The 72,089-nt window shown below is 47.3% G+C and overlaps 1 protein-coding gene across 1 annotated transcript; it reads right to left on the bottom strand.

Annotated features, from left to right (window-relative positions):
* Positions 1-5,943: 5,943 nt before the first annotated feature.
* On the bottom strand, positions 5,944-48,787 carry LOC129708551 (ATP-sensitive inward rectifier potassium channel 10-like). Its single transcript, XM_055654355.1, has 2 exons — positions 48,633-48,787; positions 5,944-7,208 (listed from the first exon to the last, which is right to left on the bottom strand). Exon 2 carries the CDS (start codon positions 7,167-7,169, stop codon positions 6,015-6,017), a length of 1,155 nt encoding a protein of 384 aa, XP_055510330.1. The 5' UTR covers positions 7,170-7,208; positions 48,633-48,787; the 3' UTR covers positions 5,944-6,014.
* Between the last annotated feature and the right edge of the window lie 23,302 nt (positions 48,788-72,089).

Raw genomic sequence — 72,089 nt, forward strand, 5'->3', positions numbered from 1 at the left:
GTTATATGGTTTCACAGTGAATGGTCGGTCTCTGGGGAATGTTGTGGAGCAGTGGGATCTAGGAGTGCAGGTACATAGTCACAGGTGGGCAAAAAAGCTTTTGGCACATTGGCCTTCAGCAGCCAGAGTATTGAGTATAGAAGTTGGGAGGTCATGTTAAATTTACGGGGAAAGTGTGGAGAGAGTGTCCAGCTTTAAGTTTCTGGGCACTCACATTTCAGAGGACCTCACATGGTCCACCAACACCGCTGCGCTGGTCAAGAAGGCACAGCAACGACTGTTCTTCCTGAGGACATTAAAAAAGACTGGTCTGCCCCAACAGCTGCTGACAACATTCTACCGCTGCACCACAGAGAGCATATTAACGTATGGCATCTCTGTGTGGTATCTCAGCTGCACGGAGGCGGAGAGGAGAGCTCTTCAGCGCATCGTCCACAGAGCGCAGAGGATCATTGGGACAGAGCTACCAGCCTTGGAGGGCATCTACCACACATGGTGCCTCAGGAAGGCCGTCAGCATCCATAAAGACTCCTCACACCCCTGTAACGGACTGTTCGAACTACTTCCCTCTGGCAGACGTTACAAGGCCTTCTACGCCCGAACCTCCAGACTCAGAAACAGCTTTATTCCCAGAGGTATAGAGGCTCTGAACCGGCCCTGCTGAGTGCCCCCCCCCCCCCTGGACTGTCTCCCTCGGATGGTCACGTCACACAGTTTCTTTATTTATTTTACTTTTCTTTTTCATCGGTTGGAGCTGCATACTAAATTGCGTTGCACTGACGTGCAATGACAATAAAATATATAATAATAATAATAATAATAATAATAATAATAATAATAATAATAATAATAATAATAATAATAATTATTATTATTATTATTATTATTATTATTATTATTATTATTATGATGTTGCAGTTGTACAAGACGTCGGTGAGGCCACATTTAGAATATTGTGTTAGACTCTGGGCACCCTGTTATACAATAGATGCTGCCAAGCTGAAAAGGGTACAGAGAAGATTTACGAGGATGTTGAAATCTAGAGGGTCTGAGCTATAGGCAGAGGTTGGGTTGGCTAGGACTCCATTCCTTGGAACGCAGGAGGATGAGGGGTGATCTTATAGAGGTGTATAAGATCATGAGAGGAATAGATCGGATAAATGCACAGAGTCTCTTGCCCAGAGTAGGTGAATTGAGGACCAGAGAACATTGGTTGAAGGTGAAGGGGAAAAGATTCAATAGGAATCATATGGATAACATTTTAACACAACAGGTGGTGGATGTAAGGAACAAGCTGCCAGAGGAGGTAGTTGAGGCCAGGACTATCCCAACATTTAAGAAGCAGTTGGATAGGTACATGGATAGGACAGGTTTAGGTGATATGGACCAAATGCTAGCAGGTGGGACTAGTATCGATGGGACATGTGTGGGCAAGTTGGGCCAAAGGGCCTGTTTCCACACTGTATCATTCTATGGCTCTATGAGGGAAGAATATTACTTTATTGCCTTCCATCGCAGTGAGGAATGTGGGGAATCCACTATTGTGGATTGTCATGTACATCAATGATCTGGATGAAGGTGTGGTAAATTGGATTAGTAAGTATGCAGATGATACCAAGATGGGGTGTTGTGGATAATGAAGAGGATTTCCAAAGTCTACAGAGTGATTTAGGCCATTTGGAAAAATGGGCTGAAAGATGGCAGATGGAGTTTAATGCTGATAAATGTGAGGTGCTACACCTTGGCAGGACAAATCAAAATAGGACGTACATGGTAAATGGTAGGAATTGAAGAATACAGTTGAACAGAGGGATCTGGGTATAACCGTGCATAGTTCCTTGAAGGTGGAATCTCATATAGATAGGGTGGTAAAGAAAGCTTTTGGTGTGCTAGCCTTTATAAATCAGAGCATTGAGTATAGAAGCTGGGATGTAATGTTAAAATTGTACAAGGCATTGGTGAGACCAAATCTGGAGTTTGGTGTACAATTTTGGTCGCCCAAATATAGGAAGGATGTCAACAAAATAGAGAGAGTACAGAGGAGATTTACTAGAATGTTGCCTGGGTTTCAACAACTAAGTTACAGAGATAGGTTGAATAAGTTAGGTCTTTATTCTCTGGAGCGCAGAAGGTTGAGGGGGGACTTGATAGAGGTCTTTAAAATGATGAGAGGGATAGACAGAGTTGATGTGGACAAACTTTCCCCTTTGAGAATTGGGAGGATTCAAACAAGAGGACATGACTTCAGAATTAAGGGACAGAAGTTTAGGGGTAATATGAGGGGGAACTTCTTTACTCAGAGAGTGGTAGCGGTGTGGAATGAGCTTCCAGTGGAAGTGGTGGAGGCAGGTTCATTGGTATCATTTAAAAATAAATTGGATAGGCATATGGATGAGAAGGGAATGGAGGGTTATGGTATGAGTGCAGGCAGGTGGGACTAAGGCGGAAAAAAAATTGTACGGCACGGACTTGTAGGGCCGAGATGGCCTGTTTCCGTTCTGTAATTGTTATATGGTTATGTTAATCTTTATGTGGTTTTTGCTTTTGTTACTAGGGCTGTATGGTAATTCGCATAACACAGTGCCTTAAATGGTACACGTGACAATAAAAGACATTTGAAACCTTTGACTCTCGGAAGGGTTCAGAAGGCTATGTGCTAAATCCATTCAAATGGGGTCAGACCAATCTGCCAACTTGGTCAGCAGGGACAAGGGCAGTTAAAGTGCTTGTTTCTGTGCTATGCAGCTCGGAGCCCATCTATTGCCTCATTATAAACATTATATCCATTTTTATAAAATCACCTCTCAGCTTCCTGCACTCCGAGGAAGAAAGTCCTTGCCTAGCCAACATCCCCCTATAGCTCATGCTCTGGAGTCCTGGCAACATGAATGTCAGGGTGAAAGTATCCAGTTAATGGCAAGTCCCTCGACAGCATTGATGCGCAGAGGCATCTTGGACTCCCAAGTTCATAGCTCAGTTCTTGGTCCATAGCGTAGGTGGCAGCACTAGGTGGCAGCACTAGGTGGCAGCACTAGGTGGCAGCACTGGGTGTAGCACAAGGTGGTGCCAGGTGGTAAATAAGGTATGATATGCTTGCCTTCATTGCATTTTAAAAGTCGAGAAGTCAGATGCAGATCTGTAGGACTTTGGTTAGGCTGCATTTCGAGTATTGCATACTGTTCTGTTTGCCCCATTGCAGATAAGATGTGGAGACTTTGGAGAGGGTGCAGAGGAAGCTTACCAGAATACTGCCTGGATCAGACGGTTTCCGCTGCTCCTTCCTATAGCAGGGTGATGAAAACTGAACACAATGCTCCAAGTGTGGCCTCACCAATGTATTCCACAACTGTAAAACAACACCTCTATATTCAGTGCCCTGACTGCTGAAAACCAACGTACCAAAAGCCTTCCTCACAAACCTATCAGTGTGCGACTCTACAGATGTCCAAATGTCTTTTGAAAATGTCTTATCTCCACCTCTATAGATTATTTTGGCGGCTCGTTTTTGCAGCTCAGGACTTGTATGCTGAGAGAATGGAACAGCTGGGCTTGTACACTTCGATGTTTAGAATGATGAGAGGGAACCTCATCGAAACACATAAGATTGTTAAGGGTTTGGACACAGTAGAGGCAGGAAACATGTTCCCGATGTTGGGGGAGTCCAGAACCAGGGGCCACACACAGTTTAAGAATAAGGAGTGAGCCATTTAGAACGGAGACGAGGAAACACTTTTTCTCACAGAGAGTGGTGAGTGTGGAATTTTCTGCCTCAGGTGGGGGCAGGTTCTCTGGATGCTTTCAAGAGAGAGAGCTAGATAGGGCTCTTAAAATAGTGGAGTCAAGGGATATGGGGAGAAGGCAGGAACGTGTTTCTGATTGGGGATGATCAGGATCACATTGAATGGCGGTGCTGGCTAAAAAGGGCCGAATGGCCTACTCCTGTACCTATTGTCTATTGTTCCAGGTGTGGACTACCCTCTGTGTGAGGGTATGCTCATCACACACACTCCTCTCTTCCTCATACTCACTTTCCTCTCTCTCACACACATACACTTCCTCACTCACGCCATCCCTCTCATCGTAACCCCTTCCGCTCCTTATTGCAGGCCAACCTCACTCCCCTTACACTCACTCTCACACACACTCCCTTCACTCTCGCACACACTCCCTTCACCCTCACACACCTCACTCACACACACTCCCCTCACTCCCTCACATACGCTCCCTAATGAAGGACAACATCATTTTGAATCATTAACGCTTTATTTATGAGAAGTCAGTGTGTACAAAGCAAGCTTGCATCCTTGATCTTCCCTTCCTCCCGGCCTCTGCTTCCACCCCTCCCCTCGCTCTGGCTCCAGTTACCGGGTGTGTGGGACATATGAGTGTTTTGGTAGCTCTGTGAGTATGCACCTTGCTTTCCTTTTCTGCCATCCCACTGGGAGAGGGTGGGAGGTTAGCATGACGCTGTTTGCAGGGAGCTGGTTTGACGTGCCTGCCCCTTGTGTGGCTCGGTGGGGAGGCGGTTGTGGTGGTGGGGAGAGTGTGTGTGGCGAGGGGGGGTGGGGGTGGTTGGTGAAGCGATGGTGGAGGTTTGGGGGAGAGGCGGTGAGGCGGTGGAGGGTGATGTGGTGACTGACGGTCACGGGGAGAGGCGGTGATGATTAGCCCACCTTGTGGCACATGCTGTACCGGGTCGGAGGGAGGAAAGGCAGGGTCGCATGTACAGTTTCTTTCAAGGGAGGTGTCAGTCGGCGGGGCAGTGACAAGCAGCGGGGGGCAGCTGGGGGCTCCCATCAACGTTTGAAGATTGGCAGGACTAATAAAAAAAAGTGAAGTGAAGAGTGTCGCCCTTCGTAAGTGGAGGGTTACGTTGGCCACGTTAGAGGCCTTTCGGCCCAGCAGCGCTACCCTATCCTTCCGGGGGGCGAGGGAGACCACCTTCCTTCCGCCTTTCCCGATACACCGGCCTTCTGGTTTCTGAGACCATAGAGCCATTATATGTGGAAGGAGACACTGACCGTCTACAGGAGAGACTGGGACAAGAAGCGGCGATTGCAGATGAATGCACGAAGCTTGTAGTTCATACATTCATAAGTTGTAAGGGCAGAATTAGGCCCATCCAGTCCATTCCAATATTCAATCACGGCTAATCTTCCTCTCCCTCTCAACCTCACTCTCCTGCCTGCTCCCCATAACCCCTGACACCCGTGCTAATCAAGAATCTATCTAATTCTGCCTTAATAATGTCCACGGACTTGGCCTCTACAGCCTTCTGTGCGCTAACATTAACAAGGGAGGTGTCAGGCAGCAAGTTCAAAGCCGGCACCAGGGGTTGTGTCGAGTTTTGAAAGCGTTCTATCTGCTTGTGTCCTCCTCCTCCTACTTCCATTGAGTTGATACACTTGACCAGGGGAGACGAGTCGAGGCTTGCATGAGTTCCTGGTTAAGGCCTAGCTAGCCTCTGTATGAGAAGTTTATGTGGGGCAGAGTGTGTTATGTGGGACTGTGGCTATGGGGAATGATGGGGGTTACTGAGAAGAGTAAGTTATGGGGGACAGTGTCTATGCAGGGATGTCGGTGTGGGGAGAGTGAGTTATTGGGAGAATGCGGGCTGTTATGGGAGAGTGGGTTACGGGGGCGAGTGTGTGGTGGGATGTCGGTGTAGGGAGAGTGTGTGTGGGAGAGTGAGTTATGGGGGGTGTGTGTGTGTGTGGGGGGGGGGGGGGTTATGGGGAGAGTGTATGGGGGGGGGGGGTTACTGGGACAGTGTGTGTGGGGAGGGGAGGTTATGGGGACAGTGTGTGTGGGAGGGGGAGTTACGGGGACAGTGTGTGTGGGGGGAGAGTGAGTTATGGGGGTGTGTGTGTGTGTGTGTGGGGGGGGGGGGGTAACTGGGACAGTGTGTGTGGGGGGGGGGGGGGGAGTTACGGGGACAGTGTGTGTGTGGGAGGGGGAGTTACGGGGACAGTGTGTGTGGAGTGCGGGAGATTTAATCCGGACACCCCGCGCCATCAGACGTTACTGATCTTCACGTTGCGTGCGCTGCCCTCCTTGGCCGGCCCCCTCTTCAGCTCCTGTTCGAGCCGAACCTTCTCCCCAGCGCCGGCCCCGGCCCCGGCCCTCTCCATCCCCGGCACCCGCAACATGCGGTCGAAGCTGGCGAAGTCGGCCAGGTACTTGCCGTTGGGCGAGAGCGACACGACGGGGCAGAACTCGTAGCCCCACAGGATCTCCTCGGGCAGGTAGGAGGTTCGGGCCTGGCACAGGGCGCTGGTCGACTCCACCGTGCCGCTCAGGATCACCACCAGCTCGAAGGCATCGTCGGGGGCACGGACCCCGTCCCCAGCCCGGCCCTGCCCCAGGGCGAAGGCGGCCAGGGGACTGTCCTGATCGATGGGGTGGTGGAAGGTGAGGGGCAGCACTAGGAACGGGCTGTCGGTGCCGCCGTCCAGCCGGAAGGTCACGTCGGCTTGGTGTAGTTGCATGGAGACGCCGTCCTGGGCCGGACCGGCCCGCAGCAACTTGCCCGACACCTGGCAGCCCAGCAACAAGCTGCGCCGGACATTGGCCACCCTCACCTGCAGCGCCAGGCAGCCGAGCCGCGGGGAGACCACGGCGTGCCGGCTAAAGCGCACCCCCTCCGCTCGCTTCTTGGGCCTGGCCACTTTGGCCAGGAAGGTGCCGGTGATGAACACCTCGAGCAGGGTGGTGAGGATCAGCTGTACCACCAGCAGCAGGATGGCGGCGGGACATTCCTCTGAGATGTAGCGGTAGCCGTAGCCGATGGTGGTCTGAGACTCGAGCGAGAAGAGGAAGGCGGCAGTGAGTGTCCTCATGTTGGCCACGCACAGGGTGTGGTTGGCGGACACCTGGGCTCCCTCCAGGTCCCCATGCAACAGCGCCACTAGGTACCAGGCCAGGCCGAACATCAGCCAGGTGCCCGCGAAGCTGGTGCAGAACAGAGCCAGCTTGTAGCGCCACTTCAGGTCGACGAAGGTGGTCCACAGGTCCTTGAGGTACAGGTAGCCCCAGCCGCTGACATGGACCAGCCGCACGTTGCTCCGGCCGTCTTTGCTCATCACCCGCCCCCGCGGGCGGCCCGGCTTCAGCAGCGGCTGGACGTCCATCGGTGGCGTTTGACTGGAGAAGACTTTGGCCGAGGACATGGTGGACGCGACCTCCCGGCGACCGACCCACGACCAACACTGCAAAGAGGGGAGACGGAGTCAGAACTTGAGCACACGGTGTGGAGAGAACGTCGGCCTGTGTCTGACTCGTGCCCTGGGAAGTGTGATGGGCCAGTGTAGAGGAAGCTACATATTACAGTGTAGCAGAAGGTAAAACGCGTTCAATAGTCACATTGCATCAGACAGACCCCTGTAACCAGCGTTCATCGAGTCCCCGTGGGCACCGCCTGTTCCCTTACCATGGACGCGAGCATGGATATAGGCCCGGAAGACGGCAGGCAGCCGACTCTGGTGTGACCATCGACTACCGCTGTCTGGACATAGAAACATAGAAAATAGGTGCAGGAGTAGGCCATTCAGCTCTTCGAGCCTGCACCGCCATTCAATATGATCAGCTGATCATCCAACTCAGTATCTCGTACCAACCCCTGATCCCTTTAGCCACAAGGGCCACATATAACCATATAACCATATAACAATTACAGCACGGAAACAGGCCATCTCGGCCCTACAAGTCCATGCCGAACAAATTGTTTTCCCCTTAGTCCCACCTGCCTGCACTCGTACCATAACCCTCCATTCCCTTCTCATCCATATGCCACATCTAACTCCCTCTTAAATATAGCTAATGAACTGGCCTCAACTACCTTGTGTGGCAGAGAATTCCAGAGATTCACCACTCTCTGTTTGAAAAATGTTTTTCTCATCTCAGTCCTAAAAGATTTCCCCCTTATCCTTAAACTGTGACCCCTTGTCCTGGACTTCCCCAACATCGGGAACAATCTTCCTGCATCTAGCCTGTCCAACCCCTTAAGAATTTTGTAAGTTTCTATAAGATTCCTCCCTCAATCTTCTACATTCTAACGAGTACAAGCCGAGTCTATCCAGCCTTTCTTCATATGAAAGCTGACATCCCAGGATTCAGTCTGGTGAATCGTCTCTGTACTCCCTCTATGGCAGGAATGTCTTTCCTCAGATTAGGAGACTAAAACTGTACCCAATACTCCAGGTGTGGTCTCACCAAGACCCTGTACAAATGCAGTAGAATCTCCCTGCTCCTATACTCAAATCCTTTTGCTATGAATGCTAACATACTATTCACTTTCTTCACTGCCTGCCGCACCTGCATGCCTACTTTCAATGACTGGTGTACCATGACACCCAGGTCACGTTGCATCTCCCCTTTTCCTTTTCGGCCACCATTCAGATAATAGTCTACTTTCCAGATTTTGCCACCAAAGTGGATAACCTCACATTTATCCACATTATACTGCATCTGCCATGCATTTGCCCACTCACCCAGCCTATCCAAGTCACCTTGCAGCCTCCTAGCATCCTCCTCACAGCTAACACTGCCCCCAGCTTAGTGTCATCCGCAAACTTGGAGATGTTGAATTCAATTCCCTCGTCCAAATCATTAATATATATTGTAAATAGCTGGGGTCCCAACACTGAGCCTTGCGGTACCCCACTAATCACTGCCTGCCATTCTGAAAAGGACCCGTTTACTCCTACTCTTTGCTTCCTGTCTGCCAGCCAGTTCTCTATCCATATCAATACTGAACCCCCAATACCATGTGCTTGTATATTAATCTCTTATGTGGGACCTTGTCGAAAGCCTTCTGAAAGTCCAGATATAACACATCCACTGGTTCTCCCTTATCCACTCTACTAGTTACATCCTTCTATAAGATTCGTCAGACATGATTTACCTTTCATAAATCCATGCTGACTTTGTCCAATGAATTCACCACTTTCCAAATGTGCTGCAATTCCATTTTTAATAACTGATTCTAGCAGTTTCCCCACTACCGATGTTAGACTAACTGGTCTGTAATTCCCCGTTTTCTCTCTCCCTCCTTTTTTAAAAAGTGGGGTTACATTAGATACCCTCCAATCCTCAGGAACTACTCCAGAATCTAAAGATACCAAAGTAGTTATTCAATTGGTCTGCCATGTCCTTGTTCCCCATGATCAATTCACCTGTGACTGCAAGGTATCTACATTTGTTTTAACTAATCTTTTTCTCTTCACATATCTATAAAAACGTTTGCAGTCAGTTTTTATGTTCCCTGCCAGTTTTCTTTCATAATCTATTTTCCCTTTCCTAATTAAGCCCTTTGTCCTCCTCTGCTGGACTCTGAATTTCTCCCATTTCTCCCAGCTTCATCTTTTGTTTTGATACTATCCCTGATTTCTCTTGTTATCCACAGATGCACTACCTTCCCTGATTTATTTTTTTGCCAAACTGGGATGAACAATTTTTGTAGTTCATCCATGCAGTCTTTAAATGCCTTCCATTGCCTATCCGCCGTCAACCCATTAAGAATCAATTGCCAGTCTATCTTGGCCAATTCACGTCTCATACCCTCAAAGTTACCTTTCTTTAAGTTCAGGATCCTTGTTTCTGAATTAATTATGTCACTCTCCATCCTAATGAAGAACTCAACCATATTATGGCCACTCTTGCCCAAGGGCCCACGCACAACAAGACTGCTAACTAACCCTTCCTCATTACTCAATACCCAGTCTAGAATAGCCTGCTCGCTCATTGGTTCCTCTACATGTTGGTTTAGAAAACTATCCCGCATACATTCCAAGAAATCCTCTTCCTCAGCACCCCTGCCAATTTGATTCACCCAATCTATATGTAGATTGAAGTCACCCATTATAACTGTTTTACTTTGTTGCACGCATTTCTAATTTCCTGTTTGATGCCAGCCCCAACTGCACTACTACTGTTAGATGGCCTGTACACCACTCCCACTAGCGTTTTCTGCTCCTTAGTGTTTCGCAGCTCTACCCATATCGATTCCACATCCTCCAAGCTAATGTCCTTTCTTTCTATTGTGTTAATCTCCTCTCTAACCAGCAACGCTACCCCACCTCCTTTTCCTTTCTGTCTATCCCTCCTGAATATTGAATATCTCTGGATGTTCAGCTCCCAGCCTTGGTCACCCTGGAGCCATGTCTCCGTAATCCCAACGATATCATAGTCATTAATAGCTATCTGCACATTCAACTCATCCACCTTATTACGAATGCTCCTTGCATTGAGACACAAAGCCTTCAGGCTTCTTTTTACAACACTCTTACCCCTTATACAATTATGTTGAAAAGTGGCCCTTTTTAATTTTTGCCCTGGATTTGTCTGCCTGCCACTTTTACTTTTCACCTTGCTACCTATTGCTTCTACCCTCATTTTACACCTCTCTGTCTCTACGCTCACACAATTAAGAAACCCTTTCCCTTTAACTCCATCCTCAACTATCCCATTTGACACCCCACCCCCTCATTCAGTTTAAAACCACCCATATAACCATATACCATATAACAATTACAGCACGGAAACAGGCCATCTCGGCCCTACAAGTCCATGCCGAACAATTTTTTTTTTCCCCCTTAGTCCCACCTGCCTGCACTCGTACCATAACCCTCCATTCCCTTCTCATCCATATGCCTATCCAATTTATTTTTAAATGATACCAATGAACCTGCCTCCACCACTTCCACTGGGAGCTCATTCCACACCGCCACCACTCTCTGCGTAAAGAAGTTCCCCCTCATATTACCCCTAAACTTCTGTCCCTTAATTCTGAAGTCATGTCCTCTTGTTTGAATCTTCCCTATTCTCAAAGGGAAAAGCTTGTCCACATCAACTCGGTCTATCCCATGTAGCAGTGGTAAACCTGCCTGCCAGAATGCAGGTCCCCCACCTGTTAAGATGCAATCCGTCCCTTTTGTACAGTTCCCCCTTACTCCAAAACAGATCCCAGTGATCCAAGAATCTAAATCCCTGCCCCGTGCACCAGTTCCTCAGCCACACATTCAGGTCCCATATCTCCCTGTTCCTGCTCTCTCCAGCACGAGGAACTGGAAGCAAACCGGAGATAACAACACTGGAGGTCCTGCTTTTCAGCATTTTCCCGAGCTCTCTAAAGTCACGCTGCAGAATATTCATCTCCTTCTTTCCGACATCGTTTGTGCCGACATGCACTACTACTTCCAGCTGCTCGCCTTCGCCCTTGAGGATCCGCAAATAGCCATCTTGGCCAGGAGCAGACCAACAGGGGTAGCTAGCCCTCCCGATAGACCCTTCCCACTACCTGCCTTGTGCCCAAATATCAGGATTGTGTGACGATAAATGCAACTAAAACATGAGGACCCTCCCCTTCATATTATGGGTACAGGAGCTGCACCCTCTCACACTCCATATACACATGGAACACATCTCTTCCTCACTGCAGATGGCTAGTGACGACTTAAATATCTGTTACACACCACGCTCTGTGCAACACTCTCCACCCCAGGTCCCCGATGTAAAGGGGAAGGACTTACTTATAGAGAAGCCTCCACTGGGGACTGCTCCCGCAGTCAAGTTGTAACACTCACCGCCAGGGTGTGTCAGGACGAGAGAGAGGGGGAGGAAGTGTAGAGTGTGTAGGAGCAACCTGCACAGTAAATGTCTCCGCATCACAGAAAGGCAGCTCATGTTGTGTAGGTCCGGTTCCCGGGGAAAGATTCCGGGAGTGGGAGTTAGCTCGGTCGGAATCATTCCAAGCACAAGCCTCTCCTGACACCCACCATGACAGGATGAGAACTGGCCACCCTTGAAGTTACACCACTCCCCTCCTCCTGGGGAGCAGCTTGCTGGCAGAAGATGACCAGATTCCTAACTCTCAAGACATCACGGTAGAAGCTGGGCAGATCCCACGTGGTGGATTGACCGATGCCCGCCACCGGGAGCAGCGAAACCCCCTCTAGGCAATGGCCTTGGCGGATAAAATATACGGCTGGAGGGTACCATCTAGGTGGGTGCTCTGCATACACGTACTCCTGCAGGGTCCTGAGACGGAGAGCCGCCACCTGGGTACACGCATACTGAGGACTGGCCGCCCTCCTCTATCGGGAGACTCAGGACTGCTGCGGAAACCCAACGTTTCTTGTCTCCCCAGAAGGAACTCACTGACCTCTTCTGTATCGTGGTAGCAACGGTGGAGGGCAGGACAAGAGTGGCCAGCCGGCACCACAACATGGAGGCCACCAGCACTCTACCTTGAAAGGAAAGCAGTCCGATCAATCCTGACCAGTGCTCCGTCTCCAGCTCCTGCCAGTTCACCAGCCAAGCATCCTCAGTGGGACTCAGGTAGACCCCTGGGTACAGGAGGTGAGTGGCGCTCCATGCATAAGATGTCATCTCCTCCGGCAGGGAGTCCACATGCAACTGATCCACTTAAAGTCCGGAACACTTTCCACAGTTGATCCTGGTGGAGGATTCAGCCGAGAAAGCCTGCTGGCTCACGCATCCTCCGCAGGTCAACAGTGTCAGTGAACCTAAGGAGTACATCGTCAGCATGGGCCGAGAGAACCACCTCCAACCCCGGTCTCGGGAAAGTCAGGCCTGTCATCCGCCTCGTAGAAACAAAGAAACATAGAAAATAGGTTCAGGAGGAGGCCATTCAGCCCTTCGAACCAGCACCGCCATTCATTGTGATCATGGCCAATCATCCACAATCAATAACTTCGTAGAAACAAAGTTATGCCTTCTCCCCATATCTCTTGATTCCACTAGCACCAAGATATCTATCTAACTCGCTTTTAAATTCACCCCGTGAATTGCCTTCTCTGGGTGAAAAGGTTTTTTACTCATCTCAGTTTCAAAAGGCCTCCTCTGTATACTTGCACTGAGGCCCCTGGTTCTGGACTCCCCCAACATTGGGTATTTTTTTCCTGCATCTAGCTTGTCCAGTTCATTTATAATTTTACATGGTTCTATAAGATCCCCCCTCATCGTTCTAAATTCCAGTGACTACAAGTCCAGTCTTTCCAATCTTTCCTCATGTGACAGTCCCGCCACCCCAGGGATTAACCTTGTGAACCTACGCTGCACTCCCTCAATAGCAAGGATGTCCTTCCTCAAATTAGGAGACCAAATTGCACCCAATACTCCAGATGTGGTCTCACCAGGGCCCAGTACAACTGCAGAAGGACCTCCTTACACCTGTACTCAAATCCTCTTGTTATGAAGGCCATTAGCTTTCTTCACTGCCTACTGTACCTGCATGTTTACTTTCAGTGATTGGTGTACAAGGACCTCTGAAGAAGACACAGGAATGGCTACACACAGACTGAGCACAACTGACCAGGCATGGGACACCCCTGGCGTACCCCCATCCTAAAGTGAATGGGTGCCAACAACAAACTATTTACCTTTTCGAGACACTTTGCTACAGTGTGTTAATGCCAGACCCGGGCCACAAAATGCAGTCCAAATGCAAACGCCTGCACTGTCCTGAAAAGGTAGTATTAATCTACCCTGTCAAATGCCTTCTCCTGATCAAGGGACAGAAAAGCAACTGACTGACCAGCCCCCTGGGACAGGTGAATCAGGTCCCTTACCAGGTGGATGTTATCTTGACTGGACCGGCCAGGATCTGAGTAGGACTGATCAGGGTGGATCAGTTGGGACAGCACGGAACCCGGGCGATTTGCCATAGCCCATGCAAAAACGTTATACTCTGCTTAGGAGAGAGACTGGGTGCCAGTTCTTCAACAAGTGGAGATCACCCTTCTTGGGCAGCAGGACAACGACTGCCCTGCACCACCCCAGTCTCTCCGGTCACCAGGCTCTCCCCCAGGACCTTTCGTGTAATCTCCCCCTAGGACATCCCAGAAGGTTCTAACAAACTCTACGGTCAGCCCATCTATCCTCAGGGAAACCCTTCCTGAGCTGGTGCAGGGCACCAGTCAACTGCTCCAATGATAAGGGGTCATCAAGGAGTTTAGCCAGCTCTCTATCTACGGTTGGTAGACCCTCCCACAGGACCCGCTGGGCCTCTCCGCTAAAACCATCCACAGAGAAGAGAGTCCCATAAAAGGACCGAACTGAAGCACTAATCTTCTCTGGATCCGTGACCTCTGGGACATCATCCACGAGCAGCTCGATGAGCAGCTTTCACTCTGTGTCTGACCCATTCTCTGTAAGGTTAAGATGTGAAGAGGAAGATTCAGTTTGTATACCAGGTTATCGTTTTGGAAACTGTTGGAGTGACTTTTCAGAGGAACACAGATAAGAGCCACGACAGACAGTCTGAAGAAGGGTCTCCACCCAAAACATCACCCATTCCGTCTCTCCAGAGATGCTGCCTGTCCCGATGAGATACTCCAGCATTTTGTGTCTATCCATGGCTGACAGTGTTGTACAACAAAATATCAAATATTCCATGGCTCTAGTCAGGGCCAGACTGGCGTGCGTGAGACTGCAGGATGGTGTGTTCTCTAACAAGTTCACATCATAGGAGTAGAATTAGGCCATTCAGCCCATTGAATCTACTCCGCCATTCAATCATGGCTGATCTCTGCCTCCTAATCCCATTTCCTGCCTTCCCCCACCCCCCCCCCCCCCCATAACACTTGATACCCGTTCTAATCAAGAATTTGTCTATCTCTGCCTTAAATAAATATCCACTGACTTGGCCTCCACAGCCCTTTGTGACAATGAGTTCCACCGATGAACTACCCCATGCTGCAAGGGTCAGGGAAGTCTCAGAGTGGGTATAGAACATTCTGAAAGGGATGACAAGCAGCCATATTGTGAGGAGTTGTGGTCCATATTCGTACCGTCTGCACAGGTAGCAACGGAGATGACGTCTTGGGAAGGGAACTGAGATATTTAAGTAGAAAAATTGAAAAGCAAGAACTTCCAATACCTCAGGATTACTGCCTGTGCCAGGGAATTATGAGTACAGGTATAGGCAGATGGTCCAATTGAATCCATGACTTGAGGAGCTGATGCAGGTGAGGGCTTCATCAATTTGCATAATGGAGTCCCTTTGGTTTTAAGTTTTAGATTTGCAGCTTGAAATCAGGCCCTGCAGCCACCCAGTCGATCACCCGCCCACACTAGTTGTGTGTTGTCCCATAATGTCATCCACTCACGGCAAATTAGGGGCAATTTTACAGAGACCAATTCACCTACAATGTTGCAGCAATTTGCTCCAACTGTGGAATGTTGGAGAAAACCGGGACACCTGGAGAAAATTCATGCGATCACAGGGAGAATATGTAAATTCCACACCATCAGCATCGAACGTCAGGATGGGATCTAGGTCTCTGGAGTTCTGAAGCAGCAGCGTTACCGGGGGTGATCTGTGCAGGACGGATGGGTCGCACCTGGACCAATATCCCAGCTGGGAGGTTTGTTGGGACAAGGAGTTGTCTGTCACTCCATGTATCGGTGATTGGGTTTGTAGGGGTTCCCCTCCCCCTGTATTGTCACAAAACAGAGAAACTGTCTGAAAATCACTGAAAGAGGAGATCTTCGCTTGTTCCTTATGAAAATCGAACCAGATATGCAACATTTAGTTTCTCAGCATCAGGCTCAAGGAGCTTATTAAATTAAAGGTATTTTCAATTAATTTTATTGTTTTATGCTAGGTATGTAACTTTTTTATTTCAATTTAAATATTAGTTTATGGTTCATAGAAACATAGAAAATAGGTGCAGGAGGAGGCCATTTGGCCCTTCGAGCCAGCACCGCCTTTCATTGTGATCATGGCTGATCGTCCCCTATCAATAACCCATGCCTGCCTTCTCCCCATATCCCTTGACTCCACTAGCCCTGAGAGCTCTATCTAACTTTCTCTTAAATTCATCTAGTGATTTGGCCTCCACTGCCCTCTGTGGCAGAGAATTTCATAAATTCACAACTCTCAGGGTGAAAATGTTTTTTCTCACCTCAGTCTTAAATGACCTCCCCTTTATTCTAAGTCTGTGGACCCTGGTTCTGGACTCGCCCAACATTTGGAAATTTTCCCTGCATCTAGCTTGTCCAGTCCTTTTATAATTTTATATGTTCCTATAAGATCATCCTTCTAAACTCCAGTGAATTCAATCTTTCCTCATATGACAGTCCCGCCATCCCAGGGATCAATCTCGTGAACATACGCTGCACTGCCTCAATCACAAGGATGCACTGCCTCACAAGGATGTCCTTCCTCAAATTAGGAGACCAGAACTGGACACAATACTCCAGATGTGGGCTCACCAGAGCCCTATACAACTGCAGAAGAACCTCTTTACTCCTATACTGGAATCTTCTTGTTATAAAGGCCAGCATTCCATTAGCTTTCTTCACTGCCTGCTGTACCTGCACGCCAACTTTCAGTGACCGGTGTACAAGGACACCCAGGTCTCGTTGTACCTCTGCCTTACCTAACCTAACCCCATTGAGATAATAATCTGCCCCCTTGTTTTTGCCGCCAAAGTGGATAACCTCACGTGGTACGGAAATGTTACCTTCACGAAAGTTACAAAAGTGCGATCTAAGTATTAAAAGGTTGAAGAGCACTGCTGTAGACAGTAAGATAGACACAAAATGCTGGAGTAACTCAGTGGGACAGGCAACATCTCTGGAGAGAAGGAATGGGTGACGTTTTGGGTCGAGACCCTTCTTCTGATGTCAGGGGAGAGGGAGATACATAGATAAGGAAGTGTAAGTTGTGAAAATAGGACAAAGGGAATGGAGATCAAAGAAAATGTAGAATAGATCTGTTAGTTAGGAGAAGATAACAAGAATAATGCAAATAGATAAAATGTGGTCGGAGACAGTAAGACTGGTTGGGAAACTGAGAAAGGGGGGGGGGGGGGGGGAAAGAGGGGAAAAGCAAGGGTTACGGAGTTAGCAAATCAATGTTCATACTGCTGGGGTGTAAGCTGCCCAAGCAGAATATGAGGATATTACTGTACACAGTAATCGAGATTTAATAACAAACCCAATTATATACTTTTCTTGATTCCCAATTTTCTCTGCATTCCCCCCCCCAACCCCCACCTCATCATGTTATCATATGTAATGGAAAACCCACAACACTACAGCTACCGGTGGCCCCTGATCACCCTGCTGCTGTTCCCCAGATGTCAGCATCTCCCTGAGGAGAGGGGTTGGGACACAGAACAGTGGTTTCCTGCTAATTCCCTCCCCCCATAAATCATTTTGGTTGCAACATCTTCTAGTGGCCAAGTATGCGGACTAGCCCAGGGGCAGGGAATGGAATTGAGGCTTGTGAAGTTGCATCGCACCCAACTATGACCAGTTCCTGTTGTGCTCGGTTAGTTTCAATTATGGGGAATATGAAGACCAACGGTGAGGGGGGGATCAATGGGGTAACAAGGAAGTATCTTACCCCCTCCCACCTAGAGAATCGTTCGTCAGAGTGACTCGTCCCCACTGCCTCCCTTCCCTTTATTACACTCTTGTCCCATCTCCTCCCTTCCCATTCCTCTCTTGTTGCCCCTTCAGATCCACTGCCCCACTCTCCTCGATTCACCCATATCACCCCCTTTGCACCACTTCCGATCTGACAGCACCACCATTCTCTCTTTCTCTCCCCCTCCATTTCTCTCACATTCTCCCTTTTACTTTCTTTCACTCCACATTCTCTTGTTCACACATCTCTCTCTCTAGGCCAGTCATCTTTCCATCACCCTTCCTCTCTCTCCTCTTCAACTTGTCACCCTCATCCAAACCCTCTCCCCTCTCCTCACCCCCTCTCTCCTCTCTCTATCAACCCCTTTCTTTCTCCCTTCCGTCTCTTACATCTTTTCTCTCCTACTTCCCACCCCCTTTCTCTTGTTTGATCAAGTCAAGTCACTTTTATTTCTATAGCACATTTAAAAAACAACTCTCGTTGACCAAAGTGCTTTACATTGGTGGACGTACTAACGTTATACAACAGTGGTTCATAGATTAAGTACATACATAAATACATACATATAGCCCTCCCTCAGAGGACGTCAAGAAAGGCTTGAGAGTAAAGATGAGTTTTAAGTCTCGACTTAAAAGAGTCGATGGAGGGGGCAGTTCTGATGGGAAGAGGGATGCTGTTCCACAGTCTAGGAGCTGCAACCGCAAAGGTGCGGTCGCCCCTGAGCTTATGCCTAGACCGTGGGATATTCAGTAACCCCAACTCGGCCGATCTGAGGGACCTGGAGGTGGTGTGGTGGGTGAGCAGACGTTTGATATAGGTGGGGGCAAGCCCGTTAAGGGCTTTGTGGACATAAAGAAGCTTGAAATTTATTCGGAACCGCACAGGGAGCCAGTGGAGAGAGGCCAGGATCGGGGTGATGTGGTCCCTTTTTCGGGTGCCCGTCAGGAGTCTCGCTGCGGCATTTTGGACCAATTGCAGGTGGGGAAGGGAAGATTGGCTGATGCCAGTGTATAGGGAGTTGCAGTAATCTAGGCGGGAGGAGATAAATGTGTGGATGATCTTTTCGAGGTCATCAAACTGGAGGAATTGTTTTATTTTAGCTATCGTCCGAAGCTGGAAGAAGCTAGTTTTTACCACGGCATTGACTTGTTTCTCAAATTTCAATGCTGAGTCAAATATCACGCCAATGTTTTTGATGTAAGGTTAGAGTAGTGGGGTGAGGCTTCCAAGGCTGCCTACTATCATTTTGATTGAGTCCGAGGGGCCGAGAAGGATGACCTCAGACTTACTCTCGTTTAGTTGGAGGAAGTTCTGGGCCATCCAACACTTTATATCCTCGAGGCAGTGGGTAACGTTAAGTAGATTTGATTGGTTTTTGGGTTTCAGGGGGAGATAGAGTTGTATCGTCTGCATAGCAATGGAAGGAAATGCCGTGCCTTTCAATGACTTGGCCTAAGGGGAGCATATACAGGGAGAAGAGAATGGGGCCAAGGATGGAACCTTGTGGAACCCCACAGCAGAGATTAGCTGGGGAGGAGAATGAGTTGCCTATGTTAGTAGAGAAACTCCTACCTTTGAGGTAGGAGATGAACCAGCTCAGGGCAGTGCCATCAATACCAACCCCATACCGGAGACGGTCAATTAGGATGGTGTGGTCGACAGTATCAAATGCTGCACTGAGGTCAAGAAGGAGCAGGATTGCACAGTCGCCGGAGTCAACGGTGAGCAGTAGGTCATTGTGTACCTTCAACAAGGCAGACTCTGTGCTGTGGTGGGCCCTGAAACTTGATTGGAAAGTTTCCAAGATAGTGTTTTGGCGAAGGTAAGGCATAAGTTAATTTAAGATTAACTTTTCAAGGGCTTTTGAAAGGAAAGGCAGTTTAGAATGGGTCTGTAGTTGCTTGGCAAGGTGGGGTCGAGGTTAGGTTTTTTCAGGAGTGGCTGGACCACCACATGCTTGAAGCAGGTAGGTACAGTGCCAGTGGCCAGAGAGCTGTTGAAGATGGCGAGGATACTGGGATCGGCTATTGTAATGATGTCCTTCAGAAGGGCAGAGGGGACAGTGTCGAGGGCACAGGTAGTAGGTTTCATAGCGGTGACCAGTTTTACAAGGGAGGGTAGAGTAACGGGTTGGAAACAATCTAATTTCGAAGAACAGACCAATGAGAGCCAGGTCACGGATGGGAGGGGAAATATTCGTTCTGATGTTCTTCACCTTGCTGGTGAAAAATGTAGTAAATTCCTCGCACTTCGCAGGGATCCAGTTGAGCTGGTGCTGGGGGCAGGACAGATGATGGAGGTGATGGTACTATAAAGGACCTTGGAGTTATGAGCGTTTTGGAAAAAGTGGAAAATATTTTGTTCTTGCAGATTTTACTGCTTCCTGGCATTTGTCAAGATTGTTTTTCAGGAGTTCAAAGGAAATTTGAAGCTTATCAGATTTGTACTTCCGTTCTGATTTTCTGCACTGCCTTCTTAGTGCTCTGGTGGTGTCATTGAGTCAGGGCCAGCCTTTAGGCTTAGGCTTGTTCATTTTAAGAGGAGCAACAGAATCCAGAAAGGAAGAGCAAGTGGTATTGGATAAAGAAATGAGGCCGTCGGTGCTGAGATGGAGGGGAGGGGCCATCGATGGTGCAGATGTCGGGGGCATCTATGAGAGCCTCGGAGAACTTACTGGCCGTCGTGGAGTTAATGTAGTGCGAGTAGCGAGCAGGGAGATGGGATTTTGAGGGAGAGAAAGGCAGAGATATCGAATATAATTGCACTATGATCGTTCCGATTTCCCACTCTCCTCACTTTTGCTCTCTTTCTCACACCCTCTCTACATCCCAACTTCCCCTTCTCTCTCTTTGATATCCCCCCCTTTCCCACATCAGTCATCACTCCCTCTTCCCCTTTCTATCCCCTTTCCCTCTCCCCTACTCTCTTCCCCACCCAACCACTCTCCTGTCCTACTCCCCTCCATTCTCCCCTCTCCCATGTTAACCACTCCCCCTCCCTCCAACTGTCCACTCCCTCTATTTTTAACCCTTTATTTCTCTCACATCTCTGACCCCCCTCTGGCATGCTCTTCCTCACTCTCTCTTTCTCCCCCATCCTTCCTACCCATTATTCACACTCTCTCCCTCTGCCCATTCTCTCATCCTCCCCATCCCCCTTTCTACACCTTCTCCTTTTACCCCATCATCCCCCATTCACATATCCCCTCTTCTTTCCCCCTCATCCTCTTCCCCCTCCCTCTTCAACCCTCTCCTTTCCCCCTCGGCTCCCTCTCTCCTTGCCCCCACTTACCCATCCATCTCCGTATCCTCCCCTCTTTCCCCTGGCCCTTCACCTACTCCTCACACTCCACCTCCCCTTCCTCCCTTCCCCTTTCCCCACCTTCTCCTTCCCCTTATCTACTATCTTCCCCCTCCACCCCCTCTCCCCCCATTTTCCTTCCCCATCCCCACACTTCCTCCATTCCCCCTCTTCCCCATTACCACTACCCTTCCTCTCCTTTCCTCTTGCTCTGCCTCTTTGCTGCACCTCCCCTTCTACTTTTCCTCAACTTCCCATTTCCCCACTACCACTCCCTGTTCCTCCTTTAACCTCTTTCTCCACCGCTATCCTTCACTCACTCTTTTTGTCTCGCTCCATCTCGCTCTGTCTCACTCTCTCTCTCTCTCTCTCTCTCTCTCTCTCTCTCTGTCTCTCTCTCTGTCTCTCTCTCTCTCTCTCTCTCTCTCTCTCTCTCTCTCTCTCTCTCTCTCTCTCTCTCTCTCTCTCTCTCTCTCTCTCTCTCTCTCTCTCTCTCTCTCTCTTTCTCTCTCTCTCTCTCTCTCTCTCTCTCTCTCTCTCTCTCTCTCTCTCTCCCTCTCCCTCTGTGTGTGTGTGTGTGTCTCTCTCTCTATCCCTTTGTGTCTCTGCCCCTCCCTCCCCTAGCTCCATGGCCCACATTGCTGGTTTCCTAGGCAATGTGGCAGTTTCTGCAGACATGCTGCCAGAGAAAGGATCTTAGAATTTCAGTTTCCTTTCTGCTTTCAGGAGCTGAGCTGTGACTGATTGGTTGATGAGGGATTAATGATCCCCCCCACGCTCACGCCACAGCTGAATGGACAGTCAACTTCCGACCCAGGCCACACAATCCGTCAGCCCTGGATCGCAGCTCCCCATCACCCACTGGCACATCTCCAAGGGTGGATGAGGTGAAGAGGGAATGGGCATGGGAGGGGAAGATAGATGGGGGCTGGGAGAGGGAGGAACAGGGAGGGAGAGATAGGCAGAGAGAGGGGAGGGGAGAAAGAATGAGATGAGGGGAGAGAGGGTGAGGGAAGAGAGAGCAAGAGGTGAAGAGAGAGAAAGCAGGGATAGAGAATATTTGGGGGGGGGGGGGAGGGATTGAGAAGGAGCGAGCACTGTAAGGGGCTGAGAGGGAATTGTTTGACCCATTAATAGCTGTGAGGAGCCCAAGTCCAGCGGGGCTGGCTGTAGCTCAGAGACTGCTGACACAGACTGTGACCAGCCCGGTCCAGTCTTTATTTGTAGCCCGGCTACAGGGCAGACACGCCGTTCCCCTCCGCCGTATCTGATTCCTTCTCATTTCCGCTGATTTACATTTTTAACCTGGCACGGCCAAACTTCCGCAGTGACAGGTCTTCTATTCCCAAGGACAACAAGGCCCCAATCCAAGCCTGACTGCCAGATCTCAGCGTGACCAGGCCTGTCAATTCACATGCGTAGGAAGGAACTGCAGATGCTGGTTTAAACCACAGATAGACATAAAAAGCCGGAGTAACTCAGCAGGTCAGACAGCATCTCTGGAGAAAAGGAATAGATAACGTTTCGATTTGAGATCCTTCTTCAGTCTGAAGAATGGTCTCATCTGGAAACGTCACCAGTTTCTTTTCTCCAGAGATGCTATCTGACCCGCTGAGTTATACCAGCTTTTTGTATTCATCTGTCAATTCACACTGTGCAGGAATCACTCCCGAATTTACATAGAAACATAGAAAATACGTCCAGAAGTAGGCCATTCGGCCCTTTGAGCCAGCACCGCCATTCAATATGATCATGGCTGATCATCCAAAATCAGAACCTTGTTCCCACTTTCTTCTCATATCCCGTGATTCCGTTAGCCGTGAGCTAAATCTAACTCTCTCTTGAATCCATCAAGTAAATTGGCCTTCACTGCCTTCAGTGGCAGAGCATTCCACAGTTTCACAACTCTCTGGTTGAAAAAGGTTTTCCTGATCTCAGTCCTAAATGGCCTTCCCTTATTCCTAAACTGTGACCCCTGGTTCTGGACTACCCCAATGTCGGGAATATTTTCCCTGCATATAGCCTGTCCAATCCCTTAAGAATTTTATAAGCCCAGTCGATCCACTCTTTCATCATATGTCAGTCCTGCCATCCCAGGAGTTAACCTGGTGAACCTACGCTGCACTCCCTCAATAGCAAGAATGTCCTTCCTCAAATTAGGAGACCAAAACTGCACATAATACTCCAGATGTGTTCTCATCAGGGCCCTGTGCAGTAGGACCTTGCTTTGTCATACGCACCTGTTGCCCGGGTTAGGCATAGGGCAAAGCACCCTCTGCAATGCCCCATCACACACTCCTTGGGCATGAAACAGCTTCCTGCGAAAGTGGTTGAGGTAGGTACTGCAACATGGATAGGAAATGTTTATATAGAAATGGCCCAAACGTGGGCAAATGGGACTAGATGAGTTGGGCATCTTGGTCAGCATGGATGAGTGGGGCTGAAGGGCCTGTTGCTGTATGTTTCTATCTTGCTCAGTTGGACAGACTGCTGGCTGAAAGCTTCAGCAGGTATGGTTTAAGAGTAGCTGTATGAGGCATGCATTTCTGCAGTAAAGATGGCAGGTGTGCATAAGCATTCACATCGGAAAGAAAGAATGCATTACTCTTTAAAGAATGACAGCAGAAAATGATAAGTTACCTTATCTAACTTAATCGTGGTATCTTTACCTTTTGGGGAAGCCTGTAACTTTATAGATAAAAATACATCACTGTGCATAAGCCATTTTGCTGCCATTAAGTGTTTCTCCACAATCTGTCATCACAGGCCCTGTGATAATTAGCACAGCACACGCATGCTTAATACGCGGAGATAAAACATCTATTTATTTGGGTGTCTGCTACGGTTTTGACAAGATTACATGATTGCAGTCATGCATACATGCTCATTTAACAGCACCTTATAGGTGCAAACATGCATTCCTTTCTGTACCTCTTTATTGTTGCAATCAGCATGCACTTTTCATGATTGTAAAAAAGTTTGTAAGTCTCTGTTATTGCATGAATGGATTGAGACTATGATTGCAGGAAGCACATGTTGCTGTGTGTAGATTAAAGGCTCCAATGCATTTTGTCTCATCTGCTTTTTGTTCCACCTTGACCGGTTGACAGGGCATTGGATGCTGCAGTTCATACACCACCCCATGATACATGCAACTCTGTGTATGCAAAGGGAATAGTGCATGGTTTGGAATAAAATAGTGGATGCGACAAAGTGTAATGTTCAACAAGTGCCCAGAATGCTGCATTCTCCGTCATTTACTGTTATACCCACAACCGTGCGGGCAAATTCTGCTCTAACTCCAATCACAAGTTTGCAGATGACACCAGCGTAGTGGGCTGGATCTCGTACAATGACAAGATGCAGTACAGAATGAACATAGAGTGTTTAATAACATGGTGCCAACAACAACCTCTCACTCCATGTAAGCAAAATGGAGGAGATGGTGATCAACTTCAGGAAGCAAGGTGGAGTACAACGCCAGTTGGCATCAATAGCGCTGAACTGGAGTTGCTGAAGTTCCTAGGCTTAATATCATCACCAATTTGGCCTGGTCCAACCACATTGACACGGCAACCAAGAAAGCACACTAACACTACTGGCTTCTTAGAGGACTAAGAAACTTCAGCTTGTCTCCGATGAATCTTACCAATGTGTACAAATATACTGGAGAAACCATCTGACCGTCATAGATTGGTTTGCCATCTGCTCTCTCCAAGACGAAGAAATTACAGAGTTACGGATGTAGCCCAGTCCTCGCAAACCAGCTTCCGCCCCATCAATCTCATCTACGCACAATGTGCCCCCCCCCACACTTCCCCCCACTCCACCCCACCCCCCCCCACACTCCCCCCCCCCCCCCCCCACTCCCCCCCCCCCTCCCCCCCCCCCCCCCACACTCCCCCCGCCCCCCACACCCCCCCCGCGCCCCCCCCCCACCCCCCCCCCCCCCACTTCCCCCCCCCCCCCCCCCCCCCCCCCCCCCCCCCCCCCCCCCCCCCCCCCCCCCCCCCCCCCCCCCCCCTCCCCCCCCCCCCCCCCCCCCCCCCCCCCCCCCCACTCCCCCCCCCCCCCCCCACACTCCCCCCCCCCCCCCACTCCACCCCCTCACCCCCCCCCCCCCCCCCCCCCCCCATTGCCCCCCCCCCACCCCCCCCCACCCCCCCCCCCCCACCCCCCCCCCCCCCCCCCCTAAGCACCTCTCCCCTCCCCCCCCCCCCCCCCCCCCCACTCCCCCCCCCCCCCCCCCCCCCCCCCCCCCCCCACACCCCCCCCCCCCCCCCCCCACCTCCCCCCCCCCCCCCCCCCCCCCCCCCCCCCCCCCCCCCCCCACCCCACCCCCCCCCCCCCCCCCCCCCCCCCCCCCCCCCCCACCCCCCCTCCCCCCCACACTCCCCCCCCCCGCCCCCCCACACTCCCCCCCACACTCCCCCCCCCCCACACTCCCCCCCACACCTCCCCCCCACACTCCCCCCCCCCACCCCCCCCCCCCCCCCCCCCACACTCCCCCCCCCTCCCCCCCCCCACACACCCCCCCCCCCCACACTCCCCCCCACACACCCCCCCCCCCGCCCCCCCCACACTCCCCCCCCCCCCCCCCCCAACACTCACCCCCCCCCCACACACTCCCCCCCACACCCCTATGCTATGAAGGTCACTCTATCCTTTTCCCTCACCCATCATACAGAGCCTACAGAAGCTTGAAAGCACGTACCACCAGATTTAGGAACTGCTTCCTCCCCACTGTTAAAGGTCTATTGATCAGACCTCCCATATGTATAAGGATGTATCAGTTCCCAATCTATCACCTTGTGGCCCATGCATTTTTTTAAATCTGCACTTTCTCTGTAGCTGTAAGAATGTTCCAAATTCAGCCACCTGGTGTGCTCATGTATGCTTTAATTACATATGTGTAGTATAATTTGCCCGGATAAAAAGCAAAACAATCCTCTTCACTATGATACACTTGATAATAATAAATGAATAGCAAAACTAATAACAAAACCAAGTATGCAAAGTCACAGATATGTATGCAAGTATGCCTCAATGGAAGAGAAAAACTGACCCATGCAGATGGAAGGGGTACCAAAGCTTAAGTATGATGCAGTGATCCCTGCAGAGACTGCCTGAGGTCGGGATCATAAAGGAGGCTTGAATATGATACGATTACAGGAGCAAAGAGGTCCTTCTGCAGTTGTACAGGGCCCTAGTGAGACCACACCTGGAGTATTGTGTACAGTTTTGGTCACCCAATTTGAGGAAGGACATTCTTGCTATTGACGGAGTGCAGCGTAGGTTCACGAGGTTAATTCCAGGGATGGCGGGACTGTCATATGCTGAGAGCATGGAGCGGCTGGGCTTGTATACTCTGGAATTTAGAAGGATGAGAGGATATCTTATTGAAGCAAATAAGAGTATTAAGGGTTTGGACACGCTAGAGGCAAGAAACACGTTCCCGATGTTGGGGAGTCCAAAACCAGGGGCCACAGTTTAAGAATAAGGGGTAAGCCATTTAAAATGGAGATGAGAAAAAACTTTTTCACACAGAGAGTTGTGAGTCTGTGGAATTCTCTGCCTCAGAGGGCAGTGGAGGCCGGTTCTCTGGATGCTTTCAAGAGAGAGCTAGACAGAGCTCTTAAAGATAGTGGAGTCAAGGGATATGGGGAGAAGGGGTACTGATTGTGGATGATCAGCCATGATCACATTGAATGAGATTAGTTGGAGTTGGAGGTGGATTACAGAGATGGAGGAATTCTGTGGGTTCAGAGGAGGCAGTGGTGTAGGGACTGGAGCAGGTTACAGAGATAGCAAGCTGGAGGAGAAAACTTGGATAGGGAGGAGGTGTATGGCCACAGGATCATAAATGGAAAGGGGTGTATGGGCTGAGAGAGTTACCGTGATACAGAGGTGAGCGGGGATTGCAGAGATAGAGAGATGGGAAGGTTTACTATGATAGGGAGGGATATTTGGGATAATGGACAACATAAATAAGGATGGGCACAGGTGTTAGAGGAAGTTAAAGTGATTTGGAAGTGTGTAAGGGTCACAGGAGCTTATAGGGATAGGGAGGGGTGTATGGGCTGAATAGGATTACAGAGGTATGGAAGGCTGTATGGGTTGCAGGGGGTTACTGAGACATTGGGGTTCAGAAGCCTGAGATGATTTGGAGAGAGGAAGGAGTCTAGGGGCTGAAGTGAGTGTCTGAGACAGGGAGGTGTGTAGAGGCTACATGGGGTTACAAAGATAGGGAAGGCTCTCGAGGTTGGTGCAAGTTGCAGAGATAAAGAGGTGCAGAGTGCTGGAGTGGATTACAGAGATGGGGAAGTTTGCAGTGACTGGAGGGGCTTACAGGGATTGGGATGGGGTAGAGACTAAGGGGTGTTACGGAGTTCGGGTAGAGTGTAGGTGCTGCAGGTGATTACAGAGATCGGAAAGGCTGTAAAGGGGCTGGGAGTGAGAGGGATGAGGAAGGGTGTAGGGTCAGGAGGGGGTAATATACATGTGGATGGTTGTAGGGGCAGAGGTGGTACAGAAACAGGGTGGGATGAGGGGGTTGCAGGCAGTTCCAGATATAGGGAGGGGCGCAGTGGTTGGTGGTCATTAGGGAGTGTTTTCGGGACCAGAGGTGTTATAGATGGAGGGTTGGTCATAGTTATAGAGGTCGGGAGGGGTGTGGCGTTTGGAGTGTTTTACAGTGATAGGGAGGTTGGAGGGGCCAGAGGGAATTAGAGAGATAGAGGATTGGAGAAGCTAGAGGGGCTTACAAAGATAGGGAGAGAAGAGTTGGTTGGTGGGATTTCAAATATAGATTCGCGTGTCGGAGCCAGAGGGGAAACAGGCGAAATGTGGGTTGCAGAGAATGGGCAGTTTACAGATAAGGGAAGGGATGCTGGAGCTAGCGGCAGTTACAGAGATACAAAGGAGCTCACAGAGATAGGGAGGGGTATGGACCCTAGAGGACGGAGCTCCTGCATTGGAAGGTCAGAGGAAGAATGTACAAACTCTGCACAGACAGCACCCGTAGTTAGGATTGAACCCAGGTCTCTGGTAAGGCGAAGGTCAGCATGGCCACAGTGGGCCAAAGGGTCTGTTTGCAGACAATGGACCAAGAGAGGGGAAACAGGGACGGCATGAGGCTGTTACCCAGTGGGGCTAGAAGAACACAGTCAGTCACTGGACCCAATCATACAGGGACAGGAAGTAGTCGTTCAGTACATAGACACTTGGGCCTCTTCATCATTTCCGTGTGCACAACTTTATATGTGTCTGTGTATTTTAAGTGTGTGTTCCTGTTTGTGTGTTTCTCCATGTATGTATATGTGTGTTTTTATGTGAATGCGCTTGTGCAGCTATCTTCCTGTGTGTTTATGTGCTTGCATGTATGTATGTATGTTCATATGAGTGTATGTGTGTGTTACTTGTGTGTTTTGTGTGTGCGTTCGTGTGTGTGTGTGTGTGTGTGTGCGCGCGCGCGTGTTCCAGTGTATGTGTTCATGTTCCTGTGTGTGTGTGTGTGTGTGTTCATGTGTGTGTTACTGTGTGTGTGTGTGTTCCTGTGTGCGTGTGTGTGTGTGTGTGTGTGTGTGAATGTGTGTGTGTGTGTGTGTGTGTGTGTGTGTTCGTGTGTGTGTGTGTGTTCGTGTGTGTTCCTGTGTGTGTGTGTGTGTGTGTGTGTTCATGTGTGTGTTACTGTGTGTGTGTGTGTTCCTGTGTGCGTGTGTGTGTGTGTGTGTTCCTGTGTGTGTGTGTGTGTTCCTGTGTGTGTGCGTGTGTGTGTGTTTGTGTGTGTTCCTGTGTGTGTGTGTGGTGCTTGTGTGAATGTGTGCGTGTGTGTAAATCTGCTGTTTCTCAGGTATAATTACTGCAAAACAGTGGGATCTTGCACTGTGTGTGGGAGAGAGATATTTAAAAGCCATTCTCTACACCCACAGTCCAGGGAATCTTGTGAATTTATTAATTGTAATTCCCAACAAACGATTGATTGTGAATGATACAGCAGAGAATGTGACTGGACATTATAGAAACAGCTCCATTCTGTGGCTGACCCGTGCCGTGCGAATGTGTGACGGAACTGTGTAGAGAGAACTTCACTCTGTGTCTCACCCGTGCCTTGGGAGAGAGTAGTGGAAGCTTCACTGTATCTAATCCATGCTGAGAAAAGTCTCTGGCAATGATCCTTCATTCATTCTATTAAAGCTGATGACAATCGCAACTGAATCTTAGTTGAACCGATATTGAGACTAGTTAATCGTTGAGAGATCTTTGCCACTTTCAAATTTATGAAAAGGACTTTTGTTCCATGCCATTGTGCAGGGAGAGATTACTATCTAGTAATGTACTTCCAGAGGGTGTATTCATAACTGCGAATGTCAGCACCGATGTACAGCTCACCAATTATTAACTTTCTGTCGTGGGAATCAATGCCGTTACCAACCTCTCCCCATCCACACAGATCAGGCAGCCCATTCCCCATCAGAAGGGATTAACACTCACGCCACCTCTACCCATTCACAGACCAGACTGGTTCTATCCTGGGCCCTTGGAGTAGCTATTGGACAGTGAGCTTCACTCTGTGTCGAACTATGTTCCAGAGGGTGTGTGATGAGATGGTGTGGAGGAGTTTCACTTTATGTCTAACCAAGGCACTGGGAGTTTCTAACGGGACAATGTGGAGAGAGTTTCACTTTAGGTTCGTGAATGGAATCAAGACTCAGTGTGTAACTAAGCCTGTCCCACGAGCATGCGACTCCATGCGGCAAGTGCGACCTAAAGGGCCTGTCCCACCAGCATGCGCCTGCATGCGGCAAGCACGGCCTAACGTGGTCGCTTGAGCCATACGGCCTCGCAGGGCTGGTCCCACTTCGATCGGCGGAGCCGTATGGAGTTGTGCGGAGCTGGTCCCGACATCACGCGGGGCTCCGAAAAACTGACCGTGTTTAAAAATTCCACGCGGCAACGACCTGCCGGCCCGCAGTCGCCTCGACGGCGTACGCACCGCATCGACGCCGTGTCACTCACTCGACCTCCGCGCGGACTCCCGCTTCTGGTTTGGTCGTGCTTGCCGCATGCAGGCGCATGCTGGTGGGACTGGCCCTTTAGGTTGCGCTTGCCGCATACAGGTCGCATGCCCGTGGGACAGGCTCTTAGTCCTGAGTGTGTGTGAGCGGATAGACACTGTGTCTAACCCGTACCCTAGGATTGGGTGAAGGGACAGTGTAGCGGGACATTGACTTTATTTGTAACTCGTGCCCTGGAAGTGCTGTTCTTTCTATTGTTTAGATGAGGGCAGTTCTGTTCAATGACTGTGTGTACAAATCTTAATGGGTGCCTTTGTATCTCTCCCTGGCTCTGCCCTTCTCTCTTTCCTCACAGAGTTCAACTGGTTTTCTGAAGTTGTTGATTTGCATTCAGCTTTCTAACAAAGACCCTCTCTATTCCGGTTTCATTGAGGCCATCGTCGACTCTGAAAGAAGCAAAGAGGGAGGCGGGGGAGACTGGGCAAAGGGAAGCATGTGTTGGGGAGGAGGAGGGTGAGGTACATGAGGAAAGGACAAGGTGACAGAGAGCGAGAGAGAGAGAGAGAGAGAGGGAGAGTGCAAGCAAGAAGGCGCGAGCACGAGCAGTCTGGGAGATAACGAGGGTACAGAGAAGGAGAAAGAGAAAACCAAATGGAAAAACAGAATCCACCAGGGAACAATCCAGGACTGTGGGAGAGAACAAGGCAATGGGATTAGTTTGATACACAGCATAGAGCCAGCTTCACCCTGGCTAACCTGTGACCTTTTGTTTTTAACAAAAATTTTAATTTATTCAGTTATTTACACTCATATTTAAACATCAAATTATAACAGAACACCCTCCATCATAATAACAAATTACAAATATTCTTTACAACTAAACATTAAATTACTATAATCCAATCGTGATCCAGGATACATTAGATCAGCCATGGCACCCAGTGATTGTGGATACAGTGTGTTATTTTTCAAGGGATACCTGGGCACAGCCCTCATCTGCCTGGTGCTGTGACCCATGAATGGCCTGGGATGGTGTTGGCACAGTGTAGAGGGAGCTTCTCTCCATATCTAACCCATGCTCTGGGAGTGTGTGATGGGACAGAGTTCAGGGGGGTCATATACTGTCAAACAAAAGGATTTGAGTATAGGAGCAGGGAGGTTCTACTGCAGTTGTACAGGGTCTTGGTGAGACCACACCTGTACTATTGCATACGGTTTTGGTCTCCAAATCTGAGGAAAGACATTCTTGTCATAGAGGGAGTACAGGGAAGGTTCACCAGACTGATTCCTGGGATGTCAGGACTTTCATACGAAGAAAGACTGGATAGACTCAGCTTGTACTCGCTAGAATTTAGAAGATTGAGGGGGGATCTTATAGAAACTTATAAAATTCTTAAGGGGTTGGACAGGCTAGATGCAGGAAGATTGTTCCCGATGTTGGGGAAGTCCAGGACAAGGTTCACTGTTTACGGATAAAGGGGAAATCCTTTAGGACCGAGATGAAAAAAACATTTTTCACACAGAGAGTGGTGAATCTCTGGAACTCTCTGCCACAGAAGGTAGTTGAGGCCAGTTCATTGGCTATATTTAAGAGGGAGTTAGATGTGGCCCTTGTGGCTAAAGGGATCAGGGGGTATGGAGAGAAGGCAGGTACAGGATACTGAGTTGGATGATCAGCCATGATCATATTGAATGGCGGTGCAGGCTCGAAGGGCCGAATGGCCTACTCCTGCACCTATTTTCTATGTTTCTATGTAACAGCACAGGAACAGGCACTTCCTCTCACCTTGTACTCACTAACTAAGAGGACCCATCTACACTGACCCGTATGACAGATACAAGCCATAGTCTTCTCTGCTTTGGTGATTTAAGTGCTTGTACAGATATCCTTGAAATGTTGCGAGAGTCCCTGCTTCCACCACCCCCTCAGGCTGCGCAATCCAGACCTTACACCCTAGAGGGAGAAATTCTTCCTCAAATATTCTCTGAACCTCTCACCTCACTTTGAACCTGTACCCTCGGTATGGAACATAGAATAAACAGTACAGCACAAGGACAGGCTCTTCATCCCACAAGGACTGAGCTGAACAGAATGTTAGGTTAACCCTATAGACTTGGACCCTGACATCTCTTTATTAAGGGATTCTGTTACGTTGCCTCTGTTAAGGGGAACAATTTACAATTGTCTACACTTTCTGTACCTTCACAGTTTTATATATCTCGATCATGTCCCCTCTTAACCTCCTCAGCTCCTGAGAGAACAGACCCAGGAAGGAACTGCAGTTGCTGGTTTAGACTGAAGAAAGACATAAAATGCTGGAGTAACTCAGCAGGACAGATGGCATCTCTGGACAGAAGGAATAGGTGACATTTCAGGTCAAGACCCTTCTTCGACTGTGAGTCAGGGGAGAGGGAAACAGAGATGAGGAAGGGTAAGGTGTGAAAATGAGACATCAAAGGGGCAAAGCACAAGGAACATGTTGAATAGGTCATTGTTTACCAGGAAGAAGGTGACAACAAAGCAAAAGGAGATAAAACTCTAACCAGGGGGACAGTCAGACTGGTTGGAGAACTAGGAAGGGTCAGGGGTGGAGAAAGAGGGAAAGCAAGGGTTACTTGAAGTGGGAGAAGTCAATACTCATACCGCTGGGGTGTAAGCTGCCCAATTGAAATATGAGGTGCTGTTCCTCCATTTTGTGCTGGGCCTCACTCTGACAATGGAGGAGGCCTCGGACAGACCCAGCCTCTTTGATCTCTCCTCATAACCACATTGCTCCATCCCGGGAAACATCCTAGTGAATCTCCAATGCATCCACATCTCTCCCATCATGTGGTGACCGGGATGGCACTCCGTACATTGGTCTCACCAATGGTTTCTGAAATGTTCTATAATCCCTCCTCTTACATTCTATTTCTGGATAATGAAATCAAGTCACCTCTCCATGTTCTCCATGTTCTCCAGAGATGCTGCCTGACCCGCTCTTTCTTCCTCATCAATACAGTTAGTTAAAGTTATAGTCATAGAGTGATACAGTGTGGAAACAGGCCCTGCGCCCAACTTGCCCACACCGGCCAACATGTCTCAGTTACACTGGTCCCATCTGCCTGCGCTTGGTCCATATCCCTCCAAACCTGTCCTATCCATGTCCCTGTCTAACTGTTTCTTAAACATTGGGATAGTCCCAGCCTCAACTACCTCCTCTGGCAGCTTGTTCCATCCACCCACCACACTTTGCGTGAAAAAGTTATCTCTCAGGTTCCTATTAAATCTTTTCCCCTTCACTTTGAACCTATGTCCTCTGGTCCTCGATTCCCCTACTTAAGGCAAGAGAGTCTCCCCAATCTATCCCACTCATGATTCTATACACCTCTATAAGATCACCTATCATCCTCCAGCGCTCCAAGGGAATAGAGACCCAGCCTCCTCAACCTCTCCCTATAGCTCACTTATCACTTCAAAAGGTACAGTTAAATTAGACAGGACCTCCTGACAAGAATCTGTGCTGACTATCACTGATCAAGCCCTGCCTGTCCAATTGCAGATTCATGCTTTCACTTAGAACTTTACCAAATAATTTCCCCACAACTTACTTTATATTAAGTCTACTGTAATTATCTGGCTCATCCCAGCTGCCCTTATTGAAAACGGAACCATATTTTTCACATTCTGACACCCCCTAAGCTGTGGCCAGTTTTGATTTAAATATGTCAATCAGGGCCCCAGTCACACAATACAGAAACAGGTCCTTCCTGAGTTAATCCCATTGCCTCTAAATTTTTCCTATCCATGTAAATCGAAACATCTTTTGAACTGTAATTATACCCACCTCCACTACTTCTAGTAGTTCATTCCATATGCACACCAACCCATGTGTAAAATAAGCCCCTTTAACATTTTTCCTCCCTCACCTTAAATTTTTAGACTCCCCAACCATGCAGAAAGACTGAGGCTATTCAACTTGTCTATGCACTTCATAATTTTATAAACCACTACCTGAGCCTCCAGTTCTCCAGGGAAACAAGTCCTGATCTATCCAGTCTCTCCTTATAACTCAAGCCGTTTAGTCCCAGTAACATCGTCTCTGCGCCTTCTCTAGTTCAATGACATCCTTTCTGCAGCAGGACGATCAGAACTTCACACAGCACTTCAGGTCTTGTCTCACCAACGACACACACAGCTGCAAGATGGCAACACAACTCCTGAACCGAGTGGCCTGGCCAATGAAGGCCAACGTGACAAACATCTTCTTCGTCACCCTGCCTACTCATGTTGACACTTTTAGGAGCTATGTACACTTGGACTCTCCCTTTTATGACACGTCCCAGGGCCTGCTATCTACTGTCATGCCCTGGTTCAAAGTACCAACTTGGACAACAAAAACTCATATTCATTGACTACAGCTCGGCATTTAATACTATCATCCCCTCCAAGCTGGTTACCAAGTTCTCAGATCTGGGTCTCTGTGCATCCCTCTGCAATTGGATCCTCGACTTCCTCATCCACTACCACCTGCTGATTTCTTCCATAAAGCCAATTGTGCATCCATGGCTAACTTACCTCGGATCTTGTGATCTGACCTTCTGGATTAGCCTACCATGTGGAACTTTGTCAAAAGTCTTGCTAAAGTCCATATACACAATGCCCTCATCAATTCTCTTTGTTACCTCTTCAAAAGCTCAGTCAAATTCCTAAGACAAGATTTCCAATGTACAAAGGAAATGTTATCCTTAATCAATCGTTGTCATTCCAAATGTTGCCAGATTCTGCCCCTTAGAATCCCCTCCAGTAATTTTCCATCACTGATGTTAGGCCACTGGTCTGCACTTCCCTGCTTTCTGTTTGCAGCTCTTATAAAGGTGCATCATTTGCGCAAAAGTCCGCGAGCATTGCCACTTTCATTTCACTGCACATCTCGTATGTGTATGTGACAAATAAACTTGACTTGACTTGACTTGACTTGACTTAACTTCATCTGATGCAAGAATCTCTGCACTTGCGTGGCACTTTGGTGCAGCTGGTTGAGGTGCTGCCTCATAGCGCCAGAAACAAAGAAACATAGAAACATAAAAAATAGATGTTCCTCATCAATATTGCACCCGTTCATCACCAAATTGGCCAGTCAGTTCTGGGAAAACGGATTATTCTGGGAGAAGTTTGTTTGCCTCCCCTGTCCTCGATTCCTCTGCCAACCTCCTCTTTGCTCTGGCTGATAGCCCCATCCTTATTGTTTTCGTGTTGGACACTCCCTGCTCCAATGACCATACCCGCCACAGCTACAACAGCGGTCTGGTCCCAACGCCCTACTCACTCTACTCACCTGGAGTCCCGCATTCCTGCATAGAAACATAGAAAATAGTTGCAGGTGGAGGCCATTTGGCCCTTCGAGCCAGCACCGCCATTCATTGTGATCATGGCTGATCGTCCCCTATCAATAACCCGTGCCTGCCTTCTCCCCGTATCCCTTGACTCCACTAGCCCCAAGAGCTCTATCTAACTCTCTCTTAAGTCCATCCAGTGATTTTGCCTCCACTGCCCTCTCTGGCAGGGAATTCCATCAATTCACTACTCTCTGGGTGAAAACATTTTTTCTCATCTCAGTCTTACATGACCTCCCCTTTATTCTAAGACTGTGGCCCCTGGTTCTGGACTTGCCCAACATTGGGAACATTTTTCCTGCATCTAGTTTGTCCAGTCCTTTTATAATTTTATATGTTTCTATAAGATATCCCCTCATCCTTCTAAACTCCAGTAAATACAAGCCTAGTCTTTTCAATTTTTCCTCATATGATAGTCCCGCCATCCCAGGGATCAATCACGTGAACCTACGCTGCACTGCCTCAATCACAAGCATGTCCTTCCTCAAATTAGGAGACCAAAACTGTGCACAATACTCCAGATGTGGGCTCAACAGAGCCCTATACAACTGCAGAAGAACCTCTTTACTCCTATACTGAAATCCTCTTGTTATGAAGGCCAACATTCCATTAGCTTTCTTCATTGCCTGCTGTACCTGTAAGCCAACTTTCAGTGACCGATGTACAAGGACACCCAGGTCTCTGTACCTCCCCCTTACCTAACCTAACCCCATTGAGATAATAATCTGCCCCCTTGTTTTTGCCACCAAAGTGGATAACCTCACATTTATCTATATTATACTGCATCTGCCACGCATCTGCCCACTCACTCAACCTGTCCAGGTCACCCTGCAACCTCCTAACATCCTCTTCACAGCTCACTCTGCCACCCAGCTTTGTGTCATCCGCAAACTTGCTAGTGTTGCTCCTAATTCCCTCTTCCAAGTCATTAATACCCCCAATACCATATGCTCTAATGTTAGTCACTAGTCTCCCGTGCGGGAACCTTATCAAAGGCTTTCTGAAAGTCTAGATACACTACATCCACTGGCACCCCTTCATCCATTTTACTTGTCACATCCTCAAAAAATTCCAGAAGATTAGTCAAGCATGATTTCCCTTTCATAAATCCATGTTGACTTGGACTAATCAGGTTAACTGGTCTGTAATTTCCCGTTTTCTCTCTCGCTCCTTTTTTGAAAAGTGGGATAACATTAGCTATCCTCCAATCCACAGGAACTGATCCTGATTCTATTGAACATTGGAAAATGATCACCAATGTGTCCACTATTTCTAGAGCCACCTCCCTGAGGACCCTGGGATGCAGACCATCAGGCCCAGGGGATTTATCATCCTTCAGTCCCATTAGCCTACCCAATACTCTTACCATGTCTGGTTCATTAGACAACACTAAATCCAGAATTGCCTTTTCTCTGGTCGGCTCCATTACAAGCTGCTCTAGGAATCCATCTCGGAGGCATTCTACAAACTCTCTTTCTTGGGGTCCTGAACCAACCTGATTTTCCCAGTCTACCTGCATATTGAAATCCCCCATCATCACAGTGGCATTACCTTTGTTACATGCCAGTTTTAACTCCTGCTGCAACTTACACCCTACATCCGGGCCACTATTTGGGGGTCTGTAGAAAAGCATATAACATATAACCATATAACAATTACAGCACGGAAACAGGCCATCTCGACCTTTTCAGTCCGTAAACACGTTTTGTTTCCTAGTCCCATATACCTGCGCTCAGACCAATCCTCTCCATTCCCTTCCCATCCATATGCTCTTATCCAATTTATTTTTTAAATGATAAAATCGAACCTGCTTCCACCACTTCCATTGGAAGCTCATTCCATAAAGCCACCACTCTCTGAGTAAAGAAGTTCCCCTCATGTTACCCCTAAACCTGCATCCCTTAATTCTCAGAAATTACTGCCCTTGTTTGAATCTTCCCTACCGTCTCCGTGGGAAAAGCTTTTCCACGTCAACTCTTTCTATCCCTCTCATCATTCTAAAAACCTCTATCAAGTCCCCCCTTAACCTTCTGCGCTCCAAAGAATAAAGCCCTAACTTGTTCAACCTTTCTCTGTAAGTTAGTTGCTGAAACCCAGGCAACATTCTAGTAAATCTCCTCTGTACGCTCTCTATTTTGTTGACATCCTTCCTATAATTAGGCGACCAAAATTGTACATCATACTCCAGAATTGGCCTCACCAATGCCTTGTACAATTTTAACATTACATCCCAACTGCTATACTCAATGCTCTGATTTATAAAGGCCAGCACACCAAACTCTTTCTTTACCACCCTATCTACATGAGATTCCACTTTCAGGGAACTGTGCACAGTTATTCCCAGATCCCTCTGTTCACCTGCATTCTTCAATTCCCTACCATTTACCATGTACGTCCTATTTTGATTTGTCCTGCCAAGATGTAGCACCTCATGTAGCACAAGATGTAGCACCTGCCAGATGTAACACCAATTAGTTTTTTCTTGCCTTTACAATTCCTCAACTCAATCCCCAGCTGAGCTACCCCCCCTCCTCTGCCCACCTGCCTGTCCTTTCTATAGGATGTATAACCCTGAATATTAAGTTCCCAGGCCCGATCCTCCTGCAGCCATGTCTCAGTAATCCCCATAATGTCATATCTACCAACCTCTAACTGAGCCTCAAGCTCATCTACTTTACTTCTTATACTTTGCGCATTCATATACAATACTTTTAATTCCTTACGCATCTCACCTTTCACATTGATCCCTACTACACTTGGCCACCCTCTCCTATCCCTTTGTGAGCTTCCTTTCTCATTAATTCTGGGGTCATTGACCATCCCTTTACTCTCTTTCCCTTTAACTCCATCCTCGAATATCCCATTTGACACCCCACCCCCCTTATTCAGAGACCCGGATTCAAACCTGAACTTGGTTGCTGTCTGTGTGGAGTTTGCACGTTCACCCTGTGACCACGTGGGATTCCTCTGAGTGCCCTATTTTCCTCCTATGTCACAAATACATGGGGATTTGTTGGTTAACTGACCTCCCAAAAGTTTTCCCCAAATATGTAGGGAGTGAATGAAAAAGTGATGGCAGGGACAGGGAGATAGCGGATCTGAATGTGTAGGTGAGGAGTTGGTGCGGGGGGGGGGGGGGGGGGGGGGGGGGGGGGGGGGGGGGGCAGGGGTTTAGATTCTAAACCACTGGGATCTGTTTTGGGGTAAGGGTGAATTGTACAAAAGGGACGGGTGGCACCTTACAGGTGGGGGACCAGCATTCTGGCAGGCAGGTTTGCCACTGCTACACGGGTTTAAACTAAATAGTGGGGGGGGAGGAGGGGGGGGAGACAAATTGGAAATGCAAGGATGGAGTTAAAGGGAAAGAGACTATTGGAAAAGTTAAGAAAGACACAAGAATTAACGGGGCAGAAAGCTCGTAAAGGGATAGGAGAGTATGGCCGAGTGAAATAGGAATTGATGTGGAAGGCGAGGTAATGGATTAAAAGTATTATATATGAATGCACAAAATATTAGAAATAAAATGGATGAGCTTGAGGCTCAGTTCCAAATTGGCAAGTATGATGTTGTGGGAATTACAGAGACATGGCTGCAAGACGGCCAGGGCTGGGAACTGAATATTCAAGGGTATACGTCGCATTGAAAGGACAGACGGGGGTGGGTAGAGGAGGAGAGGGGCAGAGGGGGTGGGGTAGCTCTGTTGGTAAGGAATGAAATTCAGTCGCTTGCGAGGGGTGACATAGAATCAGGAGATGTAGAGTTAGTATGGATAGAACTGAAGAATTGTAGTGGTAAAAAGACCCTAATGGGAGTTATCTACAGGCCCCCAAGCAGTAGCCTGGATATAGGGTACAAGTTGATTCAAGAGTTAAAATTGGCATGTCGTAAAGGTAATGCTATGCTGGTTATGGGAGATTTCAACATGCAGGTAGACTGGGAAAATCAGGTTGGTGCTGGACCCCAAGAAAGGGAGTTTGTGTAGTGCCACCGAGATGGATTTTTAGAGCACCTTGTACTGGAGCCAACCAGGGAGAAGGCAATTCTGGATTCAGTGTTGTGTAATTAACTGAATTTGATAAGGGGACTCGAGGTAAAGGAGTCATTAGGAGGTAGTGACCATAATATGATAAGTTTTAATCTACAATTTGAGAGGGAGAAGGGAAAATCGGAAGTGTCAGTATTACAGTTGAATAAAGGGGACTATGGAGCCATGAGGGAGGAGCTGGCCAAAGTTGACTGGAAAGAGACCCCAGCAGGGATGACAGTGGAGCAACAATGGCAGGTATTTGTGGGAATAATACAGGATCAGTTCATTCCAAAGAGGAAGAAAGATTCCAAGGGGAGTAAGGTGCAACCGTGGCTGACAAGGGAAGTCAAGGACAGTATAAAAATACAAGAGAAGTATAACATAGCAATGATGAGTGGGAGGATTGGGAAACTTTTAAAGAGCAGCACATGATAACTAAAAAGGCAATATGGGGAGAAAAGATGAGGTACGAAGGTAAGCTAGCCAAGAATATAAAGGATAGTAAAAGCTTCTTTAAGTATGTAAAGCGGAAAAAATGAGTTCAGTCCAAAGTTGGACCCTTGAAGACAGAAACAGGTGAATTTATTATAGGGAACAAGGAAATGGCTGATGAGTTGAACAGATACTTTGGATCTGTCTTCACTAAGGAAGACACGAAAAATCTCCCAGATGTACTATTGGCCAGAGGACCTAGGATGACGGAAGAACTGAAGGAAATTCACATTAGGCACGAAATGGTGTTGGGTAAACTGATGGGACTGAAGGCTGATAAATCCCCAGGGCCTGACGGTCTGCATCCCAGGGTACTAAAGGAAGTGGATCTAGAATTTATGGACGCATTGGTGATCATTTCCCAATGTTCTATAGATCAGGATCAGTTCCGGTGGATTGGAGGGTAGCTAATGTTATCACACTTTTTAAGAAACGAGAGAGAGAGAAAACAGGGAATTATAGACCAGTTAGTCTGACATCCATGGTGGGGAAGATGCTGGAGTCAATTATAAACGATGAAATAGATGGATTGAAGTGACAGGATCGGTCTGAGTCAGCATGGATTTACAAAGGGGAAATGGACAAGTGGATGTAGTGTACCTGGACTTTCAGAAAGCCATTGATAAGATCCAACATAGGAGATTAGTTGGCAAAATTAGAGCACGTGGTATTAGGGGTAGGATACTGACATGGATAGAAAATTGGTTGGCAGACGGGAAACAAAGAGAATAGCGTAGTGCAGCGTAAGTTCATGAGGTTAATTCCTGGGATGGCGGGACTGTCATATGTTGAAAGAATGGAGCGACTGGACTTGTATACTCTGGAATTTAGAAGGATGAGAGGGAATCTTATTGAAACATAAGATTATTAAGGGATTGGACACGTTAGAGGTAGGAAACATGTTCCCGAAATTGGGGGAATCCAGAACCAAGGGCCACAGTTTAAGAATAAGGGGTAAGCCATTTAGAACGGAGATGAGGAAGAACTTTTCACCCAGAGAGTTGTGAATTCTGCCATGCTTTCAGGAGAGAGTTAGATAGAGCTCTTAAAGATTGTCAAAGGATATGGGGAGAAGGCAGGAACGGGGTACTGATTGTGGATGATCAGCCATGATCCCATTGAATGGCTATGCTGGCTCAAAGGGCCGAATGGCCTACTCCTGCACCTATTGTCTATTGTCTATTCTCTATAACATAGAACAAGTATGAATGGGGGATTGATGGTCAGAGTGGATTCGGTGGGCTAAAGGGCCTCTTTCAACGTTGTGTCTTTAAAACATAGAGGTTCTTACAATGTCCTTGGATACAATGGATGAGGTCCTCAAGACTTATCCCTCTTTTTGTGCCTTAAGACCATCTGCATCTCTTTGTTGTAATGTGAATTGGTTCTAATACATCACTCCTCATTTCCCTTAATTCCTTAGCTTCTTTCCTTCTCCATGATAAATATTAATTTAACAAGTTGCCCATCTCAAAGCTTTTCCCTTTGTGAATAGGGAAGATTCAAACAAGAGGACATGACTTCAGAATTAAGGGACAGAAGTTTAGGGGTAACATGAGGGGGGACTTCATTACTCAGAGAGTGGCAGCTGTGTGGAATGAGCTTCCAGTGGAAGTGGTGGAGGCAGGTTCGATTTTATCATTTAAAAATAAATTGGATAGGTATATGGACAGGAAAGGAATGGAGGGTTATGGTCTGAGTGCAGGTAGATGGGACTAGGTGAGAGTAAGTGTTCGGCACAGACTTGAAGGGCCGAGATGGCCTGTTTCCGTGCTGTAATTGTTATATGGTTATATAGAATCTGAGTGGCACAATGGTGCGCTGGTAGAGCTGCTGCGTTTATAGTGCCAGAGTCCCGGCTTCACTCCCGACTACAGGTGCTGTCTTTACCAAGTTTGAACGTTCTTCCTGTAACCACATGGGTGATCTCCGAGATCTTCGGTTTCCTCCCACAATCCAAAGATGTACAGGCATGTTGGTAAATTAGTTGGTATAATTGTAAATGGTCCCTATTGTGTGTAGGAGAGTGTTAAAGTGCAGGGATCACTGGTCGGGGCGGACTCGATGGGCCGAAGGGCCTGTTTCCGTGCTGTATTTCGAGACTAAAGTAAACTAAATCTCTTTGGGTTCTCCTTTACCTTATCTGTCAAAGCCTTGTCATCTTTTAACCTCCTGATTATCCTTTTAAATGTGCTCCTACATCCCTTATACCCCTCAAGGGATTTGCTTGATCCAAGCCTTTATACCTGACACAGCTGTTCTTTATGCTGACTGGAAACTCAATATCCCTCATCAACAAGGTTTCTCGAAACCCACAGGCCTTGCCTTTCACTAATAAAAAGCAGTCCTGAACTCTCTATTAACCACATTTAAAAGCCTCCCACTTGCCAGGCATTCTTTCATCTACAAACAGCCTCCCCACGCAACAGTTCCTGTGCAATACTTTCAAAATTTGACTTGTCCCAGTTTCAGACTTCCACTTGTGGACCAGTCCTATCTTTTCCCATAACTATTTAAAAATCATTAGAATTATAGTGCTTGGCCCCACTGACACTCAGTCACTTGCCCAGCCTCATTTCCTAATAGGAGTGTTATGAAAGAACAGAGTTAGATGCCCTGTCTGTTTAGGCATCGATTTAATGCTTGCGAACACGTTCCTGGACAAAGTTACCAACTTCCTCTCCATCCAAGCCCTCTGTACTGTGGCTGTCCCAGTCACTTATCAGGGAGGGTGGAATAATACTATTACAAGCCTGTATTCTTACAGCTATCTGCAATCTCCATTTGTCCTTCCAGCTGTCAAGTGGGAGGCCTGTCATATTCCCATCCAAGTACCAATCACATCCTGAGTTCACCTACCTTTACCTGTCAGGTTTCTTGCATTCCTCCCTTCCTGTCTCCCCATTCCCCTCCACCTCTCATGGCATCCAGGGTTATTTCTCATCATATATAACCATATAGAATAACCATATATAACCATATATAACCATCTGGACTTTCAGAAGGCTTTCGACAAGGTCCCACATAAGAGATTAGTATACAAACTTAAATGGTATTGGGGGTTCAGTATTGATGTGGATAGAGAACTGGCTGGCAGACAGGAAGCAAAGAGTAGGAGTAAACGGTTCCTTTTCACAATGGCAGGCAGTGACTAGTGGGGTACCGCAAGGCTCAGTGCTGGGATCCCAGCTATTTACAATATATATTAATGACTTGGACACGGGAATTGAATGCAACATCTCCATGTTTGCGGATAACACGAAGCTGGGGGGCAATGTTAGTGTTAGTGTTAGCTGTGTGGAGGATGCTAGGAGGCTGCAAGGTGATTTGGATAGGCTGGGTGAGTGGGCAAATTCATGGTAGATGCAGTATCATGTGGATAAATGAGAGGTTATCCACTTTGGTGGCAAAAACAGGAAAGATTTTCAGACCTATTATCTGAATGGTGGCCGATTAGGAAAAGGGGAGATGCAACGAGACCTGGGTGTCATGGTACACTGGTCATTAAAAGTAGGCATGCAGGTGCAGCAGGCAGTGAAGAAAGCGAATGGTATGTTAGCATTCATAGCAAAAGGATTTGAGTATAGGAGCAGGGAAGTTCTACTGCAGTTGTACAGGGTCTTGGTGAGACCACACCTGGAGTATTGCATACAGTTTTGGTCTCCTAATCTGAGGAAAGACATTCTTGCCATAGAGGCAGTACAGAGAAGGTTCACCAGACTGATTCCTGGGATGTCAGGACTTTCATATGAAGAAAGACTGGGAAGACTGGGCTTGTACTCGTTAGAATTCAGAAGATTGAGGGCAGATCTTATAGAAACTTACAAAATTCTTAAGGGGTTGGACAGGCTAGATGTAGGAAGATTGTTCCTGATGTTGGGGAAGTGCAGAACAAGGGGTCACAGTTTAAGGATAAGGGGGAAATCTTTTAGGACCAAGATGAGGAAAACATTTTTCACACAGAGAGTGGTGAATCTCTGGAATTCTCTGCCACAGAAGGTAGTTGAGGCCAGTTCATTGGCTATATTTAAGAGGGAGTTAGATATGGCCCTTGTGGCTAAAGGGATCAGGGGGTATGGAGAGAAGGCAGGAACAGGATACTGAATTGGATGATCATCCATGAAAATATTGAATGGCGGTGCAGGCTCGAAGGGCCGAATGGCCTACTCCTGCACCTATTTTCTATGTTTCTATGTTTCTATGTCTCCCCTCAACCTTCTGCACTCCCAAGAATAAAGACCTGTCTTGTTCAACCTTTCTCTGTAACTTAGGTGCTGAAACCCAGGCAACATTCTAGTAAATCTCCTCTGTACTCTCTCTATTTTGGTGACATCTTTCCTATAATTTGGCGACCAAAATTGTACACCATACTCCAGAATTGGCCTCAACAATGCCTAGTACAATTTTAACATTACTTCCCAACTTCTATACTCAATGCTCTGATTTATAAAGGTTAGCACACCAAAAGTTTCTTTACCACCCTATCTACATGAGATTCCACCTTCAGGGAACTGTGCAGTGTTATACCCAGATCCCTCTGTTCAACTGCATTCCTCAATTTGCTACCATTTACCATGTACGTCCTATTTTGAGTTGTTCTGCCAAGATGTAGCACCTCACACTTATCAGCATTAAACTCCATCTGCCATCTTTCAGCCCACTCTTCCAAATGGCCTAAATCTCTCTGTAGACTTTGAAAATCTACTTCATTATCCACAACCCCACCTATCTTAGTATCATCTGCATACTTACTAATCCAATTTACCACACCATCATCCAGATCATTGATGCGCATGACAAACAACAGTAGACCCAACACAGATCCCTGAGGCACCCCACTAGTCACCTGCCTCCAACCTGACAAACAGCCATCCACCATTACTCTCTGGCATCTCCCATTCAGCCACTGTTGAATCCATCTTGCTACTCCACTATTAATACCCAACAATTGAACCTTCTTAACCAACCTTCCATGTGGAACCTTGTCAAAGGCCTTACTGAAGTCCATATAGACAACATCCAACACTTTACCCTCATCAATATCCCTAGTAACCTCTTCAAAAAATTCAAGAATATTAGTCAAACATGACCTTCCATGCACAAATCCATGTTGACTGTTCCTAATCAGACCCTGTTTATCCAGATGATTATATATATATTATCTCCAAGTATCCTTTCCATTAATTTGCCCACCACTGGCATCAAACTAACAGGTCTATAATTGCTAGGTTTACTCTTAGAACCCTTTTTAAATAATGGAACAACATTCGTAGTACGCCAATCCTCCGGCACCATTCACATTTCTAATGACACTTGAAATATTTATGTCATAGCCCCTGCTATTTCTACACTAACTTCCCTCAATGCCCTAGGGAATATCTTGTCAGGACCTGGAGACTTATCCACTTTTATATTTTTCAAAAGTGTCATTACTTCCTCTTCTTTGATCCTCATAGTATCCATAGCTACTCTACTTGTTTCCCTTACCTCACATAATTCAATATCCTTCTCCTTGGTGAATACCGAAGAAAAGAAATTGTTCAATATCTCCCCCATCTCTTTTGGCTCTGCAGTTAGTTGTCCACTCTGACTCTCTAATAGACCAATTTTATCCCTCATTATCCTTTTGCTGTTAATATAGCTGTAGAAACCCTTTGGATTTACTTTCACCTTACTTGCCAAAGCAACCTCATATCTTCTTTTAGCTTTTCTAATTTCTTTCTTAAGATTCTTTTTACATTCATTATACTCCTCAAGCACCTCATTTACTTCATGCTGCCTATAATTATTGTAGATCTCTCTCTTTTTCCGGACCGTGTCCATTTCCCCTTGAAAACCATGGCTCTTTCCAATTATTACTCTTTCCTTTCAACCGAACAGGGACATAAAGATTCCGTACTCTTAAGATTTCACCTTGTTGGTGAAAATCTCGTGCAGGTCTCTAATTATAATGAGAAGGTGCACAAGTGTTAGGTGTTAGAAGATGGAAAAATCCCATTCACATTTCCTGTCTCTCCATAGATCCGTAGGGCTAGTTGGGAATTGATACAGGAAGCAAAGGAAGAGATAGCTTAGATAGACACAAAAAGCTGGACTAACTCTATGGGTCAGGCAGCACCTCTAGAGGAAAGGAATAGGTGACATTTCAGGTCAAGACCCTTCTTCAGACATGAGGGTCTGGACCCGAAATATCACCGATTCCTTTCCTCCAGAAGTGCTGCCTGACCCACAGTTACTCCAGCTTTTTGTGGCTATCTTCGGTGTAAACCAGCCCCTACAGTTCCTTCCTATAGAGCTAGTTTAGACTCTGGTTGAGATTTTTAAATGTTCGCAAGTCCCAGGTGAGTTACCAGATGATTGGAGGCTGGCAAACCTGGTCCACTTTTCAAGAAGGCAGCAGATATTTACAAACCAATGAGCCTCACATCAGTTGTAGAGTCATCATGGTCATGTAGCGTAAAACAGGCACTTCAGCCCAATTTGCCCACTCCAACCAATATGCCCCATCCACACTAGTCCCACCTGCCCGCTCTTGGCCCATAACCATCTAAACCTATCCTATTCATGTACTTGTCCAAATGTCTCTTAAACATTGTGATACTACCTGCCTCAACCACCTCCTCCATCAGTGTGTTCCATATACCTACCACCTTTTGTGTAATAAAGCTGTCTGCAGTTTCCTATTAAATCTTTCCCCCTTCACCTTAAACCTATATCCTCTCGTTCTTGATTCCCCAACTCTGGGTAAAAGACTCTGTGAATTTACCATATCTATTCCTCTCATAACCTTATTCAACCCCATAAGATTACGCTCATCCTCCTGCGCTCCAAGGAATAAAATCATAGCCTCGAGTCCTGGCAATATCCTCATAAATCTTCTCTGCCTCAACCATCCCTCTTATCTCTCAGAATACTCTCGAGTATCCTTCCGATCACAGAATCTTACCAGCTTAGCGACATCTTTCCTATAATAGGGTGATTAAAACTGAACACATTACTCTAAATGTGGTCTTACCGATGTCTGTAACATGGCCTCCCAACTTGTATACTCAATACTCTGAAGGATGAAAGCCTTCTTGACCATCCTATCTACCTGTGATGCCAGTTTCGAGGATCTGTCCCTGCATACCTACAGCGCTCTGCTCAACAACACATCCCAGAGCCCTGCCATTCACTGTGTACGTCCTATCCTGGTTAGCCTTACAAAAATGCAACATCTCATATGTCTTTGTATTAAATGCCATCAACCATTCCTCAGCCCACCTGGCCAATCAATCAAGATCCTGCTGCAATTTATCACAACCACCCACATTAGTGTCATCTGCAAACTTACATGCCTAGTACATTCTCATCAGATCATTGATATAGATGAAAATCAGCAATGGGCTCAGCTCAGAAACCTGAGGCACACCACCCATCACAGGCCTCCAGTCCAAGAAGCAACCTTTGTTTCCTGCTGTGACACCAATTTTCTATCCAATCAGCTATCTCTACTTGGATCCCGTGCCCTCACCACCCACACAACCGTGTCAAATTATAGCTCTTCCTTCATCAACGTTTTTTGGTCTCCAAAAATATTCCATCAGATTCTCGAGACATGATCTCCCAGTTACAAAACTGTGCTAACTATCCCTCAACTATCCCTCTTATCCCTCAGAATACTCTCGAGTATCCTTCTCATCATAGAACCTTGGCTCACTGGCTTGAAGGTCCCGGGCTTTTCTCTGAAGCCCTTCTTAATTAGAGGCACAACATTTGCCACCCTCGAGTTTTACAGCACCTCATCCGTATTTAACGATGGGCACCTGCAATTTCCTCCCTAACTTCCCACAGTGTTCTTGGATATATCTGTACTTTAGAGATACAGCTTAAAAACAGGCCTTTCAACCCACCGAGTCCATGCCAACCAGCGATCAGTCTCTACACGAGCACTAGGAACAATTTACAATTTCTAAATTCCAATTAACCTACTAACCTGTACGTCTTTGGAGCGCAGGAAGAAACCTGGAGAAACCCCCCGTAGTCACAGGGAAAACAGTACAGACAGTACCCAGAGTCTGGATCAAACCCGGGTCTCTGGTGCTGTAAGGCAGCGGCTCTATTGCTGCGTCACTGTGCCACCTGATCTGTTGAGACACAGGTGATTTGTCCACCTTCATACGTGTTTGGACCTTCACCACCTCCAGTAGAGAAAAGTTATTGGAAACGTTTCTGAGGGACAGGATTCATGACTACTTGGAAAGGCAAGGACTAGACTTAGCTAACGTGTTTATGACAAAGGTGGGTCCCAACTGACCAAGCTGATTACATAAGGTATTGATCAGGGCACCTGCCCACTATATTTACAGGAGCACTTTGAGAACTTTTTTAACTTCAGTAAAGCATTTGACAAGCTCCCATATGGAACACTAGTTCAAAAGATTACTGACCTTCGGATCCAATTACAGTTGGTACTTAGCTAACGGAGGCAGTGGGTAATGGTAGAGGGATTTCCACAGTGTTCTGGGATACACTTGATTGCTATCCTCCTCTGTGTGTTTATGGCTCGTCTTTAGGTAATGTGGACATGTCCCAGTGCATCACAGTTCTCTTTCCTGAGTTCCCTTGTCTGGCTCTGACCCATCGCAAGCAATTCTCCCACACAACTGGCAAGGAAGCACTCCTGGTTGCAGTTTAGAAAGTCCACCTGTATCCTCCTTTTGCAGTGAGGCAATCCCAATTAATATAGAGTCATTTAATTCCCCTACTATAACATTATGGCTATGAAACATCACTTGATCAACATCTGCACCCTGGGAGTGTGTGACGGGACAGTGTAGAGGGAGCTTCACTCTGCATCTGACCCGTGTCCTAGTAGTGTGTGATGGGATAGTTTTGAGTGAGCATCACTCCACATGCCCTGGGCCAACCTTCACTCTGTGCCTAATCCATGCACCAGGAGTGTGTGATGGGACAGTGTAGAGGAAACTTCACACTGTGTCTGACCTGTGCCATGACTGCCCACGTTAACAGAATTTCATACCTTGGTATTTCGATGGATGGAACTTTCAAGGTGGGGGTCGTTGTGTCGTTGCCTGCATTGCTGGAGAGTTTTGTCCTGTCCTCTCTCTCTGTGTGTACAATCTCTGTCGCTCAGCCTCTCTGCAGTTCATTCCCCCTCCTGAGAACAGCTGACATTCAGCGCCTTGTGCCAGAGCTCTGGGAGGAGGGCTTGGCCTCAGTGCGGAGTGGGCACAGAGGCTGCAGGCGTGGACTCGGAACTGGCAGTGCCAGCTCCTGCAGGGGCACAGGCGAGTGATAGAGGGCAACAGAGAGACAGAGGGGGTGTGTCAGAGCTGCTAAGGGAATGGACCAGGGAAAGAAAGAGCACGAGAGATGCAAGAGAGAGAGGGAGAAAGAGAGCAACTGGGAGAAGACAGTGAGAGACAGACAGAGACAGGGAGCGTGGGGAGCAAACAAGGAAGAGAGAGAGAGAGAGATCTTGGTGTAGCGGGAAAGATAGAGAGATAAACACAAAGTAAGAGGAGAGAGAGAACAGCGGAGACAGTGTGTTGAAAGAGAGAGAGTATGATACAGAGAGAGAGAGAGACGGTGAGGGGTGAGAAAGGGAGAGAACCAAGTGAGATTGAAAGGTGAAGAGAGGGAAAGATAGTTACAGAGAGAGGGAAGAAGAGAGAGATTGACTGACTGAGAGAGTGATTGAGGGATGATGAGAGAGGGAGAGAAAGAGATATGGGTGGGAGAGGGAGATAGGGATGTTAAAGATAGGGAGGAAGATAAATCGAGGAGGAGGAGAGCATGAGGAGAGATGATGGCAGAGGTAGATAGGTAGAGAGAAATGGGGTGAGAAGGAGAAAAGAAAGACAGAGAAATGTGGGAGATAGAGAAACGGGGTGACTAAGAAAGAGGGGGAGAGAGGCAAATGGGAGAGAGATTGAGGACAGAGCAATTGGGGAGAAAGATTGGGGGTAAAAGAGAGATTGGGGAGAGAGATTGGGGAGAGAGAGAGTGGGTAGACAGATTGGAAAGGGACATGGGAGTGCTGGTGCAGGATTCCCAAAAAGTTAATCTGTAAGTCGAATTGGTAGTAAAGAAAGCAAACTCAATGCTAGCATTTATTTCAAGAGGGCATATACAAAAACAGGGATGTAATGTTGAGGCTCCAAAATGCACTGGTAAGGCTGCATTTGGAATATTGTGAGCAATTTTGGGCACCACATCTGAGGAAGGATGTGCTGGCTCTGGAGAGGGTCCAGAGGAGGTTTACAAGAATTATCCCAAGAATGAGTGGGTTAACCTATGATGAGCATTCGTCAGCAATGGGCCTGTACTCACTGGAGTTTAGAAGAATGAGTCTATCCTGTCTATGCTCTCAGATAAATATGGTGAAATGCAGAAATATAGACAGATTCTTCATAAGTACAGGTATCAGGGGTTATGGGGAGAAGGCAGGAGAATGGAGTTAGGGGGGAGAGATAGATCAGCCATGATTGAATGGCAGAGTAGACTTGATGGGCCACATGGCCTATTACTACTCATATCCCTTATGATTATGACAGATTGGGACGAGAGATATTGGAGAGAAAGAGATTGAGGAAAATGGGATAGATTGTGGAGAGAGAGAGGTTGGGGAGAAATAATGAGAGATTATGTTTATAAATCCATGTCATAGGAGCATTTGGCCCATCAGGTTTACTTCACCATTCATTACATAGATACATAGAAAATTGGTGTAGGAGTAGGCCATTCGGGGGGGGGGGGGGGGGGGGGGGGGGACCCCTACAAACCAATCACAGCACATATTCAGTACTCAGAAACAAAGTTTAAACACATTCAATGAGGGAACCCCTCCGGACCAATCACAGACACAGAACCAGCGTCAGCGAATTGAAACATTACAGAAAACCATTGAGGAGTCCAGACGTGGTGGTGACAGGTGGGTCACATGGGCAGAAGCTTCCTGGGGCTTCTTCAGAGGTCCAGACTTAATGGAGCCAGTTGGTCACATGGGTCATATTGCACCTTGCAATATATTGTCATGATCTGTGAAGCCCAGTCTATCACAGACACCTGTCATTTCTAAAGTACCCAAACCCCTGAATTTCAACATTCCCCCCTTTTATCATTCCATGATAACCAACTCTCTCCATAAAGGATTCCATTACATGATCTTTACAAGCAGTGTTAAATGACAACAGTCCATAATTCAGTAGTCCAACAGTGATGATGATGAAGTTGTGCTAGGAGTAAGTCTCCACTTCCTGACTTTTCATGGCGTGGATCCTATGACATCTGACCAACGCGTTTCCCCCTCCCAACTTTTCATGGGCCTGGATCCTCTTGGGCCCATCATGTTAGCACACTTTTCCTCGTGACCTCATAAACAAATAGCAGCTATGTGACTAGGGTAACTAAAAGATATCTCTCAAAACAAAGTTAGCAGCTTATGTTTCAGTTCAGTTCTGTTCCATTTTATTTATCATATGTAGTTCAACACAGGGTCAACGGTACAATGAAATGTGTTTGACAAGACAACGGGTCACCTCAGCAATGATATTACAATGATAAAATTAAGATAAAAGAAGATAAGATAAAGGTGACATTGGTAGGTAAAAGACAATAATAAATCAAATAATCAACATATATGATGTGCTTATGAGTTCAGAAGCCTGATGGCATGATGATAAAAACTTTCACTACTAATAATTTTGCAATGATGAAGGTGGACCCACGCATTTCTCCCTTCTACCCAAGCAGCAGTCGGGGTTGTGAGGAGGACCTTCCCACCGAACATCCATACCCTTTCTTACCCAATTATTTATCATGTTAGCATACTTTTCCTCATGTCCAGGGTAAACAAATAGCAGCTGTGTGAGAATTTAGGGAGTTAGGAAGAGAGTTAAGGAGAAGGACCGCAAAAGTAACAATCTCAGGATTGCTGCCTGTGCCATGCCACAGTGAGAGTAGGAATGGGGTGAGGTGGAGGATAAATGCGTGGCTGAGGGACTGGTGCAGAGGGCAGGGATTCAAGTTTCTGGATCATTGGGACCTCTTTTGGGGAAGGTGTGACCTGTACAAAAAGGATGGGTTGCACTTGAACCCGAGGGGGACCAATATCCTGGCGGGGAGATTTGCAAAGGCTACTGGGGAGACTTTAAACTAGAACGGTTGGGGGGAGGGACTCAAATAGAGAAAGCTAGTAGACAGTGTGTGAGGCAGGAGGCAGAGAAGGGAAGCACTCAGACCCAACATGTAGGGGAGAAAGAAGAAAAAGATAATAAACAGAGAATAAGAGGCGGTGGGTTTCTTAAATGTGTATATTTTAATGCTAGGAGCATTGTAAGAAAGGTGGATGAACTTAGAGCCTGGATTGACACCTGGAAGTATGATGTTGTGGCAATTAGTGAAACATGGTTGCAGGAGGGCTGTGATTGGAAACTAAATATTCCAGGATTTCGTTACTTCAGGTGTGATAGAATTTGAGGGGCAAGAGGTGGAGGTGTTGCATTGCTTGTCAGGGAAGATATTACAGCAGTGCTTTGGCAGGATAGATTAGAGGGCTCGTCTAGGGAGGCTATTTGGGTGGAACTGAGAAATGGGAAAGGTGTAGCAACACTTATAGGGGTGTATTATAGACCACCTAATGGGGAGCGAGAATTGGAAGAGCAAATATGTAAGGAGATTGCAGATATTAGTAGTAAGCACAAGGTAGTGATTGTGGGAGATTTCAATTTTCCACACATAGACTGGGAAACACATTCTGTAAAAGGGCTGGATGGTTTGGAGTTTGTAAAATGTGTGCAGGATAGTTTTTTGCAGCAATACATAGAGATACCTACTAGAGAAGGGGCCTGTTAGGAAATGAGACAGGTCAGGTGGCGGAGGTATGTGTTGGGGAGCACTTCGGGTCCAGTGATCACAATACCATTAGTTTCAATATAATTATGGAGAGGGTCAGAACTGGACCAAGGGTTGAGACTTTTGATTGGAGAAAGGCTAACTTTGAGGAGATGTGAAAGGATTTAAAAGGAGTGAATTGGGACATTTTGTTTTATGGGAAGGATGTAGAAATGGAGGACATTTAAAGGTGAAATTTTAAGAGCACAGAATCTTTATGTCCCTGTTCGGTTGAAAGGAAATAGTAATATTTGGAAAGAGTTTTTCAAGGGAAATTGGACACGGTTCAGCAAAAAAGAGAGAGATCTACAATGAGTATAGGCAGCATGGAGTAAATGAGGTGCTTGAGGGGTATATAGAATGTAAAAAGAATCTTGAGAAAGAAATTAGAAAAGCTAAAAGAAGATATGAGGTTGCTTTGACAAGTTAGGTGAAAGTAAATCCAAAGGGTTTCTACAGCTATATTAATAGCAAAAGGATAACGAGGGATAAAATTGTTCCATTAGAGAGTCAGAGTGGACAGCTAGCTGCAGATCCAAAAGAGATGGGGGAGATATTGAACAATTTCTTTTCCTCGATATTCACCAAGGATTATGATTATTGATCCTATTCAATATTCACCAAGGATTATGATTGATTATGTGAGGTAAGGGAAACAAGTAAAGTAGCTATGGAAACTATGAGATTCAAAGAAGAGGAAGTACGGACACTTTTGAAAAATATAAAAGTGGATAAGTCTCCAGGTCCTGACAGGATATTCCCTAGGACATTGAGGGAAGTTCGTGTAGAAATAGCAGGGGCTATGACGGAAATATTTCAAATGTTATTAGAAATGGGAATCGTGAAAAGGATGGAGACAAGAAGGAAAGTAGGCTCCCCTGGGAAGGAACAGGGGAAAGCCACAACCACAGCCACAGCTTCTGACTCTAGTATCATAGCAGCAATATCGAAAATGAACAATGAACTGAAAAATGAACTGAAAAATGAAATGAAAACAAGATTTTGCAGTTTGGAAGAAATGGTTAAAGGAGTTTCAAGCAAATTGAAGGAAGTTCAAGAAAAGCTGATTATGTTACAAGATGAACTTCGTGAACAAAAGGAACAAAACAAACCCAGGGCCAGGAGAGAGACTTGAAGATTGAAAAACTGGAACGGAGAATGAATGAAAATACTCGAACACTCCAGCAATATAAGATTAAAAATTTGGACCTGGAAAACAGAAGCCGTTGATTGAATTTACGAATTGTAGGTTTGCCGGAAGGTCAAGAAGGAGAAAATGTTATCAAATAATCTTCTAAAATGATAAAGGAGACTTTCAACATTGAGCACAATGAAAATCTTCAATTTTTGGATAACGCACACAGGATTGCGAGGAAATCTGGTAATAAACCGAGACACTTGATTGTTCGGTTTCGCTTTTTGCTAATGAAGGAGAATATTCTCCAGGCAGCAAAAACGTTTGGCATGGTTGAATATGTGGGATGCAAGTTTCAGTTTGTTCCTGATTAAAGTTACGAGCTTTTGGAAATAAGAAAGGCTTTTCATAATGTAATGTCTAATTTGTTTAAGAAAAAGTTGCGCCCAGCCTTACTTTATCCAGCTAGACCGCGTATACGACTTTTTAATGGTAACATTCGATTTTTTAACAATCCTCAAGACGCTTCCAGCTTTGTGGAGAGTTACAAGGGTGAAGGGGAGAAATTGAGAGCTGATCCTGGTCACCCCATTACAGGAAAAATGGGGAGGCTATGGAGAGGGTACAGAGAATGTTTACCAGAATTAGAGGGCTTCAGCTACACGGAAAGATGGATAGACTTGGATTGTTGTCTCTGGAACTTCGGAGATTGAGGGGAGACCCGATGGAACTATATATTGAGAGGTATAGACAGGGTAGACAATCAGGGCCCTTTGCACTGTATAACACGTGATGGCATATCTATAAGGTGAGAGGGGAAAGTTTAATGGAGATGTGCGGGGCATGTTTATGTTATTTTGAGAGTGCTGGGGGCCAATAAAGCATTGCCGGGGTGGTAGTGGAGCCAGATATGATAGTCGTTTTCAAGAGGCTTATAGATAAGCACATGGAAGCACAGGGAATAGAGGGACATGGATAATGTACAGGTGGATGAGATAATAATAATAATAATAATAATAATAATAATAATAATAGTAATAATAATAATTTTATTTATAGAGCACTTTAAAAGCAAACATAGCTGCAACAAAGTGCTGTACATCACTAATCATTGACAAAAAAGTTAATACACACCAAAAATAACAATAAAAAAAATAGTAGGAAAAGACATGTAAAATAAAGAAACATCAAAAACACCAAAAACAGAAGCAAAGTCTCAGGCATGGTCAAAAGCCAGGGAGTACAAATGTGTTTTAACACTGGATTTGAAGATGGACAGTGAGGGGGCCTGTCTGATGTGCAACGGCAGGGTGTTCCAGAGTGCCGGAGCAGCAACTATCCCCTCTGAGCCTCCGACTAGACATCGGTACCTCCAGGAGCAGCTGACCAGCTGACCTGAGGGACCGGGCAGGAGCGTATGGGTGGAGCAGCTCAGGGAGGTAAGGCGGGGCGAGCCCATTCAGAGATTTAAAAACAAATAACAGTATCTTAAAATGAGATCGGCTAACTTGGTATCATGTTCAGCACAAACACTTCTGTTGGTGTTCTATGTTTCATATATTAAAGTTTCACACCTGAAAACTGTTCTCTTTTTTAATTTCCCTGTCCTGGCTAAAAGACTGTGCATTCACCCTATTTGATCTGATTTGATTCAATTTATTGTCATTGCACTTTTCAGTGCAACAAAACGGTTTAGCCTGCAGTCATAACATAGAATAAATAACGAACACTCAACACAGTTTAAAGTCTCAAAGTCATTGTCTCTTCCCTCCTTGCTCTCCCTCTGCGCTGAGGCAATCCAAGCCTCTGATGTTGTGACCCCGCTGGGTGATGGTAGGTAAGTCCGAGATGGTAGGCTGAATCCGAGCTCCGCAAACGGCCGGTTCAAACTCCGCGGCCCGGGGCGGTCGAAGCTGCCATCCTCCAGTCCAGCGGACGCAGCTGTTGTTGCAGGAGCTCCGGAAAACAGAACTCGAGCTCCCGATGATGTCATCTACTGGCCCGCGGCCGAGCCTCCGAAGCTCCAAAGTCGGGTCGGAAGTTGTGTCGCCCCGCAACCACAGTCCCGAAGTCGGCCAGCCTCGCGTTGGTAAGTCCTGGCTCTGCCTCCGCAGCCTTGAGGTCGGTCGCAGTTGGAGGCCGCCAGCTCCGCGATAGGCCTCAGCGCAGACGGACACGGAGACGGGGGATACGGCAGGAAAGGTCGCATCCTCCCCGAAGGAAGTCAAAAAACATGTTACATCCACCCCCCACACATACACAGCTAAATAAACCGAAATAAACTGTAAAAACGGGACAAAAGAAAACAAAAAACAGAAAAGACAAACGGACTGCAGGCGAGCCGCAGTTGCAAGGCAGCGCCGCCACTTCCCTATCTATTCCCTTCATGATTTTACACACCTCTATAAGACCACCCCTCAGCCTCCTGATCTCCAAGGAATATCATTTGAGCCAGCATAACTATCCCCTTGAGCTCAGGCCTCAAGTTCTGTCAATATCCTCGCAAATGAACTGTAAACTAATGTCCTAACTTCTATAATCAATAGGTGAAGGAAGGAACTTCAGATGCTGGTTTACACCAAGGATAGACACAAAATGCTGGAGTAACTCAACGGGACAGATAGCATCTCTGGATAGAAGGAATGGGTGATGTTTCAGGTCGAGACCCTTCTGCTGACTGAGAGTCAGGGGAGAGGGAGTCACTGAGTTATGGAAGGGTAAGGTGTGAACATAGTAGATCAAAGGGGACAAAGTTCAAGGAAAATGTAGAATAGATCATTGTTAGCCAGGGAAATTGACAACGAGGCATACAACGTAAAATTTAATCAGGAGAACAGCCAAACTATTTGGAGAACTAGGAATGGGGAGGAGTGGAGAGAGAGGGAAAGCATGGGTTACTTGAAGTTAGGAGTCAATATTCATACCGCTAGGCTGCCCAAGGTGCTGTTCCTCCAATTCGCGTTGGGTCCCACTGACAATGGTCATATGGGAATGGGAGCAGGAGTTAATGTGTTTAGCAACCAGGGGAATTGGTAGGTTAGGTGTACTGAGTGGAGGTGTTCAGCAAAATGATTGCCCGAGCCTGCGCTTGGTCTCGTCGATATATCGGAGTGGAACAGCAGATACAGTAGATGAAGTTGGAGGAGGTGTGTGTGCGTCCTTGGACAGAGTCGAGGAAGGAAGAATAGGCACAGGTGTTGCATTTCCTGTCGTTGCAGGAAAAGGTACCTGGGGAGGGGGTGATTTGGGTGGGGAGGGAAGAGAATCTATCCCTGTTGCGACTGGGGGGTTGGGGGGGGGGGGGGGGGGGGGGGGGGGGGGGGGAGGGAGCAAGAGCAGGAGCGGAGGTGCGGTATACCGAGGAGACTTGTGTAATGGCCACAACTATGCCTGCCACCTTGTAGGGTACGTCGAAAAATCCCTGTTTCAGGTATACACTGGCCTTATTCTCGAAATCTATCTCTGCTACATTGGGAATTGCATTGTGGCTACTTCATGCAACCATGCAGAACTCACGGATTTCATCAACTTCACTACTAATTTCCATCCTGCACTCAAATTCATTTGGACCAGCACCGACATCTCCATACTATTTCTTAATCTAACCAGGCAGGTACAGCTGGGGCCCTTACACGGGTCTCCTTTACTTGATCCGACAGTCCTTTCAGGTGAGGCAGAGGTTCACTTGCACCTCCTCCAACCTCATCTCCTGTTCCAGGTGTGGACCTATATATCAACGAGGCCAAGCACAGGCTCCGCAATCATTTTGCTGAAAACCAAGAACTACACAATGTCTGCCTAGAACTACATAATCTCCCGGTTACTAAACATTTTAACTCCCCCTCCCATTCTCATATCGTCTTTCTGTCCTGGGCCTTCTCCAGTGTCGGAGGAGGCCCAGCACTATGAAGATTGACCTCTCACTTCAAGAAAGCTTTGCTTTCCCTCTCTCTCCATCCCTCCCCATCCTAGTTCTCCGACTAGTTTAACTGTCCTCCTGATTACATTTTACTTTGCATGCCTCGTTGTCACCTTCCCTTTGCTAACAATGAACCATTCTACATTCCCTTGAACTTTATCCCCTTTGATCGCTCGTTTTCACACAGTCCCCACCAGACTTGCTGATAAGCTGCTGGAACTAGAACTGAACACTCCCCTGTGTGCCTGGGTCCTGGACTTTCTGACTGCCAGGCCCCAGGTGATCAAGATGGGGAGACATACATCCAACACCCTCACCCTGAACACAGGATCCCCTCAGGGTTGCGTCCTCAGTCCCCTTCTGTACTCCGTGTGTACACATGACTGTGTGGCCAGGTTCAGCTCCAACTCTATTATCAAGTTTGCTGATGACACTGTGGTGGTGGGCCTGATCTCCGCTAACGACGAGAAAACCTACCTGGAGGAGGTGGCTGACCTGGCACTCTGGTGTCAGAACAACAGCCTCCTCTTGAATGTCACTAACACTAACGAGCTGATTGTGGACTTTAGGAGGGCACAACAACCGAGGATGTACACGCCACTGGAGATAAATGGGACTACTGTGGATGGGGTGAGCTGCTTTAAATACCTGGGAGTCCACATCACAGAGGATCTGACATGGACATCACACATTGCCGCACTGGTGAGAGAGGCAAGGCAGCGCCTTTACTGCCTCAGGCAGCTGAGGAAATTCAGAGTCTCTCTAAGGATCCTTCACTCTGGTGCAGTAGAAAGCATCCTGTCCAGTAACATATCAATCTGGGTTGGTAACAGCTCTGCCCAGGATAGGAAGGCTCTGCAGAGAGTAGTGCGTTCGGCCGAATGGACCATGGGAACTACACTCCTCCCCCTTTGGATCCTATACACCAGGAGGTTCAGATCCAGAGCCTGCAGGGTCATGAAGGACCCCTACCACCTCAGCAACAGACTGTTCCAGCTGCTACGGTCAGGCAAACGCCTCCGCTGCCACACTGTGACAACAGAGAGGATGAGAAGGAGTTTCTTCCCACAGGCCATCAGGAACGTAAACTCTGATCTCACCAGGGCGTAATTACTGTTGTGTCTTTTCTGTTGTTTTGCTCAATCCCGCAGCCACTGCCACTTTCATTTCACTGTATATCTTGTATGTGTATGTCTCCTAATATGAGGAAAGGAAAGACATTATTGCTATTGAGGGAGTGCAGCGTAGGTTCACCAGGTAAAACATATTATGCACCTTGCAGGGCTCTCACTTAACTTTTTGTCTCTGTTGTCTGCCGGGCAACCTTGGCAGCTTTTTAAGTTGCCAAATGACAGTTTAGATGGTCATTTAAGACGGCTTGCATGACGTGTGCGATAATGTGCTCGGACGAAGTGCGTAATTACCAGTCGAATTATGGTCAATGAAGCATTCACATATTATTTCTGCTTCAAATAAAGTCACAAACTAAACATATTCACTAATCAAGACATGATATATACCACAATGGCATGCAGCAAAATTATAATACAGTATCTCAACTCTTTTTACACGTTGCCATGAATGCAATTTCTATTATTTCTTTCCACTTCCAAACAAAAATGTGGTTGGATTATTCAGCGTATGATCAACCTCGGTGGGACCAAGCGCAGGCTTGGCGATCGCTTCGCACAACACCTCCACTCAGTTCGCAATAACCAACCTGATCTCCCGGTGGCTCAACACTTCAACTCCCCTTCCCATTCCGAATCCGACCTTTCTGTCCTGGGCCTCCTCCATGGCCAGAGGGCCCACCGCATATTGGAGGAGCAGCTCCTCATATTTGCTTGGGTAGTTTACACCCCAGCGGTATGAACATTGGCTTCTCTAATTTCAGGTAGTCCTTGCTTTCTCCCTCCTTCCCCTCCCATTCCCAGCTCTCCCACAGCCTACTGTCTCCGCCTCTTCCTTTCTTTTTCATGTGTCTCCCCGACATCAATCTGAAGAACGGTCTCGACCCGAAACATCGTCTATTCCTTCACTCCATGGACGCTGCCTTACCCGCTGATTTTCTCCAGCTTTTTTGTTTACCAATGGGATCCCACCACTGGCCACATCTTCCCATCTCCTCCCCTGTTGGTTTTCCGCAGAGACTGCTCCCTCCATAACTCCCTGGTCCATTCGTCCCTTTCCACCCAAACCACCCCCTCTCCTGGTACTTTCCCTTGCAACCGCAGGAAATGCTACACATGTCGATTTATCTCCCCCCTTGACTCCATTCAAGGACCCAAGCCGTCTTTCCAGGTGTGACAGAGGTTCACCTGCACCTCCTCCAACCTCATCTATTGCACCCACTGCTCTGGGTGTCAGCTGCTCTACATCGGTGAGACCAAGCATAGGATTGGCGATCGCATTAACCAACCTGATCTTCCGGTGGCTCAGCACTTCAACTCCCCCTCCCATTGTGAATCCGACCTTTCTGTCCTGGGCCTCCTCCATGGTTTCTCCAGCATTTTTGTCGACCCATTCACACAAGTTATCCCACTTTCCTCACCCACTTCCTACACATTAGGGGCAATTTTACAGAGACAAGTTAACCTGTATAGCCAATGCTTTGGGATGTGGGAGGAAACCTCCATGCTTGCAGGGATAATGTGCAAATTCAACACAGACAGTGCCCGAGGACAGGATCGAACACAGATCTCTGGCGTGTGAGGCATCAAGTCTACCAGCTGTGCCACTATATTTTGTTTTCCAACACACAAAAAATTATACTGTGTTCCCGCTATGTCCCCCTTTACAGCTACTGTATGTTTTAATTAAGTTCAAGACTATGGGGCAGTACATTGGCCATAAAAGTTGCTGCCTAAAAGTGCCAGAGCCCGGAATTGATCCTGAATATGGGTGCTGTCTGTATGGAGTTTGCTCCTTTTCCCTTTGATTGCATGGGTTTTCTCCGGGTGCTCTTGTTTCCTTCCACATTCCAAAGGTGTGCAGGAACCTATTTCAGACCCAACCCAAAACGTAATATTTTCCTTTTGTCCAGAGATTCTGTCTGACCTGTTGAGTTACTCCAGCTTTTTGTGTCTATCTTAGTTTAAACCAGCATCTGCAGTTCCTTCCCACACACACGATACTATACGATAGAACTTTATGAATCCCAGGGGGGAAATTGTGTGTGTGTGTGCGTGTGGGTATATATATTATACACACACACACACACATATATATTTATATAGTTATATATTCATAAATGATTATATACCGTTTTGTTTTCTTGTTTATAATAGTAAGATTAAACGAGAACTTACCAGTTTGAAGTTTGATCTGTATTTTATGAGGAGGAACGTTGAGGGAATACATGAAAGAAGCCCGCTACAGCGCATGCGTGTCATCCTTCAAAGCAGCGGTGTGAGGTCACAGATACCCTATATTGACCTAAAATAGCAAGATTATCAAAGAGATACCAGCTTAAGATATGACCCTATGAGGGTGGGAGCGGAGGGCATGTATTCCCTCAACGTTCCTCCTCATAAAATACAGATCAAACTTCAAACTGGTAAGTTCTCGTTTAATCTTACTATTTTACTTCGGAGTCACGTGAGGGACTACATGAAAGATTTCAAAGCTCTGTGACCTCATGCCGTGGAAAACGAGTCCATGCTTCACAACTGCCTTGGTAGTTAGAGAGAAATTGTTAATTATATTCAAAGCATTCATACCAATTATTTAATGGAAATTATAAATAATATCGAATTAATTCAAATCATAACCCTGTATTCTTCAGGGATAAATTATCATACAGAACTTAAAATTGTTCCCCAAAAAAACGTTCCCATACTGCTAACTGGTTTGTTAACATTTCTGAAACGTATTCTCCAACAACCATCCTGCAATCCTGAGGATTTGGTCCATGGATACATCAAGGCGTTTTGCTGCAGATGTAGCTGCAGCCCTGGTGGGGTGAGAATTAAATATGTTATTGTCCACTCCCGCCTATCATATCCCATATTTCAGCCACCGCGAAATGGTCTGAGTTACACTCTATGGTACAGTATCTTATAGCTGATTAAACGCCAATTCCTTGCCTCTGATAGCCTTTTTCCCTTACTGTATAACAAAACCATACTTTACTATACAGAGGCATTTGTCCTCCGGGTAGGCCATCAATTCTATGACCTGCCCCGCTAATCCTGGCCTATTTTGTTTAATAATACGGTCCTGGATCACACCCCCAATCTTCGTGCCGCAATAGTGAAGCCATCCAGTCTTACTTTTAGCAATAACTGTAGCTTATGCACTGTGACTAGCGCTATCAGCATTACCATTTCTAGTTAGTTATCCAGATTTAATGCTGTAGCCGGCGACCAATTCCTTAGCAAGATCAAAGCCACACTTACATTCCAAATATAGTTGTATTTTTTTTTTTTTTTTTTTTTTTTTTGGTGGCTTTGGTGTTAACATATCCTCTAAATTTTTTTAACTGCCAGAGGTTGTGATCCCACAGACTGTCTTACTGTTTCTTGCCATTAATGACTTGACAATGCACTTTCGGCACTATTCACAGTGCTGAAACACAGTCCTCCATATTGCAGGCTGGTAAGCAACTGTAGCACCCCCGGAACATCCTTATTTCTGTGGTCCAGAAAGTTATCATGGCAGTAATTAGTCCATTTTAATATGACCTAAATACTGTTATTGAGTAGACCTTCTTCGTGCTGCTGTGATCATGTCCACAGTTCTTTTGATAGCCCCATGTCCCGTAGCGGTGTTTTAGAGTCTACAACCTACTAAATCAATATTTTCTATGACATGGATAGCTATCCTCAGTTACTGGATGCACCAGCAACTTAGGACTACGTCTACCGTTATACATAGTTCCAGCACCATGTCCTGTACCCCGGAAAACCATAGTTGGGTAAGCCAATCAGGTACTAAGACATCCCCGATGCCGATTCCTGTTGAATGTCCCTTCGTACCCCAAATTTATAAAATAGACAAGGAGGTAATACATAAATGAAAAACACCCTCCCCTAGTGCAGTGAAACAGCATCTGTAGCTTCTGCCTCAGGATCTGGTATCAATGATACATACCTCGGTAACTGGTGATTTAACCCCGGATGCAATTCTAATATCCGGCCTTACCTACTTTACTGATTTTAGCAAATACCATCTATCCAACATCCATTTAGTACTTCCAATAATTTTTCGTGGCCTGGTGTCTGCCACTGATTTAGTATCCCTGGTAGATACGTAGCCCATAACCAAATATTCCTTTGGACACACCATTCCCAAGTTTAATTTGCCAATTCATCACAAGCTGGTGATATCTTTCCACCCATATGACTTAAATATGCCATCACCGAGGTATTATCTATCTACCATCTACCATGCTGCAGTTTCATTCCTGAGCAATAAGATTTTAGCCCATGAAATGCACTTAACATTTCTAACCCTTAGTGTTATGTAGGTTAGCTTCTTATATATTTCATCTCCCCCATAGCTCGAGATGGTATCAGTTGTACCATAACCAATTGCACTGGCATCTGTTTGTAATAGCACAGCCGAGTTGACCTCTGTGGCTTTCCATATTAGTAAGTCATTAACATATTAAATGTGTTAATGGTGTCAATTTTGACTTAAGTGGATGGACAATGCATCCCAGCTGCACAAACAATTGATAAGTGGCAACCACTGCCTAACATGCCGATTCCTAAGTTATTCCCACAATAAGGATATCATCCAACTATACCATAATTCTATGATTTTGGTGTTGCAGCAGTCCCAACACTGGTTTAAAATGTTTCCCCCAGTTTGATATTGAATAGCAAGGATCTTAAATTAATACTTCCCATAGACTAGCCTGCTGCACACTAAATCTTAGCACTGCTAAACATATCCATTTTAAAAATGAATATATTGCACAACATTGTGAAGTATTGATAATCCATAATAATACGGCATCCCCCATCTTTCTTATTTCTAATAAAGATGTTTGAGACAAATCCTGTTGTTCAGGTTTAGTTTATTTCATACCAGCATGTATATCTATCCGGTTATGTACTGGAGGGTTTTGTTCGTGTAGAACTCTATCAGATATCCCTTAAAACTGCTAAGGATATATCTGTCCATGGATATATTACACCAAGCATCAACATGAAGTTGCAATATCCCCCCAACATCCGTGCTCCCTATTAATACTGGAGCCCCAAATTCACCTACCTCCATGGTTATTGGTGGTAACCAAGTTATTTTCCTTGGTTTCATATGCGGTTATGGAGAGCCTAAAGGTTAATGTTAGTTTGCATCTCCACAGTGGTCATCCCGGCCAAACCCTAAACAGGATGCTGCTGCTGGGTACCTCTGCCCAATTCTTTGTAGTATAATTACAAAAACACACTACCTCTCTTAGGATGCACATAAGGTTAATGTCTTCCCCACGTCTGCAAATGCACCTGTAATAATGGCTACATTGAGAGCCCCACAATATTCCCGGGGTATAGAACCCTTGCCAACACTTCAGCAAAATATTAGCTTGAAGTTAATGGGTGGACTCACAGTCCTACAATACTCACAGCCATCCTTCTCGAAATCATTCTCCGTGAGTTCTGCTGGCAGTACTGCTCATCATGTTCGGCAGGTTGTTTTCCCCCCCTTCAATAGGGGAAAGTGGCTCCATCACCTGCTCAGGCTTTACCCCGTCAGACCTTCAATACCCTCCTCAGAGGCGTCTGACATTTCATGCAGCCCATATGGGAAACTGCTGTGGGACTTATATTATTTGCCCACTGTGGCTATCCTCCAATCCCGGAGCCTGCCACTATGGAGAAATTTACTCCAGCAAACCGCTCCAGCCGATTTACATGCTCTCGGGCACTAGTCGTCGCGGGTGCTTAATATATGGGACCGCTCCTGCCGACCTTGGTGCTCTCGCGCACTAGTCGCACGCGGTATATCCCACAGCCCGTCCCCATGCCTACGGGCACTGGACCATTCCCCCTGGTCCTGGTACTCACGGGCACCTCTACCCATTTAGGGTGAAGTTTGGCACTCGCTCCCTTCTGGGAGATGCTGGTGCCGACATTTATTGCTGCCTGCTGCTTGTCATTAAACAACAGCAAACTCTGTGTTGGCAGCCCTTCAGCTCTATACTGACATCCGTAGCTGGCTGCCTGCTGTTCAGCTCACACCAGTAACGACCTGTGGCTGTGCCCTGACGTCCTTAGCTGGCTGCCTGCTGTTCAGCAACACACCAGTCTCTTCAGAATACAGCACGCACGTCTGGAAAAAAGCACCAAAAAGGTAAGGGAAATTTGTTCTTACCTGTACTGGTTTTCAGCCTGCCGTTTTCGGAGGAACGTCCTTCCTCCCGCAGCCCCACGGACCCCGTAGCGCAGGTCCATGGGCTGCTGTCCCCGATGTCAGCTCTCTCTCTCTCCCGGGTGGTGCAGCTGCTTCAATCAGCTGCGGAGCCCCTAGCGACTGCATCTAAAAATAGACCCGACTTGGTCTAGAAACTCCCCGGGCCGTGTAGCTTTGTTTCCCGCCCGGCAGCAGTCAATCTTGCCGGTGCGGGGAGCGACGTCGGGCACAGCTGTTCTGTGCTAAAAATAGCCGTTTGGGAATCCCCTCCAGAGGATTCGCGCTAACTGCTGCTGCTGGTTCTGGCTGCAATATTTCTGCAGTCTCTTCTCCAGCTCCTGCAGCTTCTTGTATTTCCTACCTGCAAGGTAAGTGGAAATTTTTTTGCAGTCTCTTACCTGCTTCTTTGCATTTCTCTCTAGGGAGACGTCCTCTCCCACGTCTGACTCGTTGAATGCGTGTATGCGATATGACACGCATGCGCTGTAGCGGGCTTCTTTCATGGAGTCCCTCACGTGACTCCGAAGTAAAACATTGTTTACAGAGTACTATGTTTACATATTCTGTTGCGCTGCTGCAAGTAAGGATTTCATTGTTCTAACTGGGACGTGAGAGAATAAAACACTCTTGACTCTTGCCTCACGTGGGTGGGATAGAACTAGTGTACGGGTGATCGCTGGTCAGCGTGGACTCGGTGGGCCGAAGGGCCTGTTTCCACGCTGTATCTTTAAATTAAACTAAAAACACTAAAACCATAGGGAGTCTAAAGAAGGGTCTCTACCCGAAACGTTACCCAATTTCTTCTATCCAGAGTTGCTGGCTGCTCCATGGAGTTCTCCCGCACAATTGAAGCACGTAATAGTCTTCACCCTACCATGGTTACCCAACCAGACACAACTAAATTTAAGGTAGCTCTTTTTTCCCCAAGAACCCTTTTTAGCTAAAGTCCAAGCCAAGAGTCAAGAGAGTTTTATAGTCATGTGTCCCAGATAGGACAATGAAATTCTTGCTTTCTGCAGCACAACAGAATATTTAAACATAATACAGAACAGGAGATAAAAGTTCAGTGTGTTTATATACCATAGACCATATATATACACAATAAATAAACAGATAAAATGCAATAGGCTGTTATTGTTCAGCTCTCCACCACCTCCAGTTTAAATTCCATTGGGAACCACAAGCAAGAGTTACTCCAGGGAGTTGCTCCAGATCCAGGGTCAGGGTGTGATTCTGCGTTGGTTTGCAGCGGTTGCGGCGAGGCAGCAACCGGACAGCAATGGCGGCCAGATCTCCCACAATTCAAAGCGAGGGAGAAAGTGGCCTTCGCCGACCAGTTGCCGTGGCAGTGCGCATGTGCAGGGAGAGGATGTGCTGGCCGTGGCAGTGCGCATGTGCAAGGTGGTCTGCCGTGCCCAAAGATCTTTGGTCCAGGTTGTGGTGAGTTTGCTAGTCCTGGGCGCAGGTGCGATTCACTCTGCACCGCTTGCCCGCCCGTTTCACGCCCGCACCCCCCGCTGATTGGTCGGCGCAGTGCCCGCGGCCAATCACAGTCCTGCCCGCCCGTGAGTCACCGGTATCCGGGCAGAAGAGCCCCGTGAAGCTGGTGAAAAATAGCCCAGTCTGTCCAATCAGCAGCACAGCTGGCACCGCGTCACCGGTTGCCGGGGTGGAGCGCGACAGGCGAGCTCATGAAAGCGAAAGTGTGAAGCGGGAGAGAGAGGTGGGGCAGTGACGTGACTTTGTTGTGGGTCCCAGCACACATTGGTGTTCTAATCTAGGGAATGAAAAGGTGGATAAATTAGCAAAGGAGGCTGTAAAAAAAAGAAACATAAACTTACAACTATCCAAATCTGAAGGAAAACACATTGTGTGGAAGAAAATAAATCAGGAATGGCAACAATACTGGGAACAGGAGACAAAGGGGAGACACCTCTATTCGCTACAAAACAGAGTGGGCATTACAGCAAGAAGAGGGGGGAACAGGAGGGAACAGGTAGTATTAACAAGATTGAGGATAGGACACACTCACCTGAACAGCACATTAACAATATTGGGAAAACACCCTACTGGGCTGTGTGAGGAATGCCATCAACCAGAAACAGCTCAGCATGCCATAGTTGCATGTAGGAGATATGAGACAGAAAGAGGATTTATGATCATTGAAATGAGGAAAATTGGATTGACAGAAATATCAGTAAAGAACATTCTAGAGTGTGGAGGGAAAGGAAAAGGAATAAAGTTGTTGTTTGATTTCTTGAGGGCCTCTGGGCTTATAAAAAGGATCTAATATAAAGACATGAGTACTGTGGAATGAAGCCAGAAGGTGGCAGCAATGCAACATTGCGGATGCCGGCTGCCGTAAAACTCCAAAGAAAAAGAAGAAGGGAGAGTGAGGTGGGGCCCACCGACACAGACCCTGACACAGACCCTGACACACAGACCCTGACAGACCCTGACACAGACCCTGACACACTGACCCTGGCACAGACCCTGGCACAGACCCTAGCACGGACCCAGACACATGGACCCCGACACAGACCGTGACACATAGACCCTGACACACAGACCCTGACACACAGACCCTGACACAGACCCTGACACAGACCCTAGCACGGACCCAGACACACAGACCCTGACACCCAGACCCTGACACACAGACCCTGACACACAGACCCTGACACACAGACCCTGACAAACAGACCCTGGCACACTGACACCCAGTCCCTGACACAGACACTTACACAGACCATGACACACAGACACTGACACACAGACCCTGACAAAGATCATGAGACGGACCCTGACACAGACCCTGATACGCAGACCCTGACACAAAGACTCCGACAGACTGACCCCGACACATAGACCCCGACACACAGAACCTGATACACTGACCCTGGGACGCAGACATTGACACAGACACTGACACAGACCCTGACACAGACCCTGAGACACGGACCTTGGGGACTGATCCTGAGACACAGACGCGGAGGGATTCAGGCCGTTAAGGGCACAGGCCCTGGGGACACAGCTCCTGAGACACAGACGCTGAGACACAGACCGCGAGACACAGACCGCGAGACACAGACCGCGAGACACAGACCCTGACACAGACCCTGACACAGACCCTGACACAGACCCACGTAGGGGAAACAAACTGCTGAAGCACATTGAATGATCGGTGGCATCAGTGGAGGGAGAGGGGTGGTTCATGTTCCGGGTCGCGGCCCTGCCTCGGCGGTTGAGAGGAGAGAGCCAGTGCAACGAGGAGAGACACAAAAAGCTGCAGTAACTCAGCGGGCCAGACAGCATCTGAAGAAGGGACTCGACCAGAAACGTCACATATTCCTGCAATTAACACATATGACTGCAATTAAAAGATATTTGGATAGTTACATGGATAAGAATTGTTTAGAGTGAAATGGGCGAAACATGGGCAGATGGGACTAGCTGAGATGAGACATCTTGGTCAGTATGTAGGAGTTGGGCTGAAGGGCCTGTTCCGGTACTGCATGCCTCTATGCACTGACAACATGCACATTGTTCTCTGTCCTCAGAATTTCTCAGATGATGTTGCCAATGTGGTTTACCGGCTGAAGAATGCAAAGAAGAAAATATTCAAGAAACCAAAGTTCCTGGTAGCCATTTGATGCTTGCAGGAAATGAGCCCAGTACTGTGAGCTACGGAGCCCACAGCATTTCAACAAAACCAACCCACCCCTTCTGATGGATCCACCGCTGGCATCTGATCCCAAAATACCCAGCATTCTTGCAATTGTACACCAGTGACTAACGGGCTGAAACATCATCCATAAAACCAAAACAAAGTTCCCAGTTTCTCCTCGTCTCCCACTTGCTGGAATCTGCAGGAAGATGAATGCCAACTGTTCTTCAATGTCCATCTGAGTGATGCCGGGAGGTTAGGCCAAGCTGGGTGGCAGCCGGTGACCCGGCCTCAATGATCATCTCTGGACTTGAACTCATGATGTTTGCATAACTGCATCTGTTGTGCTGGGGTATTGGACGGCCAATGGGGATGAGTGTAGATTAGCACAACAGGGGGCATGGGCAGGGTGGGGCTTGTATCCATGCTGTTCAACTCTGCCACTCCTTGAGGTCAGTCTGGCTGTTGATGTGTATATCGATGCTTCATGAGGTCATAACTGGGAGGAGCAGAATTAGGCCATTCAGCCCATCAAGCCCACAGTCATTCAATCATGACTGATCTATCCCTTCCTCCTGTCACCATTCTCCTGCCTTCTCCGCATAACTCCTGACACCTGTACTAATCAATACACAATAGGTGCTGGAGTAGGCCATTCGGCCCTTCGAGCCAGCACCACCATTCATTGTGATCATGGCTGATCATCCACAATCAGTACCCCGCTCCTGCCTTCTCCCCATATCCCTTGATTCCGCTATGAGCTTTAAATAACTCTCTTGAAAACATCTAGAGAATTGGCCTCCACTGCCTTCTGAGGCAGAGAATCCCACAGATTCACAACTCTCCGGGTGAAAAAGGTTTTCTTCATCTCCATTCTAAATAGCCTGCCCCTTATTCTCAAACTGTGGCTCCTGTTTCTGGACTCCCCCAACGTCGGGAACATGATTCCTGCCTTTAGCGTGTCCAATCCCTTAATAATCTTATGTTTCAATAAGATGCCCTCTCATCCTTCTAAATTCCTGTGTATACAAGCCCAGTCTCTCTATTCTTTCAACATAGGGAATAACCTTGTGAATCAAGAATCTATCTACCTCTGCCTTAAAAATATCCACTGACTTGTCCTCCACAGCTTTCTGTGGCAATGTATCCCACAGATTCGCCACCTTTGACTCAGGAAATTCCTCCTCATCTCCTTGTTAGAGGAACGTCTTTTAATACTGAGGCTATGAGCTCTGGTCCTAGACTCTCCCACTAGTGGAAACATCCTCTCCACATCCACTATCCAAGCCTTTCATTGTTCGGTAAGTTTCAATGAGGTGCCCCTTCATCCTTCTAAACTCCAGTGAGTACAGGCCCAGCGCTGTCAAACTCTCATCATATGTTATGATCAAACACTCGACGTATCATAATTCCTGGGATCATTCTCGTTCCTTGCGGTTCCTTGGCAATATCCTCCTGGATCAAGATTTTCCTTGATCTCCAGCACCTGAAACAGATTATTCATTCACCTTATTCCTGTTTGAGACCTTGGGAGTACATGTTTACAACAAATAGTCCCCGTACTAAAGTAATTAATTGTCCCGTACTGGAAGATGGATGCTATTTAACTGTAAATCAGTCGTGCACATAGTTCAGAATTAATGTGCAGCAATAAAATGATGCCCCCGGAGCGAGGATACACAGCAGCATTTCAGCACAGACTGACCATGGCACACTCACTGCACCCATTGTCATCACTATGTCTAGACATAGACTGAGTCATGCAGTGCAGAGCCTTGCCTTGGGAGACACGTAGTCTTGGCTGAGGATGCAGGAAGGGAGCAGTGCTGCTGTGTCTCACAGCTTGTAGTGAGGAGGCAGCGCCTGTTCAAGGCCTTTGTGTTTGGAGAGTACATCCAGCACCAGTGTGCCACAGGTCTTGGTGCTTGTTGGTGAGTTCTGGCGATGAGGCATTTTGCCAGACAAGCTGTGCAGTCTGCTCTGGGAGGACTGCAGGACATTCCGTGCTGACCACTGCCCAATGGACTTGTGGTCAAAGGTGTTGGTCCGGAAGAAGCTTTCCACAGACGACAGATGGGGCGGCAATGTCCAGCTGACTGGCACATTGTGTGGCATCTGCACCAGGCCCATCCTTCGCAACACCGGGGACAGGTAGAACCTCAGCAGGTAGTGACACTTAGTGCCCACGTGCCTTGGCTCTACACTCCGCCTGATGCAGCCACACACAAAGGTGGCCATCAGGATGAGGGCGACGTTGGGCACGCTTTTACCCCCGTTGTCTGCCGACTTGTACATTGTGACCCGTCGCACCCGGTCAATCCTCGACCCCCAGATGAACTGGAAGACGGCCCGGGTGATCCCCGTGGCGTAGGAGGGAGGGACAGGCCACACTTGTGCCAAGTACAGCAACCCCGAGAGCACCTCACACCTGATGACCACATTTTTCCCGGTTATGGAGAGGGAGCGTTGCCTCCACAGCTCCAGCTTCCTCCCCACCTTGGCTATCCGCTCCAGCCAATTCTTGTTACTCGCCTCAGCCCCCCCGAACCAGATCCCCAGCACCTTCAAGAAGTCAGGCTTGATGGTGAAGGGGATGGAAGATCGGTCGGGCCAGTTGCCAAAGAGCATGGCCTCGCTCTTCCTGCGGTTCACCCTGGCTCCCGTGGCCGACTCAAACTGGTCGCAGATGCTGATCAATCTGCGGACCGACCTTGGATCCGAGCAGAAGACGGCGACATCGTCCATGTACAGGGAGGTTTTGACTTGAATGCCCCCACTGCCTGGCAATGTCACTCCTCTTATGCTCGCATCCTTCCTGATGGACTCGGCAAAAGGTTCAATACAGCAGACAAACAAGACAGGAGAGAGAGGGCAACCCTGCCTGACTCCAGACCTTACAGGGAAACTGTCTGATTCCCACCCATTGATTTGGACTGCACTACTGATATTGGTGTAGAGCAGTTTGATCCAATTTCGGATTCCCTCCCCAAAACCCATTTTGGAGAGCACGTCCCTCATGTACGTGTGCGATATCCTGTCGAAGGCCTTCTCCTGGTCCAAGCTGACTAGGCAGGCATCCACCCGTCTGTCCTGCACGTAGGCAATGGTATCTCTCAGCAGCGCTAGGCTGTCTGAGATTTTCCTGCCAGGTACAGCACAGGTTTGGTCCGGGTGGATTACCCGTCCCAGAGCAGACTTGACCCGGTTGGCGATGGCCTTAGACAGGATCTTGTAATCTACATTCATCAATGTTATGGGTCTCCAATTCTTTATATCCTTCCTCTCCGCCTTGAATACCAGTTAGTTAGTTTAGTTTATTGTCATGTGTAAAGCTTTTGTTGGGTGCAAACTCATCAGCGGAAAGACAAAAGAATGATTACAATCGAACCACCCACAGTGTACAGATGTTAAAGGGAATAATGTGAATAATCTTTAGTGCAAGATTAACTCCGATTAAAGATAGTCAGAGTCTCCCATGAGGTAGAAAGTATCTCAGGACTGC

The sequence above is a fragment of the Leucoraja erinacea genome, chromosome 24 (genome assembly GCF_028641065.1).
Source record: "Leucoraja erinacea ecotype New England chromosome 24, Leri_hhj_1, whole genome shotgun sequence".
NCBI classification, from domain to species: domain Eukaryota; kingdom Metazoa; phylum Chordata; class Chondrichthyes; order Rajiformes; family Rajidae; genus Leucoraja; species Leucoraja erinaceus.

What these genes read in the sequence shown, in the direction of transcription:
- LOC129708551 (XM_055654355.1), bottom strand. Translation starts at nt 7,169, where the DNA reads ATGTCCTCGGCCAAAGTCTTCTCCAGTCAAACGCCACCGATGGACGTC.